We start from the raw sequence: 72089 nt of genomic DNA on the forward strand, positions 1-72089 counted from the left end.
CGTCTGAAATAAATCAAAATTACGATAGGCTAAGAAAAATAATAATTAATAATAATCTGTTTGTAGTTTGCTTACCAGGCAACTAACGGCGACGGCGTCGCACCAGATCATCTGCCACCTGGTCCCTCGCTGCCTTTGCGGTTGCCTGCACTATATTATCATCATTTGGAGCTGGAACATGCAGCTCTGCTTGCTCTCTCCGGTAATGTTCCAACCACCTGTCCTCATCAAAGCCTTCTAGCACCAGTCTATGACGCATGGCTATGTTGTGCAACACACAGCATGCGACAAAGAAAGATGGTACTTTCTGAGGGGTGTATTGCAAGACTCCACCTGACTTGTCCAAACAGCTGAATCGCTTTTTGAGCACGCCAAATGTTCGCTCGATTACCACACGCGCCCGTGAGTGTTTTCTATTATAAGAAAACTCACGCACTGTTGTTGGCCCCAGATATGGCACCATCAGCCAGGTTTTTTGAGGATACCCATTGTCGCCTAACAACCACCCGTCAGGAGGGGGGTCCCTCCCGAAGATTGTAGGGATGACAGAGTTATCCATGATGTATGCGTCATGGCTTGATCCAGGATAGTTTGCAAATACACTTGTGATGTATTGAAATGCATCGCAAACTACCTGGACATTGATGGAATGGGTTCCCTTACGGTTCACATAGGCTACACTGTTCACATCCGGAGCCCGAATCTGGACGTGAGTGCAATCTATGGCACCCAGAACTCCAGGGAACCCATACTTGTCCACGAATTCCTGTTTCACCCTATGTTGGCTTTCAGGTGTTGTGGGAAACGTGATAAACTCACGGGCGTGTCGGATGAGGCTTTTAGTGACCGCATTTAAAGCCAGATTTACGGAAGGTTGTGACATTCCTCCAAGTGAGCTGAGGTGATTTTGGAATGAACCACCAGCATAGAAATATAGTGCAACACTGACTTTAACAGCAACTGGCAATGCAAAGGGACAGGTGACATTGGGCTCGATGTCGTTGCTGACCAAATGGCAAATGTCGGTTACTGCCTGACGGGAGAGGCGCAGCTCAGCTCTGCATTGCGGCTCTGTGAGAAAATAATAACATTATTTTATTTATTTATATATATATATATATATATATATATATATATATATATATGAGAAGAAGGTTATATGGCCTATAGGCATATACCTGTCAGTCCCAGGTAATTCTTGCGTTGTCTGTAGACCCTCTCGGCACGGCTGTGGCGTCTCTCATATTCTCTACCAAGAACGTACTCCATTGTTCTCTCTCTCAGGCTGGACATGTGAGAGTGGTGGTATTTAAACTGTGACCGTGATTGACTGACGTCAGGACGTGGAGTAGCGTGTGTGTTCATGTGTTCCCAAACTTCCCATGCACGTGCATTTGTGTACCAACTGCGCGCTCGTGTCAAATCAAACATTGCTCTTTGCATTTAAGAGGTGGTCAGACCCAGGCGGAATCGGTATGCGCTGAGTGTTTTTAGGTCAAGGGGCTTAATAGCACACTCCCCCAATGCTAAAATATTCAGGAACGTGGTATTCCATATGAGTGAGCGTTCACCACGGCTTCCATAATACGAAAAGGCGCAGAGCGAGGCCAAAATCTGTATTACCGCATGGGTTTTTCGACTTGCTTAATCGGGCCCATATATGAGAGCAAAGAAGGAGCTGTTTATAAGTAATAATATGTTATAATATTCCATTCAGCCAAGACCGGTACATGCATGATGTATCTGCTTCTGCTAAAACTGATGATTGTGTGTAACGCACGCTGAGGAGACGAGAAGAGACGAGACTCTTTTTTTATCTCTCTCACCCTCTACTGCAGCGCGCAGTCTCTCTCTGTCTGTCTGTGTCTCTCTCTCTTTCTCTCTCTCGCGCTTTAATCAAATAATCGGATTTCGATCGGACTCGGCTCCGCTATTTGAAAGAAATATCGGAACGGGTCGGAAACGGACGAAATTGTCACGGATCCATTCAGGTTCGGTTTAACTATTTCAAAATATTTTCGGAACGGGTCGGAATCGGTAACATGTCACAGATTAATTTCGGATTTCGGAGCCATTTTTTGGACCCGTGAAGAGCTCTAACACACACACCCGATGCCAAGTTCTTCAAAGTAACAGTAACAGTGACAGTGACAGTGACTGTGTGTGTGTGTGTGTGTGTGTGTGTGTGTGTGTGTGTGTGTGTGTGTGTGTGTGTGTGTGTGTGTGTGTGTGTGTGTGTGTGTGTGTGTGTGTGTGAGAGAGTGAGAGTGAGTGAGTGTAATGGAAAGACTAATCAGTGTATATTCCTGCACTATACCTGCATCCATCATTGGATTGGTACATAGAAATTGATCTATTGAAGACTCTGACTTTCAACTGTAGGCTACATCATTTTTGTTTTGATTCTATTGCTGTATTGTTGTATTGTGCTTCTGCTTTGCCAATGTAAACGTATGTTTTCTCATGCCAATACAGCCCTTTGAATTGAATTGAGTGTGTGCTGCAACGTAACTCTATAGGATGAGCCGGACATGAGAAAATTACAACTTTATTAGAAAAATAAGTAAAATAAGAATAATACCAATAAAAAACAGCACATGTAACAAGTTATAAACACATTAGCTAGGGAATGCTATTCTGAACAGGTGGGTTTTCAGTTCGGTTTTGTAGGTGGGGAGTGAGGGGGCATCTTGGATGTGTTTGGGGAGGGCATTCCAGAGGGTAGGGGCGGCCACAGAGAAGGCCCTGTCGCCCCAGGTTTTGAGCCTGATCTTCTTGAGGATCACAAGGAGGCCGGCATCGCTGGACCTGATGGAGCGGGATGGTGCGTGTGGCTCGAGGAGGGCGGAGAGGTAAGGGGGAGCCAGGTTGTGCAGTGACTTGTAGGTGGTGAGAAGTGCTTTGAATTCAATTCTGTGTTTGATGGGGAGCCAGTGGAGGTCACAGAGGACTGGAGTGATATGGTCTCTGGAGCGGGTGGAGGTGAGCAGGCGGGCAGCTGAGTTTTGGACGTATTGTAGTTTGTTGAGGGTTTTTGCATAGAGGATGCTGTTGCAGTAATCCAGTCGGGATGAGATGAAGGCGTGAATGAGGGTTTTCGGCAGATGAGGGTGTCAGGGAGGGGCGGAGACGGGCGGTGTTTTTGAGGTGAAAGAAGAAGCTGTTTTAGTGATGTGGTTTACGTGGGGGAGGAATGAGAGGGTAGGGTCGAAGATGACACCTAGGTTGTGGATGCGTGTGGAGGTAGTGACAAGGGAGCCGTCGATGGTGAGTCAGAAGTCCTGGGTGGAGCGGGTGAGGGAGTCGGGGGCCGATGATGATTATTTCAGATTTGCTACAGTTGAGTTTTAAGAAGTTTTGTTGCATCCAGGTTTTTATGTCTGTGAGGCAGGTAGTGAGGGTGGAGTGGGTGGCAGAGAACATCCATCTAGGAGTGCAACGGTTAATCCAACTAATACAGTGGTTTTCAAAGCTTTTTCATATCAAAGCTTTTTCATAGTCCGTGGCTTTTGAGCCACGGACTACCATTTGATGACATTAGATTTGCTGGCCCAAAACTAATGCATTTTGTTATCGTTGGATAGGATTTTGTCCACAATTCCATTCTCCAATTATGTAGACTTTCTTGTAAATTAAGTAATGCAGATATTTAACAAACTCTTGAGAGCATAAATCAAAACCAAATTGCTTTCATCTTACACTCTCAAAAGTTAAAGAGTTACAAACTCTCCATCATTTAGCTGGAGACCACCTAGAACCCCCTCAAGGACCACTGGTGGTCCCCGGACCACTGGTTGAAAACCACTGAACTATTACATTTAAATTATTATGAAAAATAATTGTTAATCATTAAGTTGACACATCAACCGATTATTAATCAATCCCTATTTTGGAAATGTCAATATACATCTTCCCAATGAAAAATAAAAAAAAGAATGAAAAAAAAATCTAAAACTCGTACAAGGCAGAGTTCGATGCGTTTTGAGCTTGTAGATTAGCTATTTTAACAAGTCGCACACAACAACTTAGTATAACAGGGCTGACGTTGTTAATCAATTTGAGAAATAAAAACAATCCCTGAGCTACGGCTCGGAATTGGTTAGTGGTTAATTTAATAATTTGTTAATATTAATGTTAAATTAAATGTTATTAAATGAGTTCTAATAAACTAACAGTGCCTGAAGAAAAGAGACTGTTTGTTCACCATTGTGCAAATGGAAAATAGTAATAAAAGATACAAGTGCGTTGTACCGGAAGAAGTGTTCCCCTGTGACTGCTGGTTTTCCAGAGAAAGGGCGCTTTCACACCCAAAACTAATTGGTGTGCTGACCATGGTATTGCTGTGCTTAACTGACCAGCCAACTTGCCTGATCTCAACCTCATAGAAAATGTGTTATTTTAATTATTAGTAGTTACAAAACATTAACCACTTTTGAAAATAGCTATTTGAAAATAGCAAATCTATAAGCTCACATTGTGTTGCAGTTTGATACGGTGTGAGCTTGTAGATCTGCTATTAAAAAGAATACTTTTATACATTCTCAAAACTTGAGACATTCTGCATAATCGTGGGGTCTCCTAGACACATTGTCATTTACAATTCATGTAAAAGTTTACTTTTCACTTCTAAATTGTAGATAATGGTCTATAGAACAATTATTATATATAAATATTCCTGGTTGTCACATAGTCTATTCCTATATTAGCTCACTAAAAATGTCAGCACTTTCAAAATATTTTCCAGGAATTTCATGACTGGCAACTCTGTGTAAACAAAGAAAACTTTATAGCTGGCCAAAGTGCCTCAAATTTACTTTATTTAGAATAATGAATACATAGCAATAGAAGGTAGAATACAAATTAACAATTCAGTGAATAAATCACAATTGACTAAATATATGCCAATGTATTGTGCAATCTATGGAACTAGAAATAAAAAAATCACACCCGTGTGAAGTGAGGGGCACTAATATATTAAAGTCTAACTCATGATTAGGTGATGTAATGGTGATGTAAAGTTTCCCCTTCATTGTCAATTGCGTTTATTAAACAAACATTGAACTAAAGACAAACATTAAACCTATATATAGGAGGGGCCTCAAAAATAATTAATAACTAAATATTATATAAAGTAAATGCACAAGAAAAGATTTGCAATACATCTAATTACCATATTGGTAAGGGTGGTAACTTGATGGGTAAAGCTGAGCATAGCTGGTTGAGGTGGTGGGGGAATAGTGGACTGAAGTACTGGGGTTTCCAGAAGGGTTGGGGTTCTGCAGTGAGCGATCACTCAATGTTGCTTGGTAGCAGGCCTCTTCTAGTTGATGCTCCAACTCAAGTCGTATACTTGCTCATTTTTGATTCTCCTCATTTTATTCTCCAGGTTTTTACAAAAAGCAGAAATGTCATCTGACTTTTTTTGTTGGGATCGTTTTAGGTAGTTGCCAATTGAGTTGGGGACGTTTGTCTCTTTCTCACGTTTATTTTGGGGTGCCTGTGAATTTCCTGCAGTTCCTCTTCCTGCATGCCCCACCTCTTCCTCCATATCTGCTGCCACATTCTCTCCTGCCTCATTCTCTCCTGCCTCATTCTCTCCTGCCTCATTATCTGCTGCCTCATTCTCTGCTGCCTCATTCTCTGCTGCCACATTCTCTCCTGCCTCATTCTCTTTGTTGCTCAATGATGATAACAGACAGTTGTAGCAAATAACATTTCATTTTCAATAACATTTCATTTAATTGCATCTCTTTTTCAGTGTCCTAGTACAGCAGAGGAGTGGCTCGAGGTCGCAAAAGGATTTGAGGAGAAGTGGAATTTCCTCAAATCCACTGCCTCGGCGCATTGGATGGCAAACATGTCTATATCTACCCCCCACGAAACTCTGGTTCAGTATTCAGGTAGTCCTGTTACAATTCTACATAATCACCTTAATGCAATTAAGATAATCAGCATTGTTTTTTCTTTGTCAGATTAGTTTCCATTCATCTATGAATTTCTTAATCTGTTGAGAAATGGCAAAACAAGCTCACAAATGCATCACATTGTGATGCGTTGTTAACTTGTAGATAGCCTATTTCTGCTAACATTTTTAAATTATAAAATGTTGTGCTTTAAAAACACCATAAAATAGCAATTAGTGCAATTATTTGACAATGAATTGTCCACAAAAATTCATGATCACGACCTCTCTATCTACAGGAACTACAAATCTACAGGAACTACAAACATGGATCCTCTATTGTCCTAATGGCATTGGTTGACATTATTGTAAGTTCCTGTATGTCGACGTGGGATGTAATGGCAGAGTCTCAGATGGTGGAGTTTTTGAAGGGTGTACGCTACAGAAGTCGCTGGAGAACAGGATGGCTAAAATCCCTAACCCAATATACTCCCTGGAACAAAGCAATTGGCTCCATATGCCATAGTGGCAAATGAAGCATTCACAATGACTGAGTACATTCTGAAGCCTTATGCAGACAGAGGTCTGACATGTGCAGAGCGTGTATTCAACTACAGGTTGTCGAGGGCAAGAACAGTTGTCGAGAACGCCTTCGAGCACATGGCGAACCGCGGGGGTGTTTTCCTCTCCAGAATCGTCTAACACCAACAACCGTTGACAACATTGTGCTTGCATGCTGTGCACTGGACAAAAATATATATAAGCAGTTGCTATACTGTATATTCCGCAGATACATTTAGAAAGAAGTTGATTTGCATTGGTGTATATACCAATGAAGCACATTTTAGTGCTGCTTTGTTTTTATAGGTGGCGAGCACAATACATCTAATCAAGATGCACCTGAGATCTAGCCTCGCGTTGCGATACTAATATACCACTGCGCTGGGCTACGTGCATATGCAATAGGGGCGGGTGAAGTGTGGCTGCGCCAGGCTACCTGAGATCTCCATCCATCAACTTCCACAGGCTGCACTGCCACGAGGAAGAAGAAATGAAAGACAGCCAACAACAGAAGCAAAGCACAATAGAGACATTATTTTCCAGTATGTCAACTCAAGTGCCGGTGCCGTTTCATGGCAATGGGACAAAATATAACACTGTTGATTAGAGTCAAACAGATATATCAGCAATTGTTTTTATCTACATCTGTAGTTATTAGCTATACTACTTCAGCAGCAGGCATTCTCTTCCTGTGGTTATACTGTTGACAGGCCGTGTGACTGAATATTTTCCGCCTCAGTAATTATACACTATTATAATCTATCTATAAATGCACCAAGTCTCTGTACGTCTGTCTGTACGTCTGTCTGTCAGTCTGTGTGTAATCCACGTAACTCGAGAACCGTCTGCCCCACCGACTCCAAATTCAACACACACGTTCCACACTGCAGGGGGTGCAGTGGCCGGTGTAGAGTCGATTCGGACCACCGGTTGTCCAGAACCGCCCCAAAAAGGCCTCTGCCTGGGCTCTGGACAGGGCCCCTGCCCAGGGTCCATATCTGGATCTGGCCTGTTCTGACATCATACTGACGTCTGCATATACTTCACATGTGGGCATGCCTGACAAAGAACTCCATATATGGGCATAAAAGGGACACATTCATAATATCTGGGTGGGGCATTCATTTCCAACTTGCATCGTTCCAAGTAGGCCAGTGACCAACGGGCACCGCTGTAGAGGCCCCAAGGGCACCGCTCTAGTATACTGTACACTAATACAGAGAGCAGAGGTGTTGCAAAGGCCTACTGTAGAGTGTTATATGGGATGTCTTTATGTATGGTTTATCGATATTGCTACTGCGTAGAACCTCATTAGATACTCTGATATAATTAACACAGTGGATGCGGGAGAGGGATTTCTACGTGGTTCAAATCTCAAATGTCACGTGCGGGAAGTGGATTTCTACGTTTACCGCATGTTTTTATTGATTACTTTCAATCGTCTTTCTACACACCCGGGCACTTTATCAACTAGCATCGGATGATAGCACAACACTCCGATCACGTGATCGCAAAAAAAAAGAAAAAAATGCCTCACCCCCTCCCTTCCTGAAAACAGCACGAGGCAGCCCAGCCCCCGTATTGTCACTCACGTAAAGACTGGAGACTCCCATGCATCTCGGGGCAACATAATGGCTTCATAACCAAGCTGGCTGCAGTCTTCTTGTTTATCTTATAATATCTTTGTTTCAGGGAGGGGAGGGCTCTCTCATGTGACTTTCAATGGAGGGAGGGGTTGTGTGTGTAATCTGATCCGAGTGTGACTTCAGTGTCTCTGAAAAACCCATGTTTCTATGTCATTGGTTCTCAACCTTTCCATGTCAAGTACCCATGGAATTATCTGTATTTGGCCACAGACCCCAATCTGAAAATGTTGTTCCAGGGACCTCCCAGAAGCAAAGATTTGAGTTCAAAACGCTCTGAAAGAATATATATTCAAAGATGTGCGCCACATTTTCACGATTTAAAAGCAGATCTACAAGCTCTTGTAGATCTGCTATTTTTCAATAGCTAAAGCATAATGCTTAAAACACCAAAAGGGGTTCCCGTTCAGAATGGGCTTGGCCAATAAGATGGCGAATGTTCGATGCTAATAGGTAGCTAGTAGCCAAAAACCTCTGTTTCCGTATCATGGAGGAATAACTTCAGGAGGCACCTCCTAGCGGACAGAGGTTTTCCAAAATCCCTCAAATCACTAAATATAGCTTTAAATGACGATGATAGTTAAATAGAATCGTAACTGTGATGCATATGTGGCTTTGTTATGGTCCAAAGGTACATTATAAGATGTAGCTGACACCCCTGATCTACACAAACCCAGCAGCTTGTGAGCACTTTACTGCACCATCATTTACTGCATATCAATGAACATAATTATTGCATGAATGTTAATGCATGTGGACACACACCGATGCTCATATTGTACTACCAGTAACCTATGAGCTGGAGGGAATAATGCAAGATAAAATAAAAAATCACACCTGTGTGAACTGAGTGGTGTAAGGTTTTATATAGCATGATCAGCTCCCTCCTGGTCAGGAGGGTCTGGCTGGGGTCTGGTCAGGAGGGTCTGTCTTGGTAAAGGGCAGCCGTGATCTAATATTCTCTTGGTGTTGAACAAGACTTTGTCTTGCGTCTCGTCTATTGGGCTTCCCACCGTCTTTAAAGATCTTTGGTTTCAAAGGTCTCAAAGAATGAATGGCCTTCAGGTCTGATTCTGGTAGGGTCGTCTTCGGGTCTGGTCAGGAGGGTCTGTCTCGGCAAAGAGCAGCCGTGATCTAATATTCTCTTGGTGTTGAACAAAACTTTGTCTTGCGTCTCGTCTATTGGGCTTCCCACCGTCTTTAAAGATCTTTGGCTAGGTAGGGTCGTCTTCTGATGTGATGATTTGTGACCATGAAGTTGATTCAGCTGGAGTTTTTGTCCGATGTGAGGTATTATATAAGGTAAGGTATTATATAGCCTGATCAGCTCTGATCTGACGTAATGAAATCACACCCGGATGTGATTTCACAACTGGCTTTTTTTGTGCAGAAAAAATGAGCATGGTTGCTACGGTCATCCAGTTCACCCGGGTGTGATTTAATTACGTCAGAAATTATTTTGAACATAGCAACCATGCTCATTTTTTTCTGCACACAAAAGCCAGTTGTAGGAGTGGTTTACACCACTCAAAAATTCATCATGTTGAATAGAAAATAACATCCATACACAAGATACAAATTAAACTCCACAAGAAACTATTAATGGGTATTTTATTGTCATGTTGATAGTGTCAGATTACACATGTAATTCCTCTGCTTTTGCATCATTGTCATCCTGGATTAGACTGACTGATCATTATGTCTTAAACTAAAGGCTTTTCGCCTGTATGAGTCTTCATGTGTGTTTTTAGATTACTTGTGTTAACACAGCCTTTACCACATACTGTACAAGCGAATGGCTTTTCACCTGTATGAATCATCATGTGTCTTTTTAGATTACTTGTGTTAACACAGCCTTTACCACATACTGTACAAGCGAATGGCTTTTCACCTGTATGAATCATCATGTGTGTTTTTAGATTACTTGTGTTAACACAGCCTTTACCACATACTGTACAAGCGAATGGCTTTTCACCTGTATGAATCATCATGTGTCTTTTTAGATTACTTGTGTTAACACAGCCTTTACCACATACTGTACAAGCGAATGGCTTTTCACCTGTATGAATCATCATGTGTGTTTTTAGATGACCCACCCGAGTAAAGCCTGTACCACAAACTGTACAAGAGAATGGCCTTTCACCTGTATGAATCCTCATGTGTGTTTTTAGACTACTTGTGTTAACACAGCCTTTACCACATACTGTACAAGCGAATGGCTTTTCACCTGTATGAATCATCATGTGTGTTTTTAGATGACCCACCCGAGTAAAGCCTGTACCACAAACTGTACAAGAGAATGGCCTTTCACCTGTATGAATCCTCATGTGTGTTTTTAGACTACTTGTGTTCACACAGCCTTTACCACATACTGTACAAGACTTTTCCCCTGTATGAATCCTCATGTGTGTTTTTAGACTACTTGTGTTAACACAGCCTTTACCACATACTGTACAAGCGAATGGCTTTTCACCTGTATGAATCAGCATGTGTGTTTTTAGACTACCCGTCCGAGTAAAGCCTGTACCACAAACTGTACAAGAGAATGGCCTTTCTCCTGTATGAATCCTCATGTGTGTTTTTAGACTACTTGTGTTCACACAGCCTTTACCACATACTGTACAAGAAAATGGCTTTTCGCCTGTATGAGTCATCATGTGTGTTTTTAGATGACCTGTGTGAACACAGCCTTTACCACATACTGTACAAGCGAATGGCTTTTCACCTGTATGAATCAGCATGTGTGTTTTTAGATTACTCTCCTGAGTAAAGCCTTTACCACATACTGTACAAGAGAATGGCTTTTCACCTGTATGAATCATCATGTGTGTTTTTAGACTATCCATCCGAGTAAAGCCTGTACCACAAACTGTACAAGAGAATGGCCTTTCGCCTGTATGAATCCTCATGTGTGTTTTTAGATTACTTGTGTTCACACAGCCTTTACCACATACTGTACAAGAAAATGGCTTTTCGCCTGTATGAGTCATCATGTGTGTTTTTAGATTACTTGTGTTCACACAGCCTTTACCACATACTGTACAAGAAAATGGCTTTTCGCCTGTATGAATCATCATGTGTGTTTTTAGATTAACCGCCTTAGTAAAGCATGTACCACATTCTGTACAAGTGAATGGCTTTTCACCTGTATGAATCTTCATGTGTGTTTTTAGATTTCCCTTGAGATTAAACATTTTGCCACACTCTGTACAGCTAAAAGGTTTCTTCCCTGTGTGACTCCTCATGGAGTCCGTTTGTTTCGATGATTTCAGGTCCTTGGACAGCTTGCGCTGTCCTCCCACATTTTGTGTGTTTTGTGATTTCAGTGTGTTTAAAGCTGACTGATCTCCCCTAGTCTCCTCCCACTCATCACTGTCTTCAGTGTCACAATCAGAACAGTGTGAAGAGAGGCGCTGGTGGTCACTAGTTGGTTGTGATGTTCCACAGTCGTCTACATCAGCTTGTGTTTTCATGTGTTCGGTTGAGGTGCCGGCTACAGGCTCTGTCTCTCTGTTTTCATCATCTTCTGCACTTTTCACTGCTAGTAATGTCAACGCTGCTCCACCAGCCTCTTCTGGTCTTTGAAGTAAGTCCTCTTGTTCCTCTTTCATCTCTGGAGCTTGTGGTTCCTCCTGGACCAGCCTGGAGCTCCTCTCCTCTTCAGGTGGAACCTCCTCTTTACACACAAGAACGTGCAGAAAGTCTACAAAAAAACAAATACAATGTGTTATGACCCTTATGGTCTAGGAGCAAAGGCCCTGCAAAATATTCAAAAAGAAGGACAACCAGATTAGCTTGTAGAGTGGCTATTTTCGGTGTGGGACCCCGTGATATGACAAAGGATATATTTGGCTTTACACTTCAGGCTTATTTTGTCTTATGGCAGCGTTGCTCGCTGAAAGTATCTGACCTACAAGCAAGCTCACAGTACGTTGTGATGAGACACGCTGTGGACTTTATCTTTCGGCAGAGCACTGTCGTCAGAACTTCTTTGGTACCGTCATGACGAGGTAAGGCAACAAAGGTGTAAGAACGAGACGCCATATTATCGATTGTAGCATATTAAGTAGCCTACCACACCCGGGGTGAGCATGTTTTTTAGGGGCTTGCGTTCTTGTATTCTTGCGTTCTTATCGGACCCTACAAACTCCTGCGTGCTCAGATCAGCCAACGCAGGGAAGCGCGAAGTACATTCACTATTAACGCCGGGACAACTCACAAAATGGAACAATATAGCCTGTTATAGGCTACAGCTAAACGCAGCAACTCACTGTATATATTTATATTATATTTTTTGTACTTGATTGGGTTTCGACTATAGTGAAATTAGAAAAGCTTCCTGTGGATAGGTGCTGAAAAATAGCACTCGTGCAATATACAATTTAAGCAATAATAATAATAATCTGGTTCGTCTAATGTCATTGTGATGTCCATGTCAAATTAACGGACAGAACATAACAGCAATTCCTACATTGCAGCTAATTGCAATGTGTTGTGAGCTTGTGGATTGACTATTTCAGGCAACTGTTCCCCCCACAATATACTGTAGGTTCAAATGGTTAAACCTCAAATGAAGAAGCTGATTAAAAGATAGTCAGAGATCTGTCATCTTACACAGTTCAGACTCACAGAGCCATTTCTAGACACCTCGTCTCCTACAGAGACACACCATGAAAAACTGTTTGAGACCTACTTACTGTAAAGAAACATGGTGAACTTATATTGTCAAGTTTACTTTCTCATTGCATTTGTGCAAAATATGATGTTGCTTTTGTTTATGGTAATAAGAAAATAATCTTTCTAAATGAAATTTGAGATATATTCCAATGATGGATTTTCATATTGGCATATTATCAGTGTCCTGATATGTTTTGCCATTGTTATTGTAGTGAAAATAACTTTAAATAAGACATTGTTGCAGCCCGACAGAACAGAAAATAGGAGGAGAAAAAGGAAGAGCAAATTAAACTTACTGAGGTGTTGGTGGTCTTTAGGTTCCTGTTTAATAGAAATATCTTCAGGTTCCTGTTTAATAGAAATGTCTTCAGGTTCCTGTTTAATAGAAACGTCTTCAGGTTCCTGTTTAATAGAAACGTCCGTGGCTGAGTCTGGAGAGTTCATCTTCACCTGCAGTCTGGACTCCACACACTGGTCTGAAATGCAGCAAGTGAATAAGGACTTTAATAACTGGAGACCTAGTGGAGAATACTAATAACAATAATAATTATTGTTATTAGTATTCTCTACTAGGTCTCCAGTAACCTCGCCTCACCAGGCTTTCCACCACCTCGGAGGAAAGCCTGGTCTCTGTTTCAAAAATCCGTATGATCCGGTCGGGAGCGGATGATATTGTTACGTCATGTAAAGTCAGGAACAATCTAACGGAACTTTTATTGAGAAAAATCGGTTTGAGGGAAAAGGAAGTTGCCACCCCGTTGTTCCTGCCTGTCGACTACAAAAGAATACTACAACATGAAGGAACAATATCATCCGCTCCCAACAGGATCATATATACTAAATGAAATGGTGCACAGGCTAGGTCTCCAGTGAGAATAAAACTGGCCTGCCATCCACTCCCATGTTAGAGAAATTTCTAGAACACTCATATTGGAACACCCCTTTCCTGTATCGTTCCAATTCACCCGAGACCACCATTCAATTTTCAATGGACTTTAACTATTGAACTGATCGGTGGATTTACAAGCAGTTTCGGTTGCAGCAGCAGCTGTTATGTGACAATGAACACCACCTTGAAGCTGGAAAAGAGAGAGACTTACTGAGGTCTGGCTGCTCTTCAGGTTCCTCCTGTTTCACTGAAACAGGTCTGGCTGGGTCTGGAGAATTCATCTGAGCCTGCTGTCTGGACTCCTCCGAGTCTGGAAAGAAACCATTGAAATCCCAGAGGAGTTTAGGATTAACTAAGACCAGAAACTCCTCTGAACTTGAATAATACATAATTTATTTTTGTCGTGGATGTACGTAATGTATATTTATAAATCTGATAACGCTGAAGTTCACTTCCGGTTCATTTCCGCAGGGGCGTAACTAGCAAGCAACTGCGTTGGGACCCAGAAGCAAGGGGGCGACACACGGCCGCCCAACCGTGCTGACGGTAAAATAAAATTATAAATACAGACAGAGATGCAACTAGAAAAAGTGCCCCTCGGGGCACAGGTCTCCACCAAGCCAGGTCAGGTTGTGGCCTCCTGGTGGCGCTATAATAGGCCAATGTGAAAAGGGTGCCATTTCTTCATACGCCTTTGATGGCAATTGGATGATTTGAGGCATTTTGTTCCAAAAATGTGTTTAGCAAAAATCAACCTGTTGGTGGTGCTATAACAGGCCAATGTGAAAAGGGTGGGATATATTCCTCAGCCTAGTAAGAAAATGTGTGAAAGATTTCACGTAAATTGCATGCTGCGTTCATGATTTGATGGCTTTTGTTCAAAACGGGGCAATCTTGCAAATTGTGAAAGCCAATTATAGCCAATTAGGATGGAATATGAAATATCGAACAGATCCGACTTGAACACATGACCATAGAGATACTGTGTAACGATTTGTGAGATTTTTGGACAGAATCTGGAGGAGTGATATAAAAAAATGTGTTTTTACAAAAGTTGGCCTCCTGGTGGCGCTATAAAAGGCAGATGCGGAAAATGCAGGTCAAAGGTTTGTCCTTGGCCTCTAGGGAGTGTGCATGCAACGTTTCACGCAGATCGGTGCAGTTTTAGGTAAAAAATGTGAAAAGCTGCCTCATGGTGGCGCTATAACAGGCCGTTCTGGAAAATGTGGGGCAGAGGTTCATCGTTGGCATCCAGGGAGTGTGTGTGCAAAGTTTGGCATCGACCGGGTTAACGGTGCCGGAGATTAGCTGTTCACAGACGGACGGAAGGACGGACACACACACGGACGGAGTGCAAAACATACTCTCTCCCCATGCCTTCGGCCTGGTGGAGACAATAACAGTTGAGTTGACCAACGTTTGGCGGAGCCTGGTGGTGGCTGCTGCTAGCACACAGCCACACACCATAGGCACACACGTGCCTCGCGTTGGAAACGCTTAACTGCATAAATATAAATAGCCGTTGTTGGCAGTCAATGTTTGTGCAGCCACCCAGATGTAAAATAGACGTGGGCCGTGAGAGATTTCGGCAGATTGTCGCTATGGAAGCGATTAAATGTGCAATAGCTCATGGCTCACATGTTTAACTAGCTATAAATAAAACAGTACATACCCATCCTGTACAACTTTACTACAGGTTGCAGCTTTGCATGAAACAGTCCCTGGTCCATCTCCCGCTGTTCCACTGACCGTGCTGAATATCTTTTGGAGGCCATCTCTCCTGATGGCGTGAGATCTCCTTCTGTGGTGCTCTGTGGAAATCACCAACAGAAAATAATGTTTTAGTTATCATTCAGCTTCATCTTATAGCTGTTTTAACATTTAGAGTTCAATTTAAACCAAAATGAATTCAATATATTTTAACATTTCCTATCAAATTAATCTGCACTACAAAAATGAGAAAGACAATACTAAAAGAATAATGCCATACATTCACTCAGCAAACTAAAGGCTCGCTTCTGCCTCAATTAAAATGGCTGCTTAGGGACAATTTGATATTTTACATATTACATGTGAGCTTGTAGATCGGCTATTTTAGGTTTGAAAGTCCATATATTAGGTTTGGTGGTCCAAGTATAAAGGGTTTAGTGGTTAAACTGAAGTGTCATTGATACATTCCAAATATTAAAGTATTCTGCAGCACCACTGGACTTGTGTCACGGCACCACACTGGACTAGTCACTGTAGGTTCATAATTCATATTTTTCATTCAATACGTACACGTTTCATTAAATAAAATAACCAATTGACCAGCCTCTAAGCTGCATGTGCGACATGATGTCGTTAAAACATTTGCTCCGCTAGTTTAAAAAAAATCACACCCATGTGAAGTGAGTGGTGCAACTCCGTGTGGGGGTCCCCGGAACATCCAGACCCCCAGGAACGCGGTCAGGGTGCCGGCCCAATTCCAGCGAGCCGCCCGCGTCCGAAATGGTTGAGAAATGACCATGTGGGGGTCCCTCTACTCTACTGTACTGTATACTGTAGCCTACTGTAACACCCCAAATCATCATATTAAAGAGTGTGTGTGTGTGTGTGTGTGTGTGTGTGTGTGTGTGTGTGTGTGTGTGTGTGTGTGTGTGTTAGGGATGTCGGGGGTTAACCGGCTAGCTGGTTAGCCGACCGTTAAGAGTATGCTTATCAGCTTTACGGTTAATTTGCATAATAATAAATGCGTGTTCTGATCATAAATCCCTTTATTTTAGATCGTTTTTAGTAATAGTACAACATAAACATTACAGAGACTGTAGTTGTCACTGTACAATACTTTAAAACAGTTGTCATGTTGCACACATGCCTAAAATTGCTGTTATTTGCGCCGCCCAGCTTACACTCCAGGCTGCATGAACAGAGCTCGGGCGCCGTTTTCTGCCCCCTCAATGTCCCAAAGTTCTCTGTTGTACTTCAATGGCTAGTTGGCTACAACGGTAGGTAGCTTTGCGGTAGTCAAAACTTAAGCGAGTGACAGTGAGACGAGATTAACACAACATGTCGACCGTATCAATGCAGAGACCTACTTGGCCTTATTAAATCCATTTTGGCCTGGAGGGAGAACGTTTACAGCCGCCGCCGCCGCTTCCTCCTCCAGTCCTCCTCCTCCTCCACGGCTATCAAGTTAGCCATGTGCTATCGATGTTTGAGGGTTTTCTCGTCAGCGAAAAGTCAACAAACGGAACACGGTGACATGCATGCTGATCTTCCTTAATAATAAAAAAGGCTTAGCCCATGCGTCCAGTGGCTTTATAGGTATAGGCTGCTCAGATTTGGACTGGACTTATTTATGTTTTGGACTAGAACCGGCGGACCTCTGTACTGTAGACGCGCAGATGCATGCATGCAGATGCGATGCGTTGTTTATTGATGATTAAGCCTACAACAATTTATTTATATTGTTAAATGTTGCTTTTTTGTTTGTCTTTTAAAAAGGAGCATAAATAAATGTATACCATTCGTCTACCAACTTTAATTATGTAGCCTATACATGCATATTACATTTGGGGTAGCCTATTAAAAAAACCAATTAACCGGATAATGCCATCGGCTCATTATATAGATATGTTCTAGTTACGCTCTTAGCTTACGCATGTTTCATAAATGCATTTTATATATGTGATGTATTCCCATGCTTTTGTTCTTGCCTAATGTAAATTGCTCTGGATTAAGAGAGTCTGCTAAATGCCTAAATTGTAAAATTGTAGTTAGGAAGTAAACCAAGTGGACCTTAAAGGGTCTGTAACAGAGAGTGCAAAAATGGAACCAAATGGACTCTCAAAATTGATTTTACAATAGAAATTAAAATAAATAAATAAATTGGGGTCCCAGAGATATAAATGGATAGATAGTCAACATTACAGATTACAGTATCATTACAGGTACAAGGAATGGCAATGAAATCAAATTGGATAAAAAAGGGGGTCAAATATAAATTTTGAAGGAGTATTCATTTTTATTGCGAAATTGTAATTGCAAAAAGGTGCCATGATCCGAGTAATCGTTTAAATAATCGCCAGATGAATCGATTATGAAAATAATCGTTAGTTGCAGCCCTACTGTACATCTTGGTATAATGGCATTTCTATGACCCTCAAGAAGAAACTAAATTGGTTAGAGTGGTCCTTAAGTTGCATCCTAGAACTCATCTTCTCCCTGCCCACTTCACCAGTCTGGGGTGGCTTAAAGTGGAGGAGAGAGTATTTATATCCTCACGCCTAGACTACTGCAATGCCATATACTCTGGGCTCACCAAAAAAGCAATAGCTCGCCTACAAATGGTACAGAATTCTGCAGCAAGACTGCTAACAAAATCACTGCTAAAAACCCACCTATTCACACAGGCTTTCCCCTAGATTTATTGTATTGTCTCATTATGTGGAATTGTTCTATTGGTATTGTGTATTTATTTATTTTGTGTAATTGCTGTAACGTTGTTGTTGTTTTATTTCAGTAATGTGCCTCTTAACTGATGTATTGCCTTTTTATATGCCACTGGAAAGCACTTTGTAACTCTGTTTTGAAAAGCGCTTTATAAATAAAGTTTATTTATTATTATCCCAATTTAAAATGTGTCTAGTTCACAGGATTAGAAATAATGTAGCACCCAAATATTTCAGTGACTACTTTTCAAAGGTTAGTGATACTCACAGGCACTACACCAGAGGGAGCCCTACTGATTTCAAACCCTGCCATTTTCACAGCAATATGGGAAAAACACCATTCCTATACTCGGCAGCAGTTCAGTGGAATGGCTTGCCTTCCAGCCTCAAGGTGATCAGTTCCTTTGAAAACTTTAAATCCACATTAAAAAGATGGTTGGCTGATAACATGTCCTAATTTATAATTTTAAGTATACTGACTTTTTGAGTGTAGAATTGATAAATGGCACAAATGAAAAAAAGAAAAGGAAAAAAAAGAAAATAAATCCAGTGTTATTGGTCAGTTGTATTTGTTCTGTTTTGTGTTTTTGTTTTATGTTTGTTTTTCTGTCTCCTGGAAAAATACAAAGGTGTTTTTGTTTTTGTGTCTGTATTGTATTGTTGCTCCCCTTCCCGTTTCCCCAAGAGGACCACAATGGAAACAAGCCTAACGGCTTTCTTGTGACTATCTTTTTTAAATGTATTTTTAAATAAAGTAAACAATCAATCAAGGTCTGAATAATAATCGCCAATATATAATAATATAGGCTAAGTATCCTATAATCTAAGTAACTAGTTAACCAAGATTGTGACAAAAACAGAGGGAGAAAGGAGAAGAAAATAACTTGTTTTTTACTGGGGTAACTGGTTGTTTATGAGCACATTTACAAGCAAGCAGAGAAATACGATTGATGTTCCATCTTAAAAGACGAGTCAAACAAAGACAAACGAATGAAGCACAACGTGAATAGTTTACCTGCTGTGTTTCAGTGGTTGAGCTGCTAACAAACGTCCTCCTGCTGCTTAACGACCATACTGTTTTGAAACGAAACGTTTTTACTTTTCTTTGTTTGTTAAAGTGTCAACCCAGATCCCGGTGCCCTGCGGGGGGGACTAACGATGTCGGATCTTTGGTTTAAACTTCCCGAAATGTAAAAGTGTGCATCAAAATGCCACCGCACAGTCAACACACCGCCATGTTGTTTTCACAACTGCATTGTGGGTAAAGGTCTTCTTCTTCGTTTTTTGGATTTCCGGCTGTGTGGAAGCCGCGAGGCGTATTACTAAGGTATTACTGCCCTCCACAGGTTGGGAATATAATGTCTCCTTTGGCATCCTCAGTGAATCATTATTACAGTGCCCACCCGAACTTTCCCCTTACTGATATTTTGGTTCTATTTTTCAGCCGCATTTGGCTGAGACAGGGTAAACCACCAACCCCTCTCTCAATGTGTTGTCCAGTTCTTCAGCACTTATGTCTTCCACATTCAAAAACATCCTTGCTGCTTCCAGCACCATCTTTATGTAACCCCTAGAGGGAGGCAGAGGTTAAGTGACAGGGGTATTTAAAGCCTTTCTGAGCAGGCAGGTAGCAGGTCCGAAAGCTGTGGGGCCCTATGGTGGGGCCTCACAACACTGCCGGTAGCGCGTATATAGGGCCCAATCCCAATTGCCTCCCTCAAGCCCTGAGCCCTGAACCCTCATTGACTTTAGTGACGTCAGCTGTAAGTGCTTGAGGGTGAGAGGTTGCAAGGGCGCCTCCAAATTGTTGTGAAAGAAATGGGACAGCACTTTGAAGATGAGTCCGCCATTCATGACACTTTGCATCACTTTATAAAAACTGTCTTTATTCACAGTCAGTACCTACCTACATGCTTGGCCTATTTATACATGTCTATCACGTCTATTTTGGTATTTAAGCTCATTGTTTTATTATTAGTTTCATAAATACACTTTCCTGTGTGATAGGGGTTGTAATATTCATATATAATAATATTCATTATAAATTACATTTCCATATTCTTTTACTTTGCTCATTAGTCATTTCTCATCATGTTTCCCTTATTATTATTATTGTTGGTCAATGAAAGCCTTCAAAATGTACCGACATTGTCTTCAGCTAGTCTGCTGAATCCCTACTCCTAATAGCTATATCCACCTCGGAGGACAGTGGTCAAGACGGGCAGTGTCGGTAGGCCAATCAGAGGCAGGCGGGGCGTTACCATGCCTATGCTCGGACGCAAATGAGATTCACGTGTTCAAAATGGACCATTTAAAGATGGCGTCCACCACTATGCTGAAACAAATTAAATAAATATTATACTAATATCACTAATAAAGGTACAAACTTGATTGAATTTCACTTTCACATGAATTCCTGTCCAGGATATCTGAAAACAGAGATTACACACAAAAGAACCCAGGAAAAGTGTTTCTAGTGTCCTAAACATCATTCAAATAAGATCAGGTGGTGTCAGGGGTGAAGTGGCTTTTAATTCTAGTGCCTGTTTTATTTCTTAGTCATATAATTCAACATTCTGTTATTGTGTGTTCGTGTAATGGGATGATCAATTAATGATTAATCCAAAAATATATGATGTAGTATTTGTTAAGAGAAATTTCAATGACTGATAATGTCCTTCAAATACGTGAGGTGTCTGTTTTTTCGATTACTTTTTTCATTTATTTTTAATAATTATTTTGTAATTGTTTATGGATCCTTGTTCTTCTCATTTCCCCTCCAAAAATATATTTAAAAAAAAGTAATCAAACTAACACGGTCATTAGAAAGACAACATGGATTCTGCAGTAACCACACTTATCAGGCAGCCTCTCTCAGAAGCAAAATAATCTACATCCTACTGACTGAGAAACAAATCAAAGATTCAACCATGGTTTTGAGGTTCGTTTTCTGCTCGAAGTGCCTGCCCTGGTTTGTGAACATCATGTGCAGTTACTTCAACCACCCTGCCCTGGACGACGCGGACCGCTGCAGTTATTGTCCAAGGGTCCTTGAGAAAGACTCCAAACCCCGAATTGCTCCCAGTGGTTGCCACCATTGGTGTGTGAATGTGTGAGGACACTGGCGTTGACTGTTCGCCGGCACGAGAATTTAACCAAGCGGTGATGCCTGTTGCAATGACCTTCAAGGTATCCTGCGTCACTATAGTCCCCTATGACTACCATAGGCACCACTGGTACCAGCCAATTGACATTGCTTTTTTTGGAACTTTGAAGTTGTTCTTCTGCTCTTCATATGACCACCACGGCCCACGCTCTGACTATAGGTGCGCTACCCGTTCAAAACATATCAAAACTAGAAAAAGTGCCCTTCTGGGCACAGGTCTCCACCAGGAGGATAGGAGTGTGTGTGTGATGTTTGGCAAAATGTTTAGGAGCAATATAAATGTGTGTGTGTCTGTGTGTGTGTGTGTGTTGTAGCGCCACCATGAGGCTGATTTGAAAACTGTCATGTGGCATTTATTCCAAAGCCTAGTGGGAATATGCATGCACAGTTTGACCACAATCGGACGCTGCGTTGAGTAGTTGTGGCGATTTGTACAAAACGGGTACAAAGCGGGCTACTCCTGAAAAGTTGAGAAGCCAATCGTAGCCAATGAGGGTGGATTATGAGAAATCAAACAAACCCGTCTTGATCACATGACTATGGAGAGCATGAGTACCGTTTTGTGTGAAATTTGGATAAAATCTGAACGAGTAATATTAGAAAATGTTTTTTACATTTGTCGGCCTCCTGGTGGCACTATGTGAAAAATTTCAGGCAAAGGTTTTTCCTTGGCCTCTAGGGAGTTGGCATACAAAGTTATCCACAGATCCGTGCAGTTAGAGGTAAAAACACTTTTCGGCCAGTTATAGCGCCACCATGAGGCTGAGTTGAAAATGTTCATGTGGTATTTCTTCCTCGGCCTAGTGGGAATGTGCGTGCACAATTTCCCAGAAATCACACGATGTGTTCACGATTTGCAGCATTTTGTTTAAAACTGAGCACTCCTGCGAACTTTGGAAGCCAATCTTAGCCAATCAGGATGGAGTCTGAGAAATCTGAAAGACCTGTTTCGTTGAATGGCTCTAGAGAGACTGTGTACCAATTTGCATGATGTTTGGACAAAATCTGTAGGTGTACTGTCCAAAAACTTGTTTTGCACAAAGCGGCCGGCCTCCTGGTGGCGCTATAACAGGCCGTTTTGGAAATTTTGGGGCAAAGGTTCATCATTGGCATCCAGGGAGTGTGTGTGCAAAATCCGGCATCGACCGGGTTTTAAGGACAAACTTTTCGGCTATCCAGCCTTCATCAGTGTGATGGCTGATGAAGGCTGGATAGCCTTAATTGTTCAAATATGAAATAAACTTTTTGAACTGCAGTCTTGGTGTGTGTGACCCACTACCTTTATTTTAAGTTGTTCTTCTGGAAATCTGTCTTGAAAGTAAAGACTTGAGTGGGGTCTGAACCCACAACCTCCAGATCATATAGCCAGTGTCCTAACTCAGTCAGCTACTTCCTGCATGTAACCTTGCATGTAACATGGCCATGACACCAGTCAATGAAATTAACACAGCACACAGAGACAAGTTTGATATAAAACCCTTTTTTAATGTTATCATTGATCATCGTCATTCAAATAAACCTCTCAGCAATGCACTCGCACTTCATGTCAAAAAACAGACACTCCATTGGACACAACAGTAGCATGATATACCAAATATAAAGACGAGAAACGATTAAGGCAGATCCTTTCACATAAAAAAGACAGTTCCACAGATAAACTCTGAGGGACCAAATGAAAAAGGCACATGGTATATAAAAAAGATTTACCATGCAGGCACATTAGGGCGGGTGGGGGGGTATATAAGGGCGGAGACGGGGGGGGTGGGGGGGGTGGTCTCAAATCGGTCGGAGACGCCTCCCTTATCTACAACCCGAAAAAAGACAAGAAAGAAGACCATTACTGCATCAAAAGTAATCAACAAACTGTACTATAAAAACGGGTCAAAGAAAGAGGCAACATTTTTGAAAATAGGCAATCTACGAGCTCACTGGCTGTAGATGTATTCACAATGTATCTGTGGAACCGAGTCAAACTAAATGTCACGCCTCAACTTCTACAATTCCAAGTGCTTGTCAGGGTGGGGGTCCTCAGTTCAAATAGGATTTATTTATTCATGTCATTTCGGGGGATTGGGATTGGGGGGGTCACGGCCTGCAAAGGTTGAGAACCACTGATCTATAGAAAACATTGCAATAGGCTCAGTGTTGAGATATGTACTGCATTGCATGTGTGAAATGAACACGGCTTGGGGGAATGCTAATGCTATAAAACAACAATGACAGACAAACAAACAAACGCACAAACAGAAAAATTAAAAACGGCATATTGTATTAGTCAATATAGCGTTTTACATATATTTGCAGGGTTGTTGATTTGTAAAACAGACAAACAAAAAACAAAACAAACGGGGGAGGGTTCTTTACTATTATTCTTCTTTGTACGCGGAATTGTGAAAGTAGACTATCTACAAAGTCACAACGCAACTCACAATGCCACACGTCCACTTTGCAGATTGTCTCTATTTCTTTCTTTTTTTTATTAACTTTGTCAAATTGACACATTTTGAAAATATACCCCAAACACCAGGGTTAACACGATTAACATATGTTTTGTTTTGTTTCAAATAAAAATAAACATGGGATAAAAACATATTTCCAACTGGACATAAATAAAATAAAAAGTATGACCAGAGGGTAGGGATATCAAAAGCACAGGCAAAATAATCGTCGTGATCAACAAGGTTCTGTTTGATTTCTCATACTCCATCCTGATTGGCTTCCAAAGTTCGCAGGAGTGCTCCGTTTTGAGCAAAATGCTGCAAATCATTAGCCTGGCTTGGCCAGTCTCATAGCGGGGATTCACTGAAGATTCTTCCCCGCATATGCGGGGAGGAAACATCATTGAACCCTTGCTATGAGTCTGGCCGCGCCAGGCTAGCAAATCATGAACACGTGTATGTGGTGAATTTAATGCCATTATTAACTGCGTAGTTTTACAACCTGCGTCGTAATTACACTTCACCATAGAATCTCATACGTACGTACTTTTACAGAAACGTACGTCTTTAGAAGGACCTACGTGTTATTTGTCCCATTGTAATCCAATTCACACGTAATTTACAGTTCCTAAAATTACGAATAAAAAATCACGACTAATGAATTCATAAGTACGTAGGTACGTTTCATCCATTACGCCCATCCATTTCTTACTACTAGGTACGTTTCATCCATTACGCCCATCCATTTCTGATATTACGCCCATCATTAAAGTCACGTATCACTCATTACGACCATCTCAATATAGGAGTCATTTTGGCAGTAATCTACCATGGGAAGAAGACGTACGTAAATGGACCAATCAGGGAATGGGGGCGGAGCCTCCGGTTGTTAAGGGAACCGGCACCCCATCTCTGAGGAGGACACCCGCCCTGGTCCCCGGCCCTATCTCGGCCGTCCCTGGTCCGTTTCGGACGGGGGGAATCTCGTTGGAACCGGGCCGCCGTCCCGGACGCGCTCCCGTCGGTCTCGTGCCCAGGTGGGGGTCCGCGGGGGGTCCGCGGGGCATCTCGGCCGTCCCTGGGCCGTTTCGCACGGGGGGAATCTCGTTCGAACCGGGCCGCCGTCCCGGACGCGCTCCCGGGGGTCTCGCGGTGCCCAGGTGGGGGTCCGCGGGGGTCCGCGGCGGAAAGGGGCCTACGCGAGGCCCCGTAGATCTGCTGTTTTCTGGGGTTGGAAAACTCTCAACCAGGGCCTGGGAACCAGGCACCTGCTCTCCGCCGGTCCCCTGGGGTCCCCTCGTATGGCGCCGCACGGTGGCCACGGCGGGTACTGCGACGGAGGGGAGGTCTGAGCCCTGGGTGCTCACAGGCCCAGGCACAGACACCATCTGGGGGGAACTTCTGACCGAGGCCTCGGCCTGGTCGTGGAGACTGCTCTCCAGGGGTCCCTTGGGGTCCCCTCGTATGGCGACGCCCGGTGGCCACGGCGGGTACTGCGACGGAGGGGGGTCTGAGCCCTGGGTGTTCACAGGCCCAGGCACAGACACCATCTGGGGGGAACTGCTGACCGAGCCCTCGGCCTGGTCGTGGAGCCGTGGAGCCCTCGTATGGCGACGCCCGGTGGCCACGGGGGGGTACTGCACACTGGGTGTTTGATCCCAGGCACAGACACTCGAGGCTGGACCTGGCCCCTGTTCCCACGCCTGGAGCCACACCACCACTCAGGCACAGGCACCCAACACCCAACACAGGGACCAGGGGCTACACCCTGGGGACCTCTGCCCGGGGGAGGGCGCCCACACCCGGCCATGCACTACCAACGAACTCCGGGGAGCACTTCCAGGGGGACCCGCGCTCCGTGGGTCCCCGAGTACCCACCTTTAAGCACCCCTCCTGGGCCTTAAGTGGTGGGGTCCCGCGGCCGAAAGAACCGCCCGCCCCTGGGACTCCTCTATACTTAGTGCGATTTAGCAGACAGGCCCGGGGAACCAGGCGCTCCGCCCGTCCCCGAGTACCCACCTTTAAGCACCCCTCCTGGGCCTTAAGAGGTGGGGTCCCGCGGTCAGAGGGACCGCCCGCCCCTGGGACGCAGATAATAATGGCATTAAATTCACCCCATACGAGTGTCTGTGCCTGGGATCAAACACCCAGTGTGCAGTACCCCCCCGTGGCCACCGGGCGTCGCCATACGAGGGCTCCACGGCTCCACGACCAGGCCGAGGCCTCGGTCAGCAGTTCCCCCCAGATGGTGTCTGTGCCTGGGCCTGTGAACACCCAGGGCTCAGACCCCCCTCCGTCGCAGTACCCGCCGTGGCCACCGGGCGTCGCCATACGTGGGGACCCCAAGGGACCCCTGGAGAGCAGTCTCCACGACCAGGCCGAGGCCTCGGTCAGAAGTTCCCCCCAGATGGTGTCTGTGCCTGGGCCTGTGAGCACCCAGGGCTCAGACCCCCCCTCCGTCGCAGTACCCGCCGTGGCCACCGTGCGGCGCCATACGAGGGGACCCCAGGGGACCGGCGGAGAGCAGGTGCCTGGTTCCCAGGCCCTGGTTGAGAGTTTTCCAACCCCAGAAAACAGCAGATCTACGGGGCCTCGCGTAGGCCCCTTTCCGCCGCGGACCCCCGCGGACCCCCACCTGGGCACCGCGAGACCCCCGGGAGCGCGTCCGGGACGGCGGCCCGGTTCGAACGAGATTCCCCCCGTGCGAAACGGCCCAGGGACGGCCGAGATGCCCCGCGGACCCCCACCTGGGCACGAGACCGACGGGAGCGCGTCCGGGACGGCGGCCCGGTTCCAACGAGATTCCCCCCGTCCGAAACGGACCAGGGACGGCCGAGATAGGGCCGGGGACCAGGGCGGGTGTCCTCCTCAGAGATTGGGTGCCGGTTCCCTTAACAACCGGAGGCTCCGCCCCCATTCCCTGATTGGTCCATTTACGTACGTCTTCTTCCCATGGTAGATTACTGCCAAAATGACTCCTATATTGAGATGGTCGTAATGAGTGATACGTGACTTTAATGATGGGCGTAATATCAGAAATGGATGGGCGTAATGGATGAAACGTACCTAGTAGTAAGAAATGGATGGGCGTAATGGATGAAACGTACCTACGTACTTATGAATTCATTAGTCGTGATTTTGTATTCGTAATTTTAGGAACTGTAAATTACGTGTGAATTGGATTACAATGGGACAAATAACACGTAGGTCCTTCTAAAGACGTACGTTTCTGTAAAAGTACGTACGTATGAGATTCTATGGTGAAGTGTAATTACGACGCAGGTTGTAAAACTACGCAGATAATAATGGCATTAAATTCACCCCATACACGTGATTTCCGTGATTTTTTGCACACACATTCCCTCTAGGCAGAGGAAGAAATGTAACTTGAACCGTCGGACTTACAGAGGTGTTATTTTCTCTCTCTCTCTCTGCGCACGCACGCACGCACATACACACACACAAATACACCCACACACACACGCACGCACGCAAAACTGTGACCTGTTGAAAGTAGTTACTTCTTCCCAGCATGCATTGCACTGTTTTAGACAGACAAAGAGCGGCGGCCATTAGCTTAGCTCTGTTACAGAATAGGACTGCGGCAAGACCACAACATGTCAGCGAGTAAAGTCACATCCCAGACGGTAAAAGCGGACCTCAAACGTGAACCATCAGAGTGGACCGAAGGAGACGAACTATTTGGGGCTTTTTAAGAGAGAGATGTCGGAGGAACAGATATACCAGGCAGCCATGCTGAAGCAGCCTGTGATAAAGTTACACAGAATAAGTATGTGCATGTTTTCATTATTTTTTTTGTACACTTTGATTTCATCTTCAACAGAAAGCACATGTACACAAATGTTGTCGCTACTCGGTTGAGTAACGGAGTAATGCTTCCTCCTAGGAGTCCTAGCACTAAACTCAAACTGTAGTTAATTGTCTCCACCAGGCCGAAGGCATGGGGAGAGTGTTTTGTACTCTGTCCGTCCGTGTGTGTCCGTCTGTGAACAGCTAATCTCTGGCTTGATCGCAGCCAAACTCTGCACACCCACTCCCTGGATGCCAGAGCTGAACCTCTGCCCTGAAGTTTTCACATGGCCCTGTTATAGCGCCACCAGTGTTTCATTATTGCCTCTCGTACTTCAAGAACGGACGATTAAAGCATTACTCAAGCTGCTTACACTTTATTCACAACGTAGCACGTTTAAAGTCTGGCTCTCTGTCACTCGAGCACGTTCAATCCGCGGCTCTGGTGTTACACTCTAACATGTCCGCGTGGAAACCCATAGCCAACTAACAATCATATTTTTACATCCTTTTTCTTTTCTTTTGAAGTGTAAACTCTTATTCAAATAGAAAAACGCAATAACATCAACAACATCACTTAACCGAAAATAATGTCTCTGTAACAGACATTAGTAAAACACTATTCTGTTCATCAACAACTGAAAATAAATCATTCTCTGAGCAAGTTACTGTGGAAAAATAACAATAGAAATGTTCCTCACCGAAATACTTCTCAAAGGCAAATATTACTCCAACCATATTTTCAGGTACGGTGAGGTTTTTTTCAAATGCAATATCCATTCAACATTTTTTTTTAGTCCAAAGTCACAAAAGTCACATCATTGTCCCTCTGTCCTTTTTTTCCCTTTTTCTTTTTCCTTTTTGTAAGTCCAACCAAAGTCATTTGTTGTCACTCCGTACCGTCAAAGTCCTAGTCACATAACAGCGACCACACATCAGCGTATAGTCCTGCAAATACTTTGGCCTAACAACAGGTCGGCCAGACCTGGTAGTCACAGTCTGTTGTGTGTCACTCATTACTCTGTCAGGGGTCATAACAGTGTCCGGTTCTGTGTGAGTGTCAACAGTCACTGTACGGGCCGTCACACTAGGTACTGTGCCCTGGTCCCGCCTCAGAAGACGCCGATTCCTCCGTAGAACACCTCCATTGTCCAGTCGTATCGAGTAGGACCTGTGGTCAACGGGCTCCACCACTGTAGCCCTCCTCCAGGTCGTGTGTGGTTCATATGGCTGAACTCTAACACGGTCCCCCTGTCTGAGCATGTCCATATCCTTAGCCGTTCTGTAGTATTTCGCTTGCTTCTCCCGCCTGTCGACCTGCTCCTGTGTTGCATGTCTCACCTCAGGTTGTAGAAGACTGTCCCGAGTAGGTAGCAGTGTTCTGGTTCTCCTGCTCAGCACTGCAGTTTCTGAGCCGGGCTTGTAGTCAGGCCTTGAGTAGGTGTGTTGCGGTGATCCAACATAGCCAAGTACGGGTCCTGTCCCGCTGCCTTAGCTCTCAGCATCAGTCGTTTTGCCGTTTTCACAGCAGACTCTGCCTTCCCGTTGCTCTGTGGGTATCCAGGAGACGACGTCTTGTGCTCGAACTCCCACAGCTGACTGAAACGCCGGAACTTTTCGGACGAATACTGAGGGCCGTTATCCGAAAAAAGAAAATGCGGAATCCCCTGACGGGAAAAGTGAGCCTTCAGCTTTCTTATTACAGTACTTTACTTTGTATCAGGAAGGTAGTCAACCTCCCAAAAGTTGGAATAGTAATCCACTGTAATGAGGTAATTCTTATTGCCAAAAGCAAACAAATCTGTACCGACCTTGGCCCATGGCCTACCTGGTACTTCATGTGGATGTAGTGTCTCCTTTTGTTGTTTTGTGTCAACCAACGTGCAAATGTCACATTTCATTATGAATGTCTTTATCTGTTCATTCATTCCCAGCCAGTAGACACATTCTCTCGCACGCCTGAGGCATTCCTCCACCCCCAGGTGAGAGGAGTGAATCCGGTGGGTGATGTCCCTTTGCAGTGAGTACGGGATGACACCTCTCTCACCTGAAGATGATGCCATCCTGCACACTCAGTTCCTCCTGAAATGAGAAGTAGTGCATAATATCCATTGGTGTGTCTTTCTTATGCTTAGGCCATCCATTCTGAATGGTGTTGCTCAGTTTCTGTAGCGTTCCATCACTTTGTGTAGCAGAGCGGATTGTGCTCAGCCTCTCTTCAGAGATAGGCAAGTAGGCCACCATGTTGACTGTCTCAATCTCAGCTTCCACTGTGCTTGTAGATGAGCTCTCTGGTAAGTATGCTCTGCTCAGTGTATCTGCAAGCAACATGTCACGACCTGGGACATAAATTACATCAAAATCATATCTCTGAAGCCTGAGCAGCATACGTTGTAGTCTCTTTGGCGCACTCAACAGCGGCTTCTTGACAATGTTCTCCAAAGGCTTATGGTCACTTTGTACTGTCACTCTCCGGCCATAAGTATATTGATGGAATTATTCCATGCCATAGACCAGTGTTTCCCAACCTTTTTTGTCCCGGGGCACACTTTTCATAGCCTAAAAATCTCGGGGCACACCTAGATATACGGGGGGTGTGCATGTGTGTGTGTGTGTGTGTATGTATGTATGTATGTATGTATGTATGTATATATATATATATATATATATATATATATATATATATATATATATATATGTGTGTGTGTGTGTGTGCTGCTGTCGGGTTCTGGTGGTGTCTTTCTGGAGGTTGCCGCGAAATGTAGAGTCTTCTGGATGCATCTCTTTTTGACTGCTGGTTCCATCTTGTAGTAGCTGTACAATGTGAGTGAGTGCCAAGCTAGGCTGTGCCCCATTTATACAGTAAAGTTGCCAGGCGAGTACAGGTGATTAACATTCCTATGGTCGTTAGAGTCTATTGTTCCGTGGTTGTTGTTGTCGCACGTCTAATTAATTAGACGTGTGACAACAACGACGACGCAACAATAGGAATCCTGCAGCTCAATAGCTATTGCTTTCGGGGGAGGGATAGTGTTAGGGTTAGTGTTACATTTTCGGTCAAATCAGGCGGCACACCTGGACACATCAAACGGCACAGTAAAGTACCGCGGGACACAGGTTGGGAAACACTGCCATAGACAATAGCTAAACATTCTTTTTCAATGTGGGCATAGCCCCTTTCCGTTGGTGTCAGTGCTCTGCTCCCGAATGCTACTGGTTTTCCTTTCTGAGTCAGTGCTGCTCCCAGCCCGTTTCTGAAGCATCACACTGCAATGTCAGTTCCTCTGGTGGGTCATAGTACTTCAGTACTGGTGCTTTGGCTATATTTTCCTTCAGCCTGCTGAATGCTTCTTCATGCATTTCTATCCATTCCCACATATTCTCCTTGTGTGTGAGCTGTCTCAGTACCTCAGTCATCTGACAGGTGTTTGTAGAATTTAGAAAGATAATTTACCATGCCCATCAGTCTCTGTACACCCTTCACGTCAGTGGGTCTCGGCATGTCTTTCACCGCCCTGATTTTCTCGGGGTCCATTTTCAGTCCATCTGCTGTCAGCAGGTGTCCGATGTACGGCACTTCCTGCTGTCTCAACTTGAACTTTCTGCATTCAGTTTGATATTCCTTTCTGCTGAGAAACTGTCTCAATTTTTCATCATGGTCCTTGTAGGCCATCTCTTGTGTGTCACCTTCTCCCGTGATCAACACATCATCCGCAATGAGGTAGATGCCTGGCAGACCCTCCAGCGCTTGTGTCAGCTTCCGCTGGAAAATCTCAGGTGCTGGGCTGATTCCCATAGGCATCTTGAGCCACCTAAATCTGCCAAACGGTGTAGCAAATGTAGTTAGATAGCTCGACGACTCCTCCAATTTCACGTGCCAAAATCCATGTTTGACATCACAGACCACTGAACAAGGCTTTAGCGCCTTGTTCAGTGGTCTAGGATCAATACATATTCGTGGCTTGCCATTAGGTTTCTGGACTGTAAGAAGACTACTTATCCAGTCTGTGCTTTTCTCCACAGGTGTGATGATCTCTCTTCTTTGTAGATCCTGCAGCTCTAACTTAAGAGGAGTCATCATGGCAACCGGGACTCGTCGCTTGGGGAGTTTCACTGGCTCCACCCTCTCGTCGATCTCGATCCTGTACTCTCCTTCGAGGCAGCCATCACCTGTGAACACATCACTGTATTCCTTCTTTGTTTGTTGCATATTTAGACCAACCTGGGCTGATGTCTCTTCAGTCACAATACTGTCAATAGCCAGTATGTTCTCATACTGTACTTTAATGAGTTTCATGGCTTTCTGAAACAGTGGCTGTCTACAGTCCTCATTCACCACCTCAAACTCCAGGCGGTACTGCTTTTGGTTCCTTGGATTTCTCACCTTCACCTTGCATTTTCCAAGTGGAAGCAGTCTGGTCTTGTTGTACATTACTAGCACTGTCCTTGTGCTCTCCAGCTGAGTATCAGGACTCAATAGATTAACAGGGATGACATTACAGCTAGCTCCACAGTCTATCAGAAACTTGACCATCTCCTTGCCGATCAGCATCCCTGCGAAAAGCTGGCTGTTCTTCACTTTGTCATCTCTGGCCTCATTACCAGTCACTGTCATTATCCCTGCAGTGGTGATAGTCATGATGTCCTCATATTCTTCAGTATCCTGTTCAGTTACATGGTGCACTTGTTTTCCTTCGTCTCTGCCTTTATCCAAGGGGCCAGTGAGGCTATTCAACGTTGAAGTGCTGGGCCCTAGTGGTAGGAGGAGGGACTACAGGCGGACCTGTGTATTCATGACCGGGAAACCCCGTGCAGCTGGGCTTTAACATTGAGCGCTCGGTTGCACTTCCGCATTTGACCACCAAAATGTGGTGGTCAAATGTGGAAGTAGACGTTCGGAGACGGTACTTCCGGCAGTCTTCCGGGTGCTTCAAAACGCCACTGAGCAACTTCCACTGACATGAATAGCTGGGGGGGCGGAGCTTCGCGCCAGTTCAGTCTATATCCTTTTATATACTCTATGCCTTTATCCTGTCTGGTTTTACATTTGACAGCAAAGTGATTTTCTTTACCGCACTTTTTGCAGCGTTTTCCAAAGGCTGGACACTTGTTCTTGTCCCTTTTCATGTGTGTTTCCACAGAATGTGCATGAAACTGTATTTGTGTTTTTATCCTGCCATGCTGTCTGTTTCATCATGTGCACTTCTTCAACTGTGTGTCCTGCCAGAGTCCTAATATTTTCACGTGACAGTTCAGTAGCTCTGCACAGCTGTAGGCACAAATTCAGGTTCTCCTCCCTGAGCAATCTCTCCCTCAGTCCAGAATGAATAATGCCACATACTATTCACGTATGAGTGAGTCTTTAATTACTCCAAAGTTGCATGTGCTGGACAACATTCTCAACTCAGTTATCAATGTTTTCATCCAGACCTTGATTTCTCATGAAAAAACGATATCTTTCCACTGTTTCATTTACCTTGGGGTTGCAATGTCCATCAAATCTCTCAATCATGTCCTTTACCGTCCTCCTGGCTGCAGTCACATCACTTATCAGAGTTTCACACAGTTCCCTACCAGTCTCTCTAATCGGGTAGTAAAACAGTTTCACTTTTGTTGTTTCTTCTGCCTGTGGCAAAGAAAGCTCCAAGTAAAGTGTAAACTCCTCTTTCCATGATTTCCATGACTTCGCAAGATTGCCAGTGTCCAAACACAATGTTGATGGGGGTTTCAAACCTTCCATTGCCGACCGACGTGACGAGCCTTTTCTCCAGTACTCTGCTTGTTGTTAGCTGTTTAGCTGCACAGAAAAAGTTCGTTTTTTTACTGTTCTCTTATTCCAAAGTTATTTCCGCTGCCACCATGTTTCATTCTTGCCTCTCGTACTTCAAGAACGGATGATTAAAGCATTACTCAAGCTGCTTACACTTTATTCACAACGTAGCACGTTTACAGTCTGGCTCTCTGTCACTCGAGCACGTTCAATCCGCTGCCCTGGTGTTGCACTCTAACATGTCCGTGCGGAAACCCGTAGCCAACTAACAATCATATTGTTACAACCAGGATGCAGAGTTTTGCAAAACACATTTTTTTAAATGACTCGTTCATATTGTATCAAAATGTCACGCTAATCGGTACACATGATCTCTGTAGTCATGTGATCAACAAGGATCTGTTTGATTTCTCATACTCATCCTGATTGGCTAAGATTGGCTTCCAACGTGCTCCGTTTTGAGCAAAATGCTGCAAATCATGAACATTGTGTGATTTCCATGAAATTTTGCACGCACATTCCTGCTAGGCAGAGGAAGCAATGCAACTTGAAACTTCTCAAATGCAACTTGAAACTTCTCAAATCAGCCTCATGGTGGCGCTATAACTGGTCTATTTGTGTTTTTAACTATAACTGCACCGATCAGTGTAAAACTTTGTATGCACACTCCCTAGAGGCCAAGGAAAAACCTTTGCCCTGTATTTTTCACATCTGCTCTTTATAGCCCCACCAGAAGGCCAACTTATGTAAAACACATTACTCCTTTAGATGTTGATTACATGATTTCTGTAGTCATGTAATCAACAAGGATCTGTTTGATTTCTCATATTCCATCCTCATTGGCTAAGATTGTCTTTCAAAGTTTTCAGGAGTGGCCGCCCATTTTTTACAAAATGCCACAAATCATTAACGCAGCGTCCGATTGCGGTGAAACTGTGCACGCCGCATATTCCCACTATAGGCTGAGGAAGAAATGCCACTTGACTGAAAAAACAAAAAATCCTAACCTGGTGGAGACCTGTGCCCGAGGGGCACTTTTTCTGGTTTAAATTGTGTGTGTGTGTGTGTGTGTGTGTGTGTGTGTGTGTGTGTGTGTGTGTGTGTGTGTGTGTGTGTGTGTGTGTGTTGCTAATACAATTATTTCTATGGGTACGCGGTACTTAACATTTATTTTTCGCTTCCTACTTGGAACTAGGGATGGTTATCGTTAGGATTTGTATGAGTCCAATACCAGATCCGGTTCTGCTTATCGATTACTGTTCCTAACGGTTCCCTATTTCAGTTCCAAAATGGTAGAAAATAACGTAACACATTTGATCCCGTTGACAGGTGTACTCGTCCTGATTAATTAATTAATTTTGTGTAATGCTGGGGTCACTTTTGACGAGTAGGCTCATCTTGAGGCGTTTGATATCGCTATAACATTGCCTTGCTATTTTACATTTTTGCTTTACCGGAGTTTGCTGTTAAATAAATAGCACTTGACTGCGCATTTGTCAGGAACCGATAGGCAGAACCGAAATTGAATTATTTGTATGGGTACCAATCATGTGTTAATTCGGTTCCTACTTGGAACTGAATTTCGGTACCCAATAACCATCCCTAAATACCAACACAGCTTGCATGTTATTTTAAAACATTTTATTTAGCCTATGTTTCTCTCCTCATTCTCCCTCCCAGATGTCTTTCCTGCCCAACTCAAACATGTCTACAGCAGAAAGAGACATCTCAACCAACACCAGAGAACTCATAAAGAAGAGAAGGCCTACCACTGTGACCAGTGTGGGACTAGCTTCAGCCGCAGCAGTCATCTCAAACATCACCAGATAATTCATACAGGAGAGAAGCCCTACCCCTGTGACCAGTGTGGGACTAGGTTCAGCATGAAAAGTACTCTCAAACGTCACCAGAGAATTCATACAGGAAAGAAGCCCTATGCCTGTGACCAGTGTGGGACTAGCTTCAGCCGCAGCAGTCATCTCAAACATCACCAGATAATTCATACAGGAGAGAAGCCCTACCCCTGTGACCAGTGTGGGACTAGGTTCAGCATGAAAAGTACTCTCAAACGTCACCAGAGAATTCATACAGGAAAGAAGCCCTATGCCTGTGACCAGTGTGGGACTAGGTTCAGCCTGAAAAGTACTCTCAAAGATCACCAGAGAATTCATACAGGAGAGAAGCCCTATGCCTGTGACCAGTGTGGGACTAGGTTCAGCATGAAAAGTACTCTCAAAGATCACCAGAGAATTCATACAGGAGAGAAGCCCTACGCCTGTGACCAGTGTGAGACTAGGTTCCGCCTGGAAAGTACTCTCAAACGTCACCAGATAATTCATACAGGACAGAAGCCCTACCACTGTGACGAGTGTGGGAAACGGTTTGGCAGAAACAGTGTGCTCAAAAGTCATGAGAGAATTCATAGTGGAGAGAAGCCCTACCACTGTCACCAGTGTGGTAAACGATTCAGCCAGGGCAATACTCTCAAACGTCATGAGAGAACTCATAGACAGAAGACCAGCTGCCACTGACACACAGCCATGCACATATGCACACGACACACACACACACTCTCCCCTCAATACATCTTCCCCCTGAAGAACGAAGATCTCTTGGAATTCCTTGTAAATTCTAGGCTACCACCCAAAGTACTTGATTACCTTTTTTCTTTATTACATCATCACTTCCAGCGACAGCAGTGGATTAAAGTTACCATGGAAACCATGATGTAATGATGATGAAACTTTGCTTGTTAAGGTCAGGTGTAGTTGTGGAAAAGCAGTGGTTGTAAAGTAATTAAGTACATGTACTCAAGGACTCTACTTGAATAAAATTTTGAGGTTGTTTTTATAATTTTTACTGGAATATTTTCACGTTTCAATATTTTTTTCTCCACTATATCTCAGAGACAATTATTGTACCTTTTATACCACTGCAATTATCTAGGGTCTAGGGTGCACTTGTTGATTTAGTGAGGAGTATGTCATTATTTGTAATTACCAATGGTAATTATACTGACACTTGTGGGTGCAATCTGCATAACCACTAGAGGGCGATGCAAGCCAATGCATCTCAGTGATGTCACAGACCAGCAGTTGTAACCATAAAGCTATAAAAGATAGAGACCGAACCGGAGCGATATCCCTTCAGAGAGCATTTAAATAAATCATTCCCTTTGGTTTATGCAGCAGTGCCAGTGATTTGTCGTCATTTATTGTTTATTTCGGTTATATGTTAATGCTTCTGTATATGTTTATTCTATAATCTGAATGTTTGTGTTTTTATGCTTTATTTTGTTATATAGTTTGACGTTGTGGGATTATTTGTGTGAGAGCCAATAAATCCACCAGTGAGAAAGAACAACCTTGCCTCGTTCTTAGCTGAAGGAGAGACAGTAAATACAGCTCTGGTTTCGGGTCTATAGAGCGTCACAGTCCCGACGACAAGCGGCCCAGAAGATAATCTCCCATTAATTTTCCCCCATTGACGTGAGTATTTATTTAAAGACCTGTAAGCCTCAGACAAAGACGACTCGGATGGTGACAAATCATGACAATAAACACACTTCTTTTGGGGCCGAACAAATAATTAGAAGAAAAACCTATTTTTTCTTCTTTCTAATTATTTATTCGGACCCAACTTTTTTTTAATTGTCTTTATTTGTCAGAATTATCACCACGAGTTGTCTTTGTCCGAGGCTTACAGGTCTTTAACGTCAACGGGAAAAATTTATATGAAATTCTCTATTGGGTCAGTCACTCCCACAGTGGGCTTTCTTGTGTTTTTGTTATTATTTTTACATCATAGTGTCTATTTCAAGTCATGATGATGTACGATGATAAGAGCGCCCCTCACCTCACACGGGTGTGATTTTTTTTTAAATAATACCAAATGTTCAATATTTTGTGAAGGTAGCGCGGCGATGTTGCACAGAGAACTGCGACCCAGAAAGCACATGTACACAAATGTTGTCGCCACTCGGTGGAGTAACGGAGTAATGCTTCCTCCTAGGAGTCCTAGCGCTAAACTCAAACTGTAGTTAATTGTCTCCACCAGGCCGAAGGCATGGGGAGAGTATAATTTTGGTGTGTGTGTGTGTGTGTGTGTGTGTGTGTGTGTGTGTGTGTGTGTGTGTGTGTGTGTGTGTGTGTGTGGCAGCTAACCTCTGGCCAGGACCTTAGTGTCATGATGCGTTCAGCAAAAACGCCAAAAGATTTGGCCATTTTAATGTCGATTTGGCCTTTTTTAACATCGATTTAGAGGAATACAGACATTCCAGACATTTGTGTTTTTAACTATAACTGCACCGATCAGTGTAAAACTTTGTATGCACACTCCCTAGTGGCCAAGGAAAAACCTTTGCCCTGTATTTTTCACATCTGCTCTTATAGCCCCACCAGGAGGCCAACTTATGTAAAACACATTACTCCTTTAGATGTTGATTACATGATTTCTGTAGTCATGTAATCAACAAGGATCTGTTTGATTTCTCATATTCCATCCTCATTGGCTAAGATTGTCTTTCAAAGTTTTGAGGAGTGGCCCATTTTGTACAAAATGCCGCAAATCATTAACGCAGCGTCCGATTGCAGTGAAACTGTGCACGCATATTCCCACTATAGGCTGAGGAAGAAATGCCACTTGACTGAAAAAACTAAAAATCCTAACCTGGTGGAGACCTGTGCCCGAGGGGCACTTTTTCTGGTTTAAATTAAACTGTGTGTGTGTGTGTGTGTGTGTGTGTGTGTGTGTGTGTGTGTGTGTGTGTGTGTGTGTGTGTGTGTGAGTGTGAGTGAGAGAGAGACAGCTGACCTCTGGCCAGGGCTGCCAGGTTTCAGCAAATGGCAAGAGTGTCATGATGCGTTCAGCAAAAACGCCAAAAGATTTGGCCATTTTAATGTCGATTTGGCCTTTTTTTAACATCGATTTAGAGGAATACAGACATTCCAACCTAGAAAATAAATCCTACAATATATGAACATGTATGTATGATTATATGAGCTTTATATGACAAATGCTTTTATAAATCCACATACTGTATATGCACATATTATTAACCCGGATATGGCATAGCCTATATGCAGGATATATTCTGCATAGGCTATATTCGTATATTGGCATGTATATGTTCATATATATTTCCTTTCCATGTGGGGAAACACCCCTGTTTTAAATGCATTAGACCAGTTGTTCTCAAACCTTTACCATAATTTGCTTTAAACTGCAAGAGAAATTCTGATGCTGAATGATAGACCTGCAATAGATTTGCACCATGCAGGTCAATAAGAGATGTGACTATACAGTTCACACAAAAGGCAAATTAATTCCTAATCATATTAATAACCCCTAATATTATAATACATATACAAATATAAAGAATATGTATTCAAAGGTAGCCAAAGGTATGCTACAAATTGGTAGGCCTCTTCTTCACGTTCTCACATGACAAGAGTGCGGAGACAGACAGACAGACAGACAGACTGACAGACTGACAGAGACACACACATGAGCTTGCTAGCGCAATTGTTATATGCGCGATTGAGCGGACGAGTTTGACTTTGCAATGCGCGATGCGATCCACAGCTGTAATTAATCGCGGACTGAATCCGTTTGCATTTAGAAATCAACGCTTTGGTTGTATGTTGTTTGAAATGATCTTGATACCACGACCACACTGGTCAACTCAGAAGCCGTTGGGAGTAGATTTTACCCCGCTGCGTGTTAATTATATCCGTAGAGTTATGGTTATGTCCGCATCATATAGCGAGCAATGCATAGCCTACTGGTGTGCCATTTGAACGGTATCTATCGTATCATTACACTCCCCGTCAGACTCTCACTACCCACGGCCACCTGTGTCCCCGCGTCTGAGCGCTCCACACCACCCCATTCGACCCGTATCTCTGTATTGAATCGGCAAAATCATCCGTTATCAGCACCTTCGGTTGGAAATGACACGTTCAGCAGGGGGAGTCCTTGACCAGGCTATGTTCAGCCAAGGGTGAGTATGCCAGTATGGCCATACTGGCCCTATTCAAAGGATGATTTCGCCGATTCAATGCAGAGAGAACGGTCGATCACTGTCAGGTAAGGCTGTCCCCAAACATTCAAGGTTCGAATGTTCGCTCGTTAGGGTTGGCACTCGAATCTTAATTAATGGGCTTGAACCATTCGTTTTTTTTTTTACATGTAATCCGTTACTTCCGAACCCTGTCTACAAGCTATTACTTGACATGTTTTTTTTGCATGCAAAGGTATTGCTTTCCTGCATCATTGCATTCGACTTTAATCTAAACCTTGACTGAGTCTGTCATGTTAGTGTAAATATTGCCACTTGAACTGCCATTTGAACGGTATCTATCGTATCATTCCACTCCCCGTCAGACAGTGCACCACCCCAACTATGAATATCCTCCCTAGTGAGAATATCTATATAAATTCTATGCCTATCTATGAGATGAGAGTGAATGATCCAGCCTAGTTTGCTAATTAAATAAATTAAATGGTGCTGCTGCTTAAAACTTAAAACTCACACAAAACTACCCCCCCCCCCCCCACACACACACACACACACACACACACACACACACACACACACACCACAAATCAGACTGCACACAGACAGTCACAGACACTACAGCGAGCCATCATAAGAGAGAGATTAGATTATAGACTGCAGTAGCACCACGCACAACAACAACTGGACCAACAGTCACTGCAACAAGTCTACATGTTTATTTACCAGGTTGCAGTGTAGTTCACGCTGACGCATTTTCTTTTTCTCGTATCCAGAAATAAACTCTCTTCATGACTGATTATTTGAAAACTTGCATTTAATAGTTATTATTACGGCTGTTTAGCAACGGCTATTTGTTGGTACGGAAACCTGAACATAAAGGACAAAAACCACCTTGGTAGGATTGTGAGAATGGCCTCACAGATAGTTGGAGTACATTTTAGTAGCCTGGATCAAGATTATTTTTTTAAACAAAATCACATCTGCATAAATAACGATCAGTCCCTTACCGGAGTTTGCTGTTAAATACATAAATAGCGCTTGACTGCACATTTAGGTCAGGAACCGATAGGCGGAACCGAAAGTTAATTATTTGTATGGGTACCCGGTACCAACCAAGTGTTAATTCGGTTCCTACTTGGAACCGAATTTCAGTACCCAATAACCATCCCTAAATACCAACACAGCTTGCATGTTATTTTAAAACATTTTATTTAGCCTGTTTCTCTCTCCTCGTTCTCCATCCCAGATGTCCTTCCTGCCCAACTCAAACATGTCTACAGCAGAAAGAGACATCTCAACCAACACCAGATAATTCATACAGGAGAGAAGCCCTACACCTGTGACCAATGTGGGAGCAGGTTCAGCCAGAGCAGTCATCTCAAACAACACCAGATAATTCATACTGGAGAGAAGCCCTACGACTGTGACCAGTGTGGGAGCAGGTTCAGCCAGAGCAGTCATCTCAAACAACACCAGATAATTCATACTGGAGAGAAGCCCTATGACTGTGACCAATGTGGGACTAGGTTCAGCATGAAAAGTGCTCTCGAACGTCACCAGAGAATTCATACAGGAGAGAAGCCCGTCAGACAGTGCACCACCCCAACTATGAATGTCCTCCCTAGTGAGAATATCTATATAAATTCTATGCCTATCTATGAGATGAGAGTGAATGATCCAGCCTAGTTTGCTAATTAAATAAATTAAATGGTGCTGCTGCTTAAAACTTAAAACTCACACAAAACTACCCCCCCCCCCCCCCCCCCCACACACACACACACACACACACACACACACACACACACACACACAAATCAGACTGCACACAGACAGTCACAGACACTACAGCGAGCCATCATAAGAGAGAGATCAGATTATAGACTGCAGTAGCACCACGCACAACAACTGGACCAACAGTCACTGCAACAAGTCTACATGTTTATTTACCAGGTTGCAGTGTAGTTCACACTGACGCATTTTATTTTTCTTGTATCCAGAAATAAACTCTTCATGACTGATTATTTGAAAACTTTCATTTAATAGTTATTATTACGGCTGTTTAGCTGTTTAGAAGCCCTACCACTGTGACCAGTGTGGAACCAGGTTCAGCCTGAAAAGTGCTCTCGAACGTCACCAGAGAATTCATACAGGAGAGAAGCCCTACCACTGTGACCAGTGTGGAACTAGGTTCAGCCGCAGCAGTCATCTCAAAGATCACAAGAAAATTCATACTGGAACGAAGCCATACGCCTGTGACCAGTGTGAGACTAGGTTCAGCACGAGCAGTAATCTCAAAGTTCACCAGATAATTCATGGAGGAGAGAAGCCCTACCACTGTGACCAATGTGGGAAACGGTTCAGCGTGGACAGTAGTCTTACCAAACACCAGAGAATTAATACAGGAGAGAAGCCCTACGCCTGTGACCAATGTGGGAAACGGTTCAGCCAGGACAGTAGTCTCAACAAACACCAGATAATTCATACAGGAGAGAAGCCCTACGCCTGTGACCAATGTGGGAAACGGTTCAGCCAGGACAGTAGTCTCACCAAACACCAGAGAATGCATACAGGAGAGAAGCCCTACACCTGTGACCAATGTGGGACTAGGTTCAGCCAGAGCAGTCATCTCAAACGTCACCAGAGAATTCATACAGGAGAGAAGCCCTACCACTGTGAATAGTGTGGGAAACGGTTCAGCACCAACAGTAATCTCAAACGTCATGAGAGAACTCATAGAGAGAAGACCAGCTACCACTGACAGTTGGAGACTTTGAGTAAAACTCTTCTCTGTAAAGTCTCACCTCAAACAACATCCCATCCTCTGTAAAGTCTCACCTCAAACAACATCCCATCGTAAGATACAGTATATATAATTATAACTGTGTATTTTTGGCTCCCTAAAATCTCATAGCCCTGTCACTGACCAACAGGTTACCATATATGGTCATAGCCCTGTCACTGACCAACAGGTTACCATATATGGGCATAGCCCTTTATTTCGGTTATATGTTAATGCTTCTGTATATGTTTAGTCTACAATATGAATGTTTGTGTTTTTATGCTTTATTTTGTTATATAGTTTGACGTTGTGGGATTATTTGTGAGAGCCAATAAATCCACCAGTGAGAAAGAGCTCTGGTTTCATTCTTAGCTGAATAGAGACAGTAAATACAGCTCTGGTTTAATTCTTAGCTGAATAGAGACAGTAAATACAGCTCTGGTTTCATTCTTAGCTGAATAGAGACAGTAAATACAGCTCTGGTTTCATTCTTAGCTGAAGAGAGACAGTAAATACAGCTCTGGTTTCATTCTTAGCTGAAGAGAGACAGTAAATACAGCTCCTTGGGTAGCTTCAGGATGCTCAGTGACATCTTAGAAGGTAGTTGTGTTGCCCCGCCCACATCCATGTTGTTTCTACAGGCAGGTGTTCAGGTGAATTTCACCAGGCTTTAGTGATAGAGTGATAGTGATAAATCCCACACTCCCACAATGGGCTGTCTGGTTTTATTGTTATTATTTTTTACATCATAGTGTCTGAGCAAACAGGCATAGAGTCTATTTTACGTCATGATGATCATGGCTGAGGGAATAGGGGGCTGGAGCACCCCCTCCCCCCAGGCACAGCCCCCCCCCCCCCCCCCCTCCTCGGACAGGAGGGGAAAATAATAATAATTTTAATCAAAAAAGATTTCTGTTACTAGTCCTAATAAATATGCTGTATCACAGTATCGGTGCCTTATCCTGGCTAGTAGCATGTGTCAGTTTGCTCATGTGTGTGAAAGTAAAAGCCACTTTTCCACGTGAAAATGTGCAGAAGTGCGTGTGCTGTACAGTGGCGTGCATAGACATTTAGAGGGGCAGGTGCTCAAGTGAAAAGAAAGGGCACCTTGTGAAGCGCGTGGAACCGGCCGGTTGCCTTAATAGTGTGAGATTTATAGATTTTTGGGCCTAAATAATATATTAGAAGCTTTTTTTATCAAGAATTTATTTTATTTTATTTTTTCAAAAGGGCACATTGCCAAAAGGGTCACAGATAGACTAGTGTCTATCTGTGCACGCCACTGGTGCTGTAAACTCCTACTGTAAATATCGTCCCGTGGCCATGATGATGATGTATGATGATAAGAGCGCCGCTCACTTCACACGGGTGTGATTTAAATAATAATAATAATACCCACATTTTCCAGTTCGGTCTCTATCCTTTATAGCTCTGGATATACGCCTTGCACACGTTAAACAGGAAGTAGTAGTATTCAGATCAGATCAGTGCAGTACAGACTGAATGAGACACTGAATGTAAACTGATGTGTGACCTAAATCTGTTTCACAGGTAAGAGCTGCTATAATGACCAAAGAGTACATTTCCAAGTGGTATGTGCATGAATGGGGATCTGAATGGGCAGATGGGGCAGAGATGAGTTCAGTATGAGATGAGTGTTTTATGATGAGTGGGTTGTGATTATCTTGGTGTTTAGCATTGCAGTGGCACTAACTGGCAGGCTAACACTGCAACACAACAGTTGATTAAGTTTGGACTGTGATATTTCTAGTCAGTCAACCAACATAAGAAGTGCTATTTACTAAGATTGCTGCTGAAGCTGTGTTATGTAGCCTACTGTATGTTAAACTGAAGGTTTTGGCACTTAAGGTAATATGTTTATTGCAACAGTGTTTATTGAAAATACTGTGTTCAACGTTTTTGTGTATAACTTTAAATTGGTGCATTTATGCAGAGAAAGAGTATTGTACTTTTAAGGTTATATGGTATTGATATCTACTGTATATGGACTGTATTACTAAAACAAGTAGTAGTATTCAGATCAGATCAGTGCAGTACAGACTGAATGAGACACTGAATGTAAACTGATGTGTGACCTAAATCTGTTTCACAGATTCCCCTATCCTGAGAAACTAAAATAAATGTGTTGCACCAGAGTGAGGATTATTCTTCATTGCATCTGTGTAACACACACGTTCGCGCTTTACTTCTTGGCGTCCTTTCACATACAGAAGCATAACTGCTACCTTTTTAAACACATTTTAAATCTGAGTTTTTTTTGTATAGCCTACTGTTTTGAGAGAAATGCTGCTATTTGTCCAAAAGCTACTATACAAATATATTTCTTAAATATTATTATATATTCCTAAAAGCTTTATACTCATAAGCAATACATAACGACCCAATGTGACATAGCTGTTTTTATTATATTATATAGTATTATATTTTTGACAGTTGCTTTGACAATGTTAATATATTTCTCATGCCAATACAGCGCCTTATAATTGAATCACTTGCGTTGCCTTGTCACCATGTGCTGACGTGCGACGGGACATATCACACCAGTGCGACAACGTTAACCCATTTAGACCCGAGGACGATTTTTAAGAAAGGCTTCTGAATTCTAAAAGTTTTCTGAAAAACCCATGTTTCTATGTCAGTGGTTCTCAACCTTTCCATATCAAGGACACCTGGAATTATCTGTATTTGGCCACAGACACCAATCTGAAAATATGTTGTTCCAGGGACCTCCCAGAAGCAAAGATTTGAGTTAAAAACGCTCTGAAAGAATATATATTCAAAGATTTGCACCCACATTTTCATGATTTAAAAGATATAGCAGATCTACAAGCTCGTAGTGCAGCACTCGGTGCTGCGCTATGAGCTTGTAGATCTGCTATTTTTCAATAGCTAAAGCATAATGCTTAAAACACCAAAAGGGGTTCCCGTTCAGAATGGGCTTGGCCAATAAGATGGCGAATGTTCGATGCTAATAGGTAGCTAGTAGCCAAAAACCTCTGTTTCAGTATCATGGAGGAATAACTTCAGGAGGCGCCTCCTAGCGGACAGGGGTTTTCCCAAATCCCTCAAATCACTGAATATAGCTTTAAATAATGACGATGATAGTTAAATAGAATCGTAACTGTGATGCATATGTGGCTTTGTTATGGTCCAAAGGTACATTATAAGATGTAACTGATCTACACAAACCCAGCAGCTTGTGAGCACTTTACTGCACCATCATTTACTGCATATCAATGAACATAATTATTGCATGAATGCTAATGCATGACTTGTTAAATACTGACAAATGTGGACACACACCGATGCTCATATTGTACTACCAGTAACCTATGAGCTGGAGGGAATAATGCAAGATAAAATAAAAAATGCCATCATGTTGAATAGAAAATAACATCCATACACAAGATAAAAATTAAACTCCACAAGAAACTATTAATGGGTATTTTATTGTCATGTTGATAGTGTCAGATTACACATGTAATTCCTCTGCTTTTGCATAAATCATCCTGGATTAGACTGACTGATCATTATGTCTTAAACTAAAGGCTTTTAGCCTGTATGAGTCTTCATGTGTGTTTTTAGATGAACCGCCTGAGTAAAGCCTCTACCACAAACTGTACAAGAGAATGGCTTTTCGCCTGTATGAATCCTCATGTGTTTTTTTAGATTACTAGTGTTACTACAGCCTTTACCACATACTGTACAAGAAAATGGATTTTCACCTGTATGAATCATCATGTGTGTTTTTAGATTACTTGCGTTAACACAGCCTTTACCACATACTGTACAAGAAAATAGCTTTTCGCCTGTATGAGTCATCATGTGTGTTTTTAGTTGACCCGTCCAAGTAAAGCCTCTACCACAAACTGTACAAGAGAATGGCTTTTCGCCTGTATGAATCCTCATGTGTTTTTTTAGATTACTAGTGTTACTACAGCCTTTACCACATACTGTACAAGAGAATGGCTTTTCACCTGTATGAATCATCATGTGTGTTTTTAGATTAACGGCCTGATTAAAGCATGTACCACATACTGTACAAGAAAATGGCTTTTCACCTGTATGAATCATCATGTGTGTTTTTAGACTACTTGTGTTAACACAGCCTTTACCACATACTGTACAAGAAAATGGCTTTTCGCCTGTATGAGTCATCATGTGTGTTTTTAGACTACTTATGTTCACACAGCCTTTACCACATACTATACAAGAGAATGGCTTTTCACCTGTATGAATCCTCATGTGTGTTTTTAGATTACTCACCTGAGTAAAGCCTGTACCACAAACTGTACAAGAGAATGGCCTTTCACCTGTATGAATCCTCATGTGTGTTTTTAGATGACTTGTGTTAACACAGCCTTTACCACATACTGTACAAGATAATGGCTTTTCACCTGTATGAATCATCATGTGTGTTTTTAGATGATTTGCCTGAGCAAAGCCTCTACCACATACTGTACAAGAAAATGGCCTTTCGCCTGTATGAGTCATCATGTGTGATTTTAGATGATCCACTCGAGTAAAGCCTGTACCACATTCTGTACAAGAGAATGGCTTTTCACCTGTATGAATCCTCATGTGTTTTTTTAGATTACTAGTGTTACTACAGCCTTTACCACATACTGTACAAGAAAATGGCTTTTCACCTGTATGAATCATCATGTGTGTTTTTAGATTAACCGCCTGAGCAAAGCCTGTACCACATACTGTACAAGAAAATGGCCTTTCGCCTGTATGAGTCATCATGTGTGATTTTAGATGACCCACCCGAGTAAAGCCTGTACCACATTCTGTACAAGAGAATGGCTTTTCACCTGTATGAATCATCATGTGTGTTTTTAGATTAACCGCCTTAGTAAAGCATGTACCACATTCTGTACAAGAGAATGGCTTTTCACCTGTATGAATCTTCATGTGTGTTTTTAGATTTCCCTTGAGATTAAACATTTTGCCACACTCTGTACAGCTAAAAGGTTTCTTCCCTGTGTGACTCCTCATGGAGTCCGTTTGTTTCGATGATTTCAGGTCCTTGGACAGCTTGCGCTGTCCTCCCACATTTTGTGTGTTTTGTGATTTCAGTGTGTTTAAAGCTGACTGATCTCCCCTAGTCTCCTCCCACTCATCAATGTCTTCAGTGTCACAATCAGAACAGTGTGAAGAGAGGAGCTGGTTGTCACTAGTTGGTTGTGATGTTCCACAGTCGTCTACATCAGCTTGTGTTTTCATGTGTACAGTTGAGGTGCCGGCTACAGGCTCTGTCTCTCTGTTTTCATCATCTTCTGCACTTTTCACTGCTAGTAATGTCAACGCTGCTCCACCAGCCTCTTCTGGTCTTTGAAGTAAGTCCTCTTGTTCCTCTTTCATCTCTGGAGCTTGTGGTTCCTCCTGGATCAGACTGGAGCTCCTCTCCTCTTCAGGTGGAACCTCCTCTTTACACACAGGAACGTGCAGAAAGTCTACAAAAAAACAAATACAATGTGTTATGACCCTTATGGTCTAGGAGCAAAGGCCCTGCAAAATATTCAAAAAGAAGGACAACCAGATTAGCTTGTAGAGTGGCTATTTTCGGTGTGGGACCCCGTGATATGACAAAGGATATATTTGGCTTTACACTTCAGGCTTATTTTGTCTTATGGCAGCGTTGCTCGCTGAAAGTATCTGACCTACAAGCAAGCTCGCAGTGCATTGTGATGAGACACGCTGTGGATCTTTCGGCAGAGTGACACTGTCGTCAGAACTTCTTTGGTACCGTCATGACGAGGTAAGGCAACAAAGGTGTAAGAACGAGACGCCATATTATTGATTGTAGCATATTTGTCATTTACACTTAAATGCCTCATTTTGAATGAATGATGATATGGCGATGCACTAGTATAGCCTTTGTGTTATTGACATGTTTGAGGTCTGGCGGCTGGGGTTTTGTGAGGCGTGTTACCTTGCATGACTTGGATGTTTCCACAAACACTGCTTGCAAATTATGACTCATTAATTCACACCTGATTGCGTTCCTTTAAGTAGCCTACCACACCCGGGGTGAGCATGTTTTTTAGGGGCTTGCGTCCTCTCGACCCCGCCCCGTCTCCAATCTTCCAGACCATCGCACCTGACCTGCTCCCCTTCATCACCTCCATTATCAACACCTCAGTAACCTCAGGCTGCGTCCCATCTGCCTTCAAGTCAGCCAGGGTATCACCACTCCTCAAAAAACCAACTCTTGACCCCTCAGATGTCAAGAACTACAGACCGGTATCACTCCTTTCCTTTCTTTCCAAAACCCTTGAACGTGTTGTCTCTAACCAGCTTTCTCTCCATCTCTCACAGAACAACCTGCTGGATCCCAACCAGTCAGGATTCAAGAAGGCACACTCCACGGAAACTGCACTCCTCGCAGTCACAGAAGCACTACATGCTGCCCAGGCTGCTTCCCACTCTGCAGTCCTGATTCTCCTAGACCTATCGGCGGCATTTGACACAGTGAACCACCAGCTGCTCCTAGGCACCCTAGCTGATCAAGGCATCGGCGGGACGGCGCTGAAGTGGTTCTCCTCCTACCTCTCTGACCGGACTTACCAGGTTTCTTGGAAAGGTTTGCTATCATCCCCCCGCACCCTCCAAACTGGGGTCCCACAGGGATCTGTACTTGGTCCCCTCCTCTTCTCACTGTACACTAAATCCCTTGGCACCATCATCTCCGCTCACAATATATCCTATCACTGCTATGCCGATGACACACAACTGTTTCTATCCTTCCCCCCCTCTGCCACCCAGGTAGAAGAGCGCATCACTGCATGCCTGGCTGACATCTCACAGTGGATGTCTTCCAACCACCTCAAGCTGAACCCAGACAAGACTGAGCTTCTGTTCTTCCCAGCTAAGTCCTGCCCTATGCGGGAGCTAACTATCTCCGTAGGGACAGGTAAAGTCTGTCCCGACAGCCAGGAACTTTGGTGTTGTCCTGGACAGTCAGCTCTCGTTCAAAACACACATCACAGCTGTCACTAGATCCTGTAGGTTTACACTCTACAACATACGACGAATTAGACCGTTCCTCACCCAGGAGTCAGCCCAGCTCCTAATCCAGACAACAGTCTTGTCAAAACTTGACTATTGTAACTCCCTCCTTACCGGCCTACCGGCATGTGCACTTAAGCCCCCCCAACTGATCCAAAATGCCGCAGCCCGCTTGGTCTTCAACCAGCCAAAATTCTCACACGTCACCCCCCTTCTCCGCTCCCTCCATTGGCTCCCGGTCGCTGCCCGCACAGAATACAAAACTCTGATGCTGGCATTCAAAGCAACCAAAGGCATGGCCCCCCCATATCTCACAAGTATGATCGTACCCTACAAACCCTCCCGCGCACTCAGATCAGCCAACGCAGGGAAGCTGGAGGTACCTTCACTAAAAACGCCGGGACAACGCTCCACACGTCCCAAACTCTTCTCCCTTCTGGCTCCAAAACTATGGAATGCACTTCCCATCACAGTCAGAACTGCAGCCTCACTCCCAATCTTCCGCCGTAGTCTGAAAACCCACCTCTTCAGACTCCACCATGGCCCGTAGCACTTGCCCTAGCCTAGCCCCTTAGATAGCACATTATGTAGACTTAGATAGTATTTTAAACAGACCTATAGCTTGTTACGTAGACAGCTCTAGAATTGCACTTTATGTAGTCATAGCACTTTATAGTACACATGTATAATATATTATATAGTATAGTATGTATAGTTAACATAGATACTCCACTGTTACGTTCTTAGTTTATGATTCATGATAACTACTTTTTATATATGTGATGTATGCCATGCTTTTGTTATTGCTTAATGTAAATCGCTCTGGATTAAGAGCGTCTGCTAAATGCCTAAATTGTAAATTGTATTCTTGCGTTCTTGTTATCGGACCCTACAAACTCTCCTGCGTGCTCAGATCAGCGGGAAGCGGGAAGTACATTCACTATTAACGCCGGGACAACTCACAAAATGTTACAATATAGCCTGCTATAGGCTACAGCTAAACTGTAGTGGGAGTTTAAAGATGAGAATACTACACTCCCTTAACACTAGCACTTCGGAGCGGTCTGGCTGACCGATTTTGAAATTTTTAAGTGGATTTTCTTGGCCCATGAAGTCCTGAGAAAGTTCCCCTTGCATGACTTTTTCTAAATGTTCGATTGAAAACAATCTGTTTTTTTTTCCATCTGAAACGTTTTGGAAATATGATTTTAGACATAATTCTACTACTGAGTCTGCTCTTTTTCGGTCCGTGGGACCGCTCTTAGACTCCTCACCCTTTCTCCCCCGCAAGCAGTGCTGTTCACACCTCCCTCCTGGCTGGAGACGGGCATTGTTCAAGCTAATTTGTCATTTGCATTCCAACTGCCACATGTAGGCAAACTTACATTAACGTACATAATGTACTCACAGCATAGACTAAATGTTGTTTAATAATAAAGTTTATAGCATGGTCTGTTTGACCCGACCGACATTTCCTTTCCTTGGAGCGAGAATGCTTGCCGATGCGCGATTCCAAATAAAAATGACAGTTTTTTTAAATCAGTCCAACCTCTAAATGTTTTGTCAGTGAAAAGATAACAGTTCTGTCCGTCCTTCTTTGTCTGTAAACTTTTCTGCACGCGAGCAGTGGAACTGATTTTCATGCATCACGTCTCTTTTTTTTTTCTCTCCCCGCAGAGAGAGGGAGAGAATATGTTCATGGATCCAAGTAACTGCCGGTGAGGTATGCGGAAGTGCATTTTAGATAACGCTGTAGCACTATTTGTGGCGGTGATGCGTCACATGACTTGATCTATCCTATGGTGTATATATAAACCGTGCTGCTATAAACCTTCTGCTACGGACCTCTCTGCTGGCACAATCAATCAAATATATATAAATTACATCGATCATAGGCAGCGGGTCTGTAAGGCTAGGCAAGGCTTCGCCTTCCCAAAAAAACAGACATTGTTTGTGACTTTATTTTTTCGGAGGGCACGCTAAACGAACAATGTAAAAATGACATGAATCATTCCAACGCGATAGACCTCCCTCCCTATAATGTTTCCCCTCTATATAAAAATGACAATATATAACGCTAATGTCGTATTTCTCTGTGTGTGCCTGGCTCTGGCTGTTACAATAACGTGTGTTAGCCTATTTTATTGTCTCAATACAAAGTCGGACAGTGTTTGCTGTGCAAGGGTAATTAATTATAGTGACGATGTGAGCGCTATATTGAATATATAGCGCTCACATCGTCACTATAATTATAGTTTGGTAAACTGAAATGAAAAATAAAAAATAACTTGAGTTGTGCTGTCAGTTGAAACTGCTGCCTTGAATTAGTTGGAATGTAACATTTAGAAGACAATGGCAAGCCGTCAACGGGTGCAGGGAGGTGTGAAAATCATTAGACGAGTGGGGGAGATAATGGCCAATCAAATCACACGAAAAACACGGTCAGCCCGACCGTTAGCCGTCTTACTAGTAGAGATTTTAAATCAGGCATGCTAGTGTTAAAGAGCATAGGAAGCAAGGCTTCCACCTGTTGATTGCCAGTCAAGATTACCTATTCTTACCCAAGACCCATGTTTGACCATGTCTACTGACCACACCTCCGATGTATTCTCTGCTCTGTCATTGTGTATAAGAGAGAGAAATGTAAAGGGCTCAGGAGGCTTGCATCCGTGCAAGTTTCCCTGGGCTGGTACAGACCACTCCTTGTAATAAATGTGACATTGTTTCAGTCCACTCTCTACCTCGATTATTTCTCAAAGACTATATGAGTTATTAATAATCCACAACAAAATGCAGCAACTCACTGTATATATTTATATATTATATTTTTTGTACTCGACTATAGTGCAATTAGAAAAGCCTCCTGTAGATAGGTGCTGAAAAATAGCACTCGTGCAATATACACTTTAAGCAATAATAATAATAATCTGGTTCGTCTAATGTGATTGTGATGTCCATGTCAAATTAACGAACAGAACATAACAGCAATTCCTACATTGCAGCTAATTGCAATGTGTTGTGAGCTTGTGGATTGACTATTTCAGGCAACTGTTCCCCCCACAATATACTGTAGGTATACTAGGGTTCAAATGGTTAAACCTCAAATGAAGAAGCTGATTAAAAGATAGTCAGAGATCTGTCATCTTACACAGTTCAGACTCACAGAGCCATTTCTAGACACCTCGTCTCCTACAGAGACACACCATGAAAATCTGTTTGAGACCTACTTACTGTAAAGAAAATCACATGGAGAACTTATATTGTCAAGTTTACTTTCTCATTGCATTTGTGCAAAATATGATGTTGCTTTTGTTTATGGTAATAAGAAAATAATCTTTCTAAATGAAATTTGAGAGATATTTTTCATATTGGCATATTATCAGTGTCCTGATATGTTTTGCCATTGTTATTGTAGTGAAAATAACTTTAAATAAGACATTGTGGCAGCCCGACAGAACAGAAAATAGGAGGAGAAAAAGGAAGAGCAAATTAAACTTACTGAGGTGTTGGTGGTCTTCAGGTTCCTGTTTAATAGAAATGTCTTCAGGTTCCTGTTTAATAGAAATGTCTTCAGGTTCCTGTTTAATAGAAATGTCTTCAGGTTCCTGTTTAATAGAAATGTCTTCAGGTTCCTGTTTAATAGAAATGTCTTCAGGTTCCTGTTTAATAGAAACGTCTTCAGGTTCCTGTTTAATAGAAACGTCCGTGGCTGAGTCTGGAGAGTTCATCTTCACCTGCAGTCTGGACTCCACACACTGGTCTGAAATGCAGCAAGTGAATAAGGACTTTAATAACTGGAGACCTAATAATAATAATTATTCTGGGTGCCTGCCATGCAATGGCAGAAACACAGGTTGAAATCTAAAACGCATACTTAATCGTAATAATAATCAATACGCGAAACTTCGACGTCTATGGCCGGCCGCACGGTTTGCCAAAGCCCCGCAATATATACATCAAAACGTACGGCTCGGCCGGGAATGGTGTGCTTGTGCTTTTCTTTCCGATTCGTGTTACCGTGCAGACGTAATTCGCAATAAACGGCGCGAAAAATGCCCCATTCAAAGTCGATGGGGAGACGCAGGTAAAAACAGAAAATGACACGTTACTTTGGAGCCACATTGCTCTAGCATACTGGTACGTAGAAACACGATTTAAACGTCAAACAGCACACGAGGCCATCGACTTTGTCGTGGTTCAGACGGTATTCGAATACGTTGCACGGTTTGCCCGCTATCGCAGTTCAAAGTGTGTGTGGTCTGAGCAATAATCTCGACTCAGAGTGTCGCACGCCCAGAGAGAGAGCTGGTTAGAGTGAGAAGCCAATGTGAAGACTGTACCGAAATTCTCCGAACAAATCATCCTCACGGCCACAATATTCACTTTACACGCATGGGTTTCGGTAATTTTGTAGCCACACTCGTCCTCTTTCACCCAATGTCACAACCATAGCCCAGATACATACAGTACGTGAACTACAGCCCTGAAAGCGACAGGTGTACCATCATAATGTGTCATAAACTCCATGTTAAATACCTGAATGAGTCAGCAATTTTTTTATCACAAGTACAATTCTTAACTCGCTCTTATAACCACGTTTTTTATCGTACCAATACCACGATCGCAGACGGCGTACCTCAATGCCTCGGGTCACTCACGGCGAAAACAAAAATCGCATTCGATTTTTACTTTTTGCGATAGAGCAATTTGTTCGGACATACGTTCTGTCATTGACAGTCAGTGGGCTTTTAACTTTCAATACTGTTTGCGTTTGCATAGACTAGCCCAGGTGAAAATGATACTTTGTTAATGATTCAAGGTCACCTGACCAACTCTCACACACGCGCGCACACACGCACATGCACGCACATGCACACGTGTGCACGCACACACACACATTGAAAGTCAATATAGAAATTCGGGGAAACGCGTAACTCTGTCATTTCTCAACCGTTTCGGACGCGGGGCGGCTCGCCAGAACCGGGCCGCCCCCCTGAGCGAAACCAAATGGACCCCTTAGCATGTTAGCATTAGCATGTTAGCATTAGCATGTTAGCATGTTAGCATTAGCATGTTAGCATGTTAGCATTAACATGTTAGCATTAGCAAGTTAGCATTACCATGTTAGCATGTTAGCATTAGCATGTTAGCATTAGCATATTAGCATGTTAGCATTAGCATGTTAGCGTTAGCATGTTAGCATTAGCATGTTAGCATTAGCATATTAGCATGTTAACATTAGCATGTTAGCATTAGCATGTTAGCATTAGCATGTTAGCATGTTAGCATTAACATGTTATCATTAGCATGTTAGCATGTTAGCATGTTAGCATGTTAGCATGTTAGCATTAGCATGTTAGCATGTTAGTATTAGCATGTTAACATGCTAGCATTAGCATGTTAGCATTAGCATGTTAGCATTAAAATGTTAGCATGCTAGCATGTTAGCATTAGCATGTTAGTATTAGCATGGTGGTCCGTGGCTCAAATGCTGCACAGACTTGGCGAGCTGCAGGCACCCAGTCAAATTTCTTGAAATTTGTTTCTAGTTCTGGGTGCCTGCCATGCAATGGCAGAAACACAGGTTGAAATCTAAAACGCATACTTAATAATTATTATAATCAATACGCGAAACTTCGACGTCTACGGCCGGCCGCACGGTTTGCCAAAGCCCCGCAATATATACATCAAAACGTGCGGCTCGGCCGGGAATGGTGTGCTTGTGCTTTTCTTTCCGATTCGTGTTACCGTGCCCACGTAATTCGCAATAAACGACGCGAAAAATGCCCCATTCAAAGTCGATGGGGAAACGCGTGTAAAAACAGAAAACGACACGTTACTTTGGAGCCACATTGCTCTGGCATACTGTTACGTAGAAACACGATTTAAACGTCAAACAGCACACGAGGCCATCGACTTTGTGGTGGTTCAGACGGAATTCGAATACGTTGCACGGTTTGCCCGCTATCGCAGTTCAAAGTGTGTGTGGTCTGAGAAATATTCTCGACTCAGAGTGTCGCACGCCCAGAGAGAGAGCGGATCAGAGTGAGAAGCCAATGTGAAGACTATACCGAAATTCTCCGAACAAATCGTCCTCACGGCCAAAATATTCACTTTACACGCATGGGTTTCGGTAATTTTGTAGCCACACTCGTCCTCTTTCACCCAATGTCAAAACCATAGCACAGATACATACAGTACGTGAACTACAGCCCTGAAAGCGACAGGTGTACCATCATAATGTGTCATAAACTCCATGTTAAATGCCTGAATGAGTCAGCAATTTTTTCATCACAAGCACAATTCTTAACTCGCACTTATAACCACGTTTTTTATCGTACCAATACCACGATCGCACACGGCGTACCTCAATGCCTCGGGTCACTCACGGGGAAAACAAAAATCGCATTCGACTTTTACTTTTTGCGATAGAGCAATTTGTTCGGACATACGATCTCTCATAGAGAGTCAGTGTGCTTTACCTTTCAATACTGTTTGCATTGCATAGACTAGCCCAGGTGAAAATGATACTTTGTTAATGATTCAAGGTCACCTGACCAACTCTCGCACACACGCACATGCACACATGTGCACGCACACACACACATTGAAAGTCAATAGAGAAATTCGGGGAAACACGTAACTCTGTCATTTCTCAACCGTTTCGGACGCGGGGCGGCTCGCCAGAATCGGGCCGCCCCCCTGAGCGAAACCAAATGGACCCCTTAGCATGTTAGCATTAGCATGTTAGCATTAGCATGTTAGCATGTTAGCGTTAACATGTTAGCATGTTAGCATTAGCATGTTAGCATGTTAGCATTAGCATATTATCATGTTAGCATTAGCATGTTAGCATGTTAGCATTAGCATGTTAGCATTAGCATGTTAGCATTAGCATGTTAGCATATTAGCATGTTAGCATTAGCATGTTAGCATTAGCATGTTAGCATGTTAGCATTAGCATGTTAGCATTAGCATGTTACCATGTTAGCATTTTAGCATGTTAGCATTAGCATTTTAGCATGTTAGCATGTTAGCATTAGCATGTTAGCATTAGCATATTAGCATTATCATGTTAGCATGTTAGCATTAGCATGTTAGCATTAGCATGTTAGCATGTTAGCATTTTAGCATGTTAGCATTAGCATGTTAGCATTAGCATGTTAGCATATTAGCATTAGCATGTTAGCATTAGCATTTTAGCATTTTAGCATTAGCATATTAGCATTAGCATGTTAGCATTAGCATGTTAGCATGTTAGCATTAGCATGTTAGCATTAGCATGTTAGCATGTTAGCATTAGCATGTTAGCATTAGCATGTTAGCATGTTAGCATGTTAGCATTAGCATGTTAGCATTAGCATGTTAGCATTAGCATGTTAGCATGTTAGCATTAGCATGTTAGCATGTTAGCATGTTAGCATTAGCATGTTAGCATTAGTATGTTAGCATGTTAGCATTAGCATGTTAGCATTAGCATGTTAGCATTAGCATGTTAGCATGTTAGCATTAGCATGTTAGCATTAGCATGTTAGCATTAGCATGTTAGCATTAGCATATTAGCATTAGCATGTTAGCATTAGCATGTTAGCATATTAGCATTAACATGTTAGCATTAGCATGTTAGCATTAGCATGTTAGCATTAGCATGTTAGCATATTAGCATTAGCATGTTAGCATTAGCATGTTAGCATATTAGCATTAGCATGTTAGCATTAGCATGTTAGCATTAGCATGTTAGCATTAGCATATTAGCATTAGCATGTTAGCATTAGCATGTTAGCATTAGCATGTTAGCATGTTAGCATTAGCATGTTAGCATTAGCATGTTAGCATGCTAGCATTAGCATATTAGCATTAGCATGTTAGCATTAGCATGTTAGCATGTTAGCATTAGCATGTTAGCATATTAGCATTAGCATGTTAGCATTAGCATGTTAGCATTAGCATGTTAGCATGTTAGCATTAGCATGTTAGCATTAGCATGTTAGCATGTTAGCATTAGCATGTTAGCATGTTAGCATTAGCATGTTAGCATTAGCATGTTAGTATTAGCATGTTAGCATTAAAATGTTGGTGGCAACGTAATGTGCAATAAACTTAGACAAAATACCCCATTGAAAGTCAACCAAATGGACCCTTACAGGGTCTGAGAGGCTAAATGTCATCAAATGGTGGTCCGTGGCTCAAATGCTGCACAGACTTGGCGAGCTGCAGGCACCCAGTCAAATTTCCTGAAATTTGTTTCTAGTTGTTATTAGTATTCTCCACTAGGTCTCCAGTAACCTCGCCTCACCAGGCTTTCCACCACCTCGGAGGAAAGCCTGGTCTCTGTTTCAAAAATCTGTCGGGAGCGGATGATATTGTTACGTCATGTAAAGTCAGGAACAATCTAACGGAACTTTTATTGAGAAAAATCGGTTTGAGGGAAAAGGAAGTTGCCACCCCGTTGTTCCTGCCTGTCGACTACAAAAGAATACTACAACATGACGTAACAATATCATCCGCTCCCAACAGGATCATATATACTAAATTAAATGGTGCACAGGCTAGGTCTCCAGTGAGAATACAACTGGCCTGCCATCCACTCCCATGTTAGAGAAATTTCTAGAACACTCATATTGGAACACCCCTTTCCTGTATCGTTCCACTTCACCCGAGACCACCATTCAATTTTCAATGGACTTTAACTATTGAACTGATCGGTGGATTTACAAGCCGTTTCGGTTGCAGCAGCAGCTGTTATGTGACAATGAACAACACCTTGAAGCTGGAAAAGAGAGACTTACTGAGGTCTGGCTGCTCTTCAGGTTCCTCCTGTTTCACTGAAACAGGTCTGGCTGGGTCTGGAGAATTCATCTGAGCCTGCTGTCTGGACTCCTCCGAGTCTGGAAAGAAACCATTGAAATCCCAGAGGAGTTTAGGATTAACTAAGACCAGAAACTCCTCTGAACTTGAATAATACATAATTTATTTTTGTCGTGGATGTACGTAATGTATATTTATAAATCTGATAACGCTGAACGCTGATGTTCACTTCCGGTTCATTTCCGCAGGGGCGTAACTAGCAAGCAGGCCCAGAAGGAAGGGGGGGCGACACACGGCCGCCCAACCGTGCTGTCGGTAAAATAAAATTATAAATACAGACAGCGAAGCAATAACAGTTGAGTTGACCAACGTTTGGCAGAGCCTGGTGGTGGCTGCTGCTAGCACACAGCCACACACCATAGGCACACACGTGCCTCGCCTCCCAACAGCTCTGGTGGAGAATAACGTGAAGGAAGTCAGAAGTTAGAGTGTGCAGTAGGGCATTCACTAAAAAAATCGATTTATCGATTTATCGATTTCATTAACACAAGTCGATTCAGATTAGGAGGAGTCGAAAGTTGAAAAAAAAAAAAAAAAGTTTCTCATATCATATTTTTTGCTCTGTGTGCGTGCGTACAGAATTCAAACTGTAGCATTGATTATTGTCACGGACAGAAGTCAATCCTTGGTTTCTGTTGTGTTTGAACAATAATAGCAATTCAAAACAGAACCTCCAGTCGCTGTCATAAGAACGGGAGGTGCGCTCATGAACACGGCAGCAGAGCCTATTTGCACGCGCACCTGCAGCCCATCAAGTATAATTTATGCTTCGTCCCGCGATGGTGTCGCGCACGCAGACCTCTACGCTCACAACAGTCGCATCTGCGATGCGATGTGAGCTTGTATATCAGCTGTTCTCTGTGCGCAACACTGTTGGGAATTGATTACATGAAACAGTCACCCGTGCGCCCAGTCCCAATGTTTGTAAACAAATAATTGGTCTATTAGTTTGCATTGCATTCAGAAGTTCAGAACGCGCCCTTAATTAAAAACCAACTGCAGCTGTGTATGTGGCTCTCAGCGCACGGTGTCCCACTATTGACTGGCTGAATTTGAAGTTTGAACTGCGCTGCGTCAGAGAAGTAACAGATAGAAGCGCGCAAACTTTATCCCCAAACGATATCCCCCTCACCTCCATGCTGGAAATAAAACGTCTGGCTTTCCGAGGCTACATCCGTGCTGACGCAATGACTCCTGTTTCTGGTTTAGCTTTACGCGCGGGGCACATCATATGAACCTCTCCGTCTCCGGTCAGTGCGGTGCGGGTTGTTGTTTATTTGCATGGCTCAGAAAATAAGTAACAAACTAACATGAGAACGTTATCGAGTTGGAGGGGAAGGAGGAGGAGAAGGTTCACGTGGAAGGTAATGCAGATTGTATTCTGATGATGTGCCAAACTGCTGCTGGGATGATAATATATAGACCTATGTCCTATGACTGCCACTAGTGTTAATGTTATATTTTGTATTGTGTACTTCTCGGGCCGCTGTGCTGCTGCGCTGCTGCTGCTGGCGATGTGTGCCAATGATGCCCCCTCTCCTGTTGTGTTCTCTTTTCTGGTCTGTGTACCAGTGTGCGACGCACACACTGTTTAGTATTTACTATTATAGTTTTATGTTTTGATAATCGGCGCTTTGCCATATTGGAGAGGCCACTGTGTGCGCAGTGCTTTGTTTGACAGGCTCCGTATTGCGCGCACCTCCACCCGCCCCTGTTGAGCGCGCACACCTCCACCCACCCCCCCCCCCCCCCCGTCATACAAAACGATAAATCGACTCAACTTCGACTTTACTGTCTGACAAGTCGACTTGGAAAAATCTCAAGTCGTTAATGCCCTAGTGTGCAGTGGGCTATCCTGAGTCCAGACTGGATTCTGCGGCTCTGTTCACAAATCCCAACTACTGTACAGTGCCCCGCTGTTTATAAACCAAAATGCAGACCACGCGAGGGGGGTGGTGTCTGGCGCTGACCAGCCTGCGTAGGGGCCTACTGACGTCTAGTTACGCTGTTGCATTTCCGGTTGTATCTGTCGCTTAGTAACCTAAAGCCATTAATACGTTAGCGAAGAGCGCCATCTATGGTAAACCACTGAAAAGAACTTTGAATGTAAAGCACCGTCTTTGGCAGTTAAGAGTTGGAAACGCGTTGGAAATGCTTAACTGCATAAATACATATAAATAGCCGTTGTTGGCAGTCAATGTTTGTGCAGCCACCCAGATGTAAAATAGACATGGCCGTGAGAGATTTCGGCAGATTGTCGCTATGGAAGCGATTAAATGTACAATAGCTCATGGCTCACATGTTTAACTAGCTATAAATAAAACAGTACATACCCATCCTGTACAACTTTAATACAGGTTGCAGCTTTGCATGAAACAGTCCCTGGTCCAGTGCTGAATATCTTTTGGAGGTCATCTCTCCTGATGGTGTGAGATCTCCTTCTGTGGTGCTCTGTGGAAATCACCAACAGAAAATAATGTTTTAGTTATCATTCAGCTTCATCTTAGCTGTTTTAACATTTAGGGCAGTATTATGCGTGTCTTAAGTACCAGGTCTTATTACTTAACTTAAGACCTGGAGGCGTGATCAATGCCATTTGGCTATTCTGAGTGGCCAAACAGCATTGACCACGCCTCCAGGTCTTAAGTTAAGTCATAAGACCTGGTACTTAAGACAAGCATAATACTGCCCTTAGAGTTCAATTTAAACCAAAATGAATTCAATATATTTTAACATTTCCTATCAAATTCATCTGCACTACAAAAATGAGAAAGACAATACTAAATAAATAATGCCACACATTCACTCAGCAAACTAAAGGCTCACTTCTGCCTCAATTAAAATGGCTGCTTAGGGACAATTTGATATTTTACATATTACATGTGAGCTTGTAGATCGGCTATTTTAGGTTTGGGAGTCCATATATTAGGTTTGGTGGTCCAAGTATAAAGGGTTTAGTGGTTAAACTGAAGTGACATTGATACATTCCAAATATTAAAGTATTCTGCAGCACCACTGGACTTGTGTCTCCCTTATGATTAATTCCTGTTCTGTTCTTTGACTATATAGAAGTGTCTATTTGTACGTCTCTAAATGTTTTGATGAATTGAACAAGGTGGACCCTCTTGTAAACTTAAAAAAAAAGCTTAATTGGGTCGTCCACTCACAGTTAACAGTCTTTGTATTGAGTTTGTGCTTGAAATGTACTGTAATTCTGCAAACTGTTAATACATATTTCAATTCAATCAAATCACTCAATGTCACGGCACCACACTGGACTAGTCACTGTAGGTTCATAATTCATATTTTTCATTCAATACGTACACATATGTTTCATTAAATAAAATAACCAATTGACCAGCCTCTAAGCTGCATGTGCGACATGATGTCGCACATGCAGCTCCGCTAGTTTAAAAAAAATCACACCCATGTGAAGTAAGTGGTGCAACTCCGTGTGGGGGTCTCCGGAACATCCAGACCCCCAGGAACGTGGCCAGGGTGCCGGCCCAATTCCGGCGAGCCACCCGCGTCCGAAATGGTTGAGAAATGACCGTGTAGGGATCCCTCTACTCTACTGTACTGTAGCCTACTGTAACACCCCAAATCATCATATTAAAGAGAGTGTGTGTGTGCGTGTTAGCCAGCCAGGGACAGACCCAGGGACCCAGATAGCTGTCTATAGGAGTGGTTGCACCACTCAAAAATCCACAGCACACACACCACTGTTTGCACTTTTGAACCTTTATAGCAAATATGCAAAGCCATGTTGACGTCATCACGTGCCATTCACGGGCATGTCCATTACGTGGCGCGACCCTCCCATAGACATGCAAATGCAACGCCTTTGTGTTCAAGGAGAGCCAGGGGGTGGGGTTCAGTGGGAGAAGGTGAAGGTATTTAATTTGATGCATGATCAGCCGTTTCGCCAGTGAGTGTACATTACTTCTTAAGGGCACTAATTACACTGCCAATGACCGCATGTACTGTTGAACGTCTGTTTTCTATTGTACAAAGAGTAAAAAGTGCATGCAGAACTACAATGACAATATCTCGCATAGTCTGTGTCAGAGTAATCTAGTAAGAGAGTGGTGACACGCTTTGATCTCGCCGCAAAGCGGGTACCTATGGGCGATAGTTCCAAACATTGCTCCAATGGCTGGAACTATTCCATTGAGATAGAATGAGCACTTCCGCATTACATTGTTACAATGACAGTCAACGGTGGGTAGCGTTTGAGAGAAATGTAACAATGTAATAATATAGGCTAATTAAGTATCCTATAATCTAAGTAACTAGTTAACCAAGATTGTGACAAAAACAGAGGGAGAAAGGAGAAGAAAATACCTTATTTTTTACTGGGGTAACTACTGGTTGTTTATGAGCACATTTACAAGCAAGCAGAGAAATACGATTGATGTTCCATCTTAAAAGACGAGTCAAACAAAGACAAACGAATGAAGCACAACGTGAATAGTTTACCTGCTGTGTTTCAGTGGTTGAGCTGCTAACAAACGTCCTGCTGCTGCTTAACGACCACACTGTTTTGAAACGACACGTTTTTACTTTTCTTTGTTTGTTAAAGTGTCAACCCAGATCCCGGTACCCTGCGGGGGGGACTAACGATGTCGAATCTTTGGTTTAAACTTCCCGAAATGCAAAAGTGTGCATCAAAATGCCACCGCGCAGTCAACACACCGCCATGTTGTTTTCACAACTGCATTGTGGGTAACAGTCTTCTTCTTCTTCTTCTTCTTCTTCTTTTGGATTTCCGGCAGTGTGGACGCCGCGAGGCGTATTACTGCCCTCCACAGGTTGGGAATATAATGTCTACTTTGGCATCCTCAGTGAATCATATTTACAGTGCCCACCCGAACTTTCCCCTTATACTGATATTTCCGTTCTATTCTTAAGCCGCATTTGGCTGAGTCAGGGTAAACCCCTCTCTCAATGTGTTGTCCAGTTCTTCAGCACTTATGTCTTCCACATTCAAAAACATCCTGCTGCTTCCAGCACCATCTTTATGTAACCCCTAGAGGGAGGCAGAGGTTAAGTGACAGGGGTATTTAAAGCCTTTCTGAGCAGGCAGGTTAGCAGGTCCGAAAGCTGTGGGGCCTGCACAACCAGTTTTGGGCAATATTACTTAGGAGAGTAATATCTTTACTTTACTTACTACTCCTTAGAAAAAGTAATAATATTACATTACATTACTTTTATTATTATTACTTGGAATCAATAGTAATACTGTTACACATTACTTTATATATTACTTTTCAACCGGGCCCCTTCCACCCGCAAAAAGAAGCTGTTTAGCCAGCTCCTTTTACAACTGAATCCAATTCATTTGAATAAGAAGTCTCCAATCAGCCAAACTGAATAATTGCAGGATATAAAACAAAAATAGTCAACAGTCTCTCATCAGCCTTTTTGTGCTGCACATTCCACATTTTGGATTCAACATCAACAATCTGAACTGCACACACTGCAGCATCTCAAAACGGACAGTATTGTATACATAAATAACAAACAATAAAATAAAGCAACAGTCTCTGACCTTTTTGAGGCAGCCTCTCAAGACAGACTGTTGACTCACGTCCAATTTCAAGGAAAAAGAGGGCGCTGCTATTCCTTTATTTGCCGATGGGTTCTCAGATTGGAGGCAGCCTAACATTGGACCTCAAAGCATTTTCCAATGCCAGAGCGGTGGCGCAAAGACCCACCCGGCAGCACTGTTTAATGCAATTTATTTGTGCATCATTGCATGTATAAGTATTTTTGTTGATAAAGTTGTAAATGTCAACAGTATGTAGGCCTATATCCATACCATATTAAGCAGAAAGTAGCCGGCCGGACCCCGGGCCGCATATCCCCGCCAGGTCAGGTTGTATTCCCAGGCCTGTGGAATTCATAGTAGCCAATTTGAATGGAATACTGCTGATACGATACAGAACCATGCTGTCAGATGGAAACCTTGTATGACCAAAACCATTCCTTTACCAAATATATAATAAAAAAAGAATACAATAGTTAAAATAGCCTATATCTACAAGCTCACAATGCATCATATTCATATATCGACACGTTGGGTTGGGAGCTTGTACATCTGCCATTTAATTATTATAATAATTTGTCTCCACCAGGCCGAAGGCATGGGCAGAGAGTATGTTTCGCACTCTGTGTGTGCGTGAGTCCGTGTGTGTTCAAGACAGATCTGTCCGATATTTCAGATTCCATCCTAATTGGCTAACATTGGCTTTTAAAGTTCGTAGGATTGGCCCGTTTTGAACAAAAAGCCTGAAATCATGAACGCAGCGTGCAATTTACGTGAAATCTTTCCTGGACTTTCCTACTAGGCTGAGGAATATATCCCACCCTTTTCACATTGGCCTGTTATAGCGCCACCAACAGGTGGATTTTTGCAAAACACATTTGGAACAAAATCCCTCAAATCATCCAAATGCCATCCAAGGCATAAGAAGAAATGTCACCCTTTTCATATTGGCCTATTATAGCACCACCAGGAGGCCACAACCTGACCTGCCCTGGTGGAGACCTGTGCCCCGAGGGGCACTTTTTCTAGTTTTTACTGTGGACCACCACCGCCGCAAATATAAAAGCAGCTGACTGTCATCATTTCTTGTTTTTACATAATACAACTATAAAATGAAATGTGTGTGTGTGTGTGTGTGTGTGTGTGTGTGTGTGTGTGTGTGTGTGTGTGTGTGTGTGTGTGTGTGTGTGTGTGTGTGTGTGTGTGTGTGTGTGTGTGTGTGTATGTGTGAGATGGGGGGGGGGGGTATTGTGGCTTGAGCTGCAGAAAACGGTTGAATTTATAGACACAATTGACTAAAGCAATAAGCCACAAGAATTTTGAGGCTACCTTGTATTTTATAATGGCTGAGAGGTGTGGTGAGACACGACACACAGTTGAACAAGGCAGTGTCCAGTCCTGGTTCAACAGTCTGATGGTAGCCGGGTAGAAACTCTTCAAAAGGTGCGTGTTCAAGCAGCCACTTGATAATGTGATAGAGCTTGCCTGGCTGTTGTCGCAGACAGAGCCATAGAGTAAGACAGAGCCACCGCCTGGGCCACATAGACTTCTATTGAGAATGGGGACAACAAATAGGGACAAGTCCTGGACCGGAAGTAGGCAGAAATACATTGGACTCAGGCAACAGCAATACTACAGTTGACATGTTGCACCCATGCCTAAAATTGCTCTTATTTGCACCGCCGTCGTTGAAAACAATATATATTTCAAACTCCAGCTTGTCCCTCTCCAGGCAGCACGAACAGCGCTCGAGCACTCGGTTTCTGCCTCCTCAATATCATAACTCTTTTATTTGATGGCTCTGGTCGCAGACTCGCAGTACTGTTACATCATCATTCACTCTTGCTCTCTCTCCTTTACCCTCTGTCTATTCCTCCTACCCCCCCCCCCCTCTCTCTCCCTCTGTTCATTTTTCTCTCCGTTATTCATCCAGATCACTGACTTTGGCCTCGCCAGGTTTGAAGACATAAGGACGGCCAAAAATCTCATTGGGGCGTGCACACCCTTCTTCGCACCTCCAGAGGCCTCGGGGTCAGAGGGGGCCACCCTTGCCTTTGATGTCTACAGGTATTTATCATTCCCTTTGCCATTTTCTGTGGGACCGAAATTCAACCAGTGTGTCCCATGTGTGATAAGTGGACTATGTATGCTAAATGATGATCAATGTCTCTTTTTTTTAGTTACGGGATACTGGTGTGGAGCATTTTAAGTGAGTAATTATCTTTCTCGTCTTCTGTATTTTTTCTTTCTTTCTCCTTCGTTGTCTTCCAGAGAAGTTGTCATTACAAACACATCCATGTCTTGGTTGTCCCAAGTGCCAAATGCCAATCAAAGTGACTGTACTGACTACAATCACAGCGCGTCTTTTCCAAGACATGGCAAAACAAATAACAACATAACATCTGTTTAGCAGACTGTGGTGCATGGCTCGTGTGGGACAACCAAGGAATGCATGTGTTTGTAATGACTTTTCCCTTTTCAAAATCACTTTTGAACCCAACAAATAGTGTAAAAGCAATATATGCTTATGTGCTCCACTCTATGTTACTCTATGTATGAGGGCTGCTGAGGAAACTGGACGACAGGGGAATTTCTGCTAAATAAACCCCCAAGGCAAGTCATTTGGGATCAATATATGTAGGAAAATGAGCCTATGTTATTTTATCTGGAGTTGTCATTTAAGGTCAGGTCTATAATGCACTGATAAGGCATTAAAATACGTATTATGTGTGTATAATTATGCATAAGAACTTATAGCATGGTTTAGGAAGTATTTATAAGTTATATCAATGTGATGTATAAGTCCTGGCTATGATGCATTATAAACTTAGTACCAGGTAACATTTTACTTGTAATGCATTAACTGTCTGTCTGTAATGCATCATTATTATAAATCAATTTATAATGCATTTTAAATGGTACCATGCGTTATGAGCACAGTTATGGCCATGTGTTATAAGCACTTAATAATACTTTATAAATAATATTTTGAGTTGTCATACATGATTATAAACATTTATAATGAGTGTTATAATGTTTTAGGAATGCATTATAGACCCAACATTAACTAAAGTGTTACCCAAAATGTCTTGGTGGACACAACTCCTTAAAGCTGCTATAAGCAAGTATTTGAATTACTTTTATTATTATTATTCAGACAGCCAGCAATGGGTAGAACGCTCCCAAAAAAAATTAGTCTCTGTGACACATCTAGGGGCCGCAATCTGCATTCAAAGATGTTCCTAGAAGCTTTGTCATTGGTTGAAAAAAAAACTACTATTTTAAATGTAATGTCTGTAAGGGAGTACGGCCACCCCTAGAGGATATTGATGGAATGCAGGCCGAAGGGCTGGAGGAGCTGCTACAACTCATGGAGAGGTGCTGGAGCCAAAAGAAGGAAGACAGACCCAGTTTTAAAGGTGAGGAGACTGACCTGCAACAACCATCACTTGGAAAGTAGTTTTATACCTCCCACCTGTAGAGATACTGGCAGTGGTGGAAAAAGTACTACTTTTTTGTTTACTTAAAGGAGCATTCAGTGATTTGGGTGAGTTGGAAAAAAACCCGGTCCACCCGGTAACAAGATGTGCACATACACACGCTCTACAGTGGGGGAAGTACAACAGACCAACAGCACGTGCACCAATGCCCGCCCCCCTCGATCATGATTGGAGGAAGGCCCCTCTCATCCTTATTGGATGAAGGCTTTGCCACCCAAAGCCCAAACCGAAACTAGGGTTTTTGACCCCAGGGGCTCACTGGGGACATGGAGGAACTCCTTATATGGTCAGCACACTTTATAGTAGGGAGGATTATCCAAAAAATAAGAAAAAATAAGTGAAATCACTGATTATACCTTTAATGTAAAAGTATCAATACTGCAATGTAGAAGTACTCTGTTACAGGTAAAAGTACGGAATGTACTCTAGTAAAAGTACGAAAATATTGGCTATATTTGTTTGCGTTGCGAGCTATTAAAAAGCTCGCAACGCATTGTGTTTAATGTATGTTTTGTAATAATATTCAAAGTAACTATACTAAAGTTTTCAAATAAATGTAGTGGGGTAAATGTACAATAAGTTATATTACACGAATTGTAATTATGTTCTTGAGGTAATTGTTTATCCCTCAAAATCACGAACTCTAATTCGACCTTTGGGCTACAAATAAGTCGGTGTGTCCAAAAACGTATAGTTACTGCACTCAACTGTTACTCAACTGTGTGCCTGTGTTGTTCCCAGACTGCAAAGCTGTGGCAGAAGGCCTGTATAAGAAGCACAGGGATGGGATATGGGAGGCCGTCTTCCAAGTGCAAAAGGAGCTGGTAAAGAATACATGACGCATTATAAACTCTTTCACTCACTCACTGATGTCTGCCTGTCTGTCTGTCTGTCTGTCTGTCTGTCTGTCTGTCTGTCTGTCATGGCTTTCTTTGTCATATCTCCTCCCTCTTTCAAGACATGATGTTGTTGATCAGAATTACTTGTTCAATAGAGTTCATACAATACAATACCATACTGTACATGTTGTTGAAATGAAATAACATGACTGTGTTCAACAGGATCGTGCTGGCAAGGATCCACACAGAGGTGAGCTTTTATTGTCCTTGTGCAGCTCAATTATTATTATTTTTAGAGGAGTAGCAGCGTTGGTGGTGGCAGGGTGTTTAAAATACTACTCAAAGGAAAGGGGACTGGTTGACTCAGACGAGGGCGTGTGTGTGTGTGTGTGTGTGTGTGTGTGTGTGTGTGTGTGTGTGTGTGTGTGTGTGTGTGTGTGTGTGTGTGTGTGTGTGTGTGTGTGTGCGTGTGCGTGTGCGTGTGCGTGTGCGCGTTTGCGCGCGTGATGATTTTAATGTTCACCGTCTTGTTCTCTCATCAGATGTGTGTGAACTCACACTGGATCCAAACACGGCACACACAAAGACCTTTCTGTCTGAGAACAACAGGAAAGTGACATGGACGAGTGCGGAGCAGAAGTACACTGTTAACCCGGACAGATTTAAAGACTTGAGGCAGGTGATGTGTAGAAAGAGGCTGACCGTGACTAAACGCTGTTCCTGGGTGGTCGAGTGGAGTGGAGGCGTTCAGATAGCAGTGGCATACAGAGGCCTCCACAGACAGGGTGTCGACGGCGAGTTTGGACTCAACGAGAAGTCCTGGAGTCTGAAATGCGACGGCATTTTTAACACCGCCTGCCCTACACCGTGTGTCACAATAAGAAGAAAACCGAGCTCCCTGACCGTCCCTCCTCTCCCTCCAGTAGAGTAGCAGTGCGTGTTGACTATCTTGATGGCACTGTGTCCTTCTTCACGGTGTCCTCTAGCACTCACACTCACCTGCACACCTTCCAGGCCAAATTCACTGAACCGCTCTATGTTGGGTTCAGGGTGTGGTGGAATGAATCATCAGTGTGTGTGATAGAGAGAGGAGGTACAGTACCATCCAAGAACAGTTAGAACACACACACACATGCTGAGGTGTGTGCGTGCGTGCGCACGCTGAGGTCATAAAAGTAAAATCCTCATGGGGTCAGGGTCCATTTGGGTCCAATCATTTCATGACTGCTAATTATGTACTGTATGTTGTTATGACAATAAACTTCAACTTGTTTCATTAACTTCAACTAACTTGAAAATCATACCTGTCCATTATTTATATTTTTATCTGTGATTTATAATCACATCATGATTGTGTAAGATTTTTGCTGATTATGACTCAATGTCAATGTTCAACATTATTAAATGTGTCCTAGCTGGTAGGGAATTCGTAAAGATTGTGCACTTTTTGTGACTACTTTGATTGTTGGCATGGTGGTTTTCAACAACCATCGCAAACATAATTCATAGAAGATGGATTCAATGCAATGGATTATGTTACTATTGGGTATGCTAAATAATATTAAAAAAATCACACCCGTGTGAACTGAGTGGTGTAAGGTCTGTCATTACGTCATGTCTGACGTAATGAAATCACACCCGGGTGTGATTTCATTACCTGGCTTTGTTTGTGCAGAAAAAATTAGCATGGTTGCTATGTTCACCCTGTTCACCTGGGTGTGATTTCATTACGTCATTACAACAGGGTGAACATAGCAACCATGCTCATTTTTTCTGCACAAAAAAGCCAGTTGTAGGAGTGGTTTACACCACTCAAAAATCTGACCGGTCTGAACTGAGTGGTACTGTACTTGTGCTGTACGTACTGTAGGCTACTGTACTGTAGGCCTACAAGCTCTCCTCCCTGGCGTGCGTACGTGTGTGCGTGTGTGTGTCCCAAAATTATCATATTTGAACTAATAAGGACCCCCCACCTTGGCGAGCATTTGGAATTGTAGTTGGAGTTGAGGCATTACATTTAACTCTCTTCCATTGTGAAAGTAGACAATCTCATGCAGTCAACTATAATATGTGAGAACACAACTTCACAGAAATTAAAAAAGGTCTGTCTATAGGCCTACAAGATCTCCTTCCACTTCAAATGAATCAGTGCTTATTATCAAGAGCTGAAGTCTCTTAACATCAATTTAATCTCCATGCAGAGAACGTGTTACAGCAGCAACAGCAGCCAGTCAGAAGAATGAAACATGGGGACAGGAGTTAGGATACTGTTAAGAGCAACATAATAATAGTGTCATGTATTTCCACACAACTAAACTCACTAAACTCACTAAACTAGAGAGAAATGAACTCTCTAAACTAAAGCAAACTGTAGTCAACGCATCAGATGAAGAAACGCAGGCAGAGAGAGTGAACTGAAGATCCCAGAGTTGACCATTTGGCATTTATTCGATCCAAAGACAAAGACAGCAGAGAGCTTCGCCGTGGCCATGGGTGGCCCACGGGAGCACAAGCAAAGCTGACCACCTTGGTGGCCAGCCTGCCCAAGACTACTAGTTTAACATTGCAGTTACTGAGACAATATATAGTACTTTTGCATAGACAGAGTTGAACACAGGGGTGGAGTTTAGACTTTACATAGAGAGTGAAAAGAAACATTTGGTGTCTTCAGAAACATCCAGAAAGTTCCTTGAGACAATAGAATGCTACATTTCTCTCACACCTGGCACAGCCTCAAACAGTAAAGAACAATGGAATTCTCTACAGGGTGCTTGGGCTGAAGCGATTGCTCTAGTCTAGACCGGGAGTCTCCTCTCTCACCCATGATGATTGACTTTTGACATAGAACCCTTTGACATAGAATATTGCAAATATGGAATTATGGACTATATCCATGAGACCACAATAATAGTTATTATGAATCTTTAAAAACACATTACATTTAGTGGGCTGTAATCGTGACATTGTATAGCCATTTTAAAGTTTAAAATATAACTTTATTTAAATGACTTTCTAAACGCTGTATGGTTGTAGGCAGGTTTTGTCCACTTTTGTCCACAGCTACACACTCTTAAAGATGGAGTGCCGTGCCGTGAAGTAGAGCCCTAATCCTGCCACCCTAATAGACAGCGCAACACCCCATCCTTTGTCCGCCTTCTCCTACCAAACCACACCGTTTGCACACATCTCACCATGCACAACACCAACAGCATGCCTGTCCAGACATCAACCACTACTTTGCATCCATGCAACTGTCATATTTACAGTACAATACCCATTTCTATGAAATAACACATTCTTGCGCAAGACCACCAGCCTACGTCAAAATCGTCACCACTTTGCAGAGTTACGCCAACTCCGTTCACTTCATGGGGCCAGTCCAATGGCGCATTGTAGTCTACGGCCTTCACAGTGACACACACGTTATTTCCGACCCCTCAATGTCGCTCCGCACTGCTGCGGAGGAGAAAAACGGGGAACAAAGTTCGGTTTACAGTGTGATCATTTAGGCTGACCTAGGATAAGGTTAGTGTTGCAGCGACACGAACGGCTGTGTTACGTGTGATGATTATACTGATTTAGGATCAGCAGCGCATGGTTTTGCCTTGCGCTGATTTGAATGAAAACACCGGCGAACAACTAGCAAAGCTCAAATCATATTACTATAAGAAGGATTAAAGCAACCATGACAACTCTCCTGTGTGTCCCATTCCCCAAACGTGGATAAAGAAGAGACTAAAGGGCCCGATTAAGCAGGTCACAGGTGAAATCTAATTACATATCATATTACAGTTTTTAAGACGTGGAGGCGTGGGCAATGTCATATTACAATTATGGGCCTGGTAAGAAGCGCTTTCGACACCCCGTGGTGTGAGCAAAACGGCCTTGAATTAGTCATGGGAGTGTTTAGGGCGTTTCTCCTTCCAGCCAATCATGCCATTCCCTTTAAAAGTCAGGTGATCACCTGCGGTCTGTGCAAAGCTATTATAATGGCGGAGTTACCAGAACGCCGCCGGGCTGTTCGATTCTCCAGAGAAGAGATACGTGTGCTCGTGCATGAGGTCACAGGACGTAAACGGGCCATATATGGGACACCTTCCCATCCTCCCAACCTCCTCCTGGCAAAGCAGGCGTGGACTGCCGTTCGGGCGGCCGTGTGCGTCCTCCGGAGTCAGCCGCACTGTGACACAAGTCAAGAAGAGGTTTGCTGAT

At 43.1% G+C, this 72089-nt stretch overlaps 1 protein-coding gene and 2 long non-coding RNA genes across 3 annotated transcripts; 1 reads left to right on the forward strand and 2 right to left on the reverse strand.

Annotated features, from left to right (window-relative positions):
- Positions 1 to 13883: 13883 nt before the first annotated feature.
- On the reverse strand, positions 13884 to 19372 carry LOC306917455. Its single transcript, XR_013789185.1, has 3 exons — positions 19121 to 19372; positions 15345 to 15483; positions 13884 to 13982 (listed from the first exon to the last, which is right to left on the reverse strand). It is a non-coding gene; the product is annotated as an uncharacterized lncRNA (long non-coding RNA).
- A 7885-nt stretch (positions 19373 to 27257) lies between these two features.
- LOC306917261 (uncharacterized protein) lies at positions 27258 to 36646 on the forward strand. The gene is made up of 2 exons (XM_079495402.1): positions 27258 to 27499; positions 34970 to 36646. The coding sequence occupies exons 1-2, from the start codon at positions 27433 to 27435 to the stop codon at positions 35818 to 35820; spliced, it is 918 nt and encodes a 305-aa protein (XP_079351528.1). The 5' UTR covers positions 27258 to 27432; the 3' UTR covers positions 35821 to 36646.
- Positions 36647 to 57922: 21276 nt separating this feature from the next.
- LOC306916927 lies at positions 57923 to 62668 on the reverse strand. The gene is made up of 3 exons (XR_013789056.1): positions 62470 to 62668; positions 60324 to 60441; positions 57923 to 58010 (listed from the first exon to the last, which is right to left on the reverse strand). It is a non-coding gene; the product is annotated as an uncharacterized lncRNA (long non-coding RNA).
- Positions 62669 to 72089: the final 9421 nt, after the last annotated feature.

Source organism: Electrona antarctica (assembly GCF_951216825.1).
Source record: "Electrona antarctica genome assembly, chromosome: 24".
Taxonomy (NCBI): Eukaryota; Metazoa; Chordata; class Actinopteri; order Myctophiformes; family Myctophidae; genus Electrona; species Electrona antarctica.

Excerpts from the sequence above, each read along its gene's own strand:
- LOC306917261 (XM_079495402.1), top strand. The coding sequence starts at position 27,433 with ATGTCGGAGGAACAGATATACCAGGCAGCCATGCTGAAGCAGCCTGTG. Across the intron at positions 27,500-34,969 it reads GATAAAGTTACACAGAATAA|ATGTCTTTCCTGCCCAACTC; the intron begins GTATGTGCATGT and ends TCTCCCTCCCAG.